At 36.9% G+C, this 61,191-nt stretch overlaps 4 protein-coding genes across 4 annotated transcripts; all 4 read left to right on the top strand.

The window, feature by feature from the left end:
* The first annotated feature begins 4,021 nt into the window (after positions 1–4,021).
* hoxd4a (homeobox D4a) lies at positions 4,022–6,853 on the top strand. Its single transcript, XM_028806242.2, has 2 exons — positions 4,022–5,735; positions 6,192–6,853. The coding sequence occupies exons 1-2, from the start codon at positions 5,273–5,275 to the stop codon at positions 6,491–6,493; spliced, it is 765 nt and encodes a 254-aa protein (XP_028662075.2). The 5' UTR covers positions 4,022–5,272; the 3' UTR covers positions 6,494–6,853.
* An 11,825-nt stretch (positions 6,854–18,678) lies between these two features.
* hoxd3a (homeobox D3a) lies at positions 18,679–44,420 on the top strand. Its single transcript, XM_028806241.2, is given in 4 exon segments — positions 18,679–18,756; positions 28,383–28,794; positions 28,796–28,919; positions 43,401–44,420. Coding segments are annotated over 3 exon segments (1,185 nt in total). The 5' UTR covers positions 18,679–18,756; positions 28,383–28,482; the 3' UTR covers positions 44,150–44,420.
* Positions 44,421–46,340: 1,920 nt separating this feature from the next.
* LOC114656504 (homeobox protein Hox-A2-like) lies at positions 46,341–48,634 on the top strand. The gene is made up of 2 exons (XM_028808160.2): positions 46,341–46,769; positions 47,726–48,634. The coding sequence occupies exons 1-2, from the start codon at positions 46,424–46,426 to the stop codon at positions 48,394–48,396; spliced, it is 1,017 nt and encodes a 338-aa protein (XP_028663993.1). The 5' UTR covers positions 46,341–46,423; the 3' UTR covers positions 48,397–48,634.
* Positions 48,635–53,200: 4,566 nt separating this feature from the next.
* On the top strand, positions 53,201–56,094 carry LOC114655333 (homeobox protein Hox-D1-like). Its single transcript, XM_028806238.2, has 2 exons — positions 53,201–53,785; positions 54,879–56,094. The coding sequence occupies exons 1-2, from the start codon at positions 53,212–53,214 to the stop codon at positions 55,193–55,195; spliced, it is 891 nt and encodes a 296-aa protein (XP_028662071.1). The 5' UTR covers positions 53,201–53,211; the 3' UTR covers positions 55,196–56,094.
* The last annotated feature ends 5,097 nt before the right edge of the window (positions 56,095–61,191 follow it).

The raw sequence follows: 61,191 nt of genomic DNA, 5'->3' as shown, positions 1-61,191 counted from the left end.
TTCCTCATTTTGATCAATTTAAAACGTATAATTCAGATCACAGAAAGGTGTTCTAAAATCTAAATGATTTTAATGTCCTATTCATCTTATTAATCACAAAGTAAATAAGAACTATAATATTGTAAAATATCGCTGTTTTCCTTTAGCGCCACCCAGTGAAGTTCATGACTTTACATACAAGTTTATGTAACATAATTAGATTCGTGTAATTGCAAATATATTCACATTTCATATCTTATTTAAGGTCGGTGGTACAATGTTGACATTCCATTTTTTCGATTGTTAAAGGGGGGGGGGGGGGGGGGTTACACTGGAGAACATGACGTATTTTCATATTCACACTTTCCCTTATGCTGAGCATATATTATGTTACACAACTGTGCAATATGGCGATTTTTATCTTGCACAATTTGCAGAGAACTGGGCGGTTTTGAATTTACAAATCATTCTAGTCTACTGAAGTTTTCAGGATTTATTTTTGTACCTTTCACTTTTCCGATTGACACATCACAATAATGGAAGAATATATTTGGTCTTTATTATAATCAGTGACATTAGATAGATAGATAGATAGATAGATAGATAGATAGATAGATAGATAGATAGATAGATAGATAGATAGATCCAGTTAAACCTATAGGCTTTTACATAAATGTTACCATTTCATAAATAAAAACTAAACTCAATTTTCGTCCCCTCTTTATGTACAAAAAAGATAAAAAAGTAAACTGGTCTTACAGTTCAAATAAAGGGCAAAAATGTGAGTGAAGTGGAAACAAAAAAAGCCCCGCAGTTGGACGTTCGCATTTTCATATTTATTAGACGTGGTGACCTGCATTTCACCTTATTGCACGACTTGTTCAGACGGGTCAAAGCCAAAGAGCAGCGCGGACGAACAAAGGAGTTAAATTTTACCTTTCATTCAACTAGTTCCATCTTCTGATTTCGGAATTTCACGTAATGTTTAAAAGAATAATACAAAATTTGTGAAATCATATGGTTTGTATTTCTTAAACCAGATTTAAAAAATATATATTTTTACAATCTAACTACATTTAATTTCTCTTTCTCTGCCGTCGACTATCTATCTATCTATCTATCTATCTATCTATCTATCTATCTATCTATCTATCTATCTATCTATCTATCTATCTATCTATCTAAACAAACAAACAAAAAAATACATAAACACATATGTGAACAAATGAGACAAAGTAAGAGAAATAAACAAATGAATAAATTAGATAGATAGATAGATAGATAGATATATCTTATTTATTTATTTATTCACTAATGTATTTATTTATTGAGATAAATATAGAGATAGATAAATAGATAGATATATTTTATTTATTATCTTATTTTGTATTTATTTATTTATTTATTTATTTATTTAGATAGATAGATAGATAGATAGATAGATAGATAGATAGATAGATAGATAGATAGATAGATAGATAGATAGATAGATAGATAGATACTTTATTATTAGGATTACAGAGTTACAGGAGAAAACTAAAAAGGTACAAATATACATAAAACAAAAATGACTACAAACTAAAGTATACAAAAAGGACACAAATAGACATATAACAAGAATTATATGTAAGTAATTTAACAAAGTGTGGATATTTGCTAAGTGAAAAGTGATTAGAACTGCCCATTCTTCCAGTTACAATTTCACAGTATATGATGTCAGTCATTCACAATATATTTTTGGCACAGAAAATTGCAGGAAATATATACAAAAAATTAAGAATAGGTTTCACGGAACACATCAGCCGTTAATCTACTTAATATTTTATATCATGAACGGGAATCTATCTATCTATCTATCTATCTATCTATCTATCTATCTATCTATCTATCTATCTATCTATCTATCTATCTAGTGCCCTTCATATCTAGGTCTCTTTTATAAAGTGCCTTTTACAGCTGTATATCCATGTATAGAAAAAACAGAATCACAGATACTGGTATACTGATTATTTGACGAAGACTTTGAATTTATATTTATACTTAATATAGCATATCTATATTTTTAAGACAAAACATGGCATTTTTAAAAATTTCGTTCATTACTGTAACTCACTGGTTTGAAGTGATTTACTAGGTTGGTGAAGTTATTGGTTTTCTTTTTGTTTCTGTCAAAAAATAGTGCTTCTTTTAATGCAAAAATATCGAATGTGAGAAACTGCTTTCAAAACGTAAACCATGCAAGTACAGTACAGTAGTTCATATAATAATGATAAAAAATAAAATATAGCTGAATATAAATAGTTTAGAAAATTTCGTTATTCTAAAATGTTTCTTTTCTAAGTACGCATTCATTGCAAGGCCAGGCTGACCAGTGAGGTCTGTTATCGGACGGGTCAGGCAGAATTCATGAACTTTTGTACTCTTAATGTGCGGCTGTCGAGGCTGAAGAAAATAATGAAACGTTGTGATATGTTTGTAAATGATTTAGTATGACCTCATGCCCTTTAACCTCGGTCTTAAATATAACTGGACTATAGCCAACATAAGAGAGTTGATACGCTGACTTATTATTATACTGCCTCATTGTTCTTCGGTGCCGTTAAATCATTAAAATATATACAGTTTGTTTAATATCTTCATTTATTGTTAGGCAGAGGTTTTGCCGTTACGAAACAATTTATATAATACCGTGTTTTTTTTCAGTCTACGAAGCACCGCTGATATTATTATTATTATTATTATTACTATTATTATTATTATTATTATTGTGAAGATGTATAGTATAAAGATTAAGCAATTAAGAAATTATTTCAACATCCAAAATAGTAAAAGGGAACCTCCCCTCATGAGGCCGTTAGCCATCTCTGTGATGTTGTTCATGTATTATGTTTGCTTTCGTTGGTTTCGGCTTCTTTTTAATAGTCTGCATTAACAATAATAATAGTTTTTTCTAGGATTCAATTTCACGTGAACTGTCAATCAGGAAACTGAGATAAACTTGGAACGTGTTCGTATTGTAAGTTTTCTGCAAGTATAAAAACAAGCAGGGCTTATCAGGATTTATATACTTGTCGACAATTATGAGAGATAATGTTAACATATTAATAAGGAAGCAACAACATAGGACACCTGGCTAACCGTGAGGGTTTAAATCGAATTTATCACGTCGTCTATATATACCCTGTAGAACCGAATTTGTGTGATATTATCACAGTCACAGATTCGATTCTAGGGGAGTATATGGTCGACGCAAATACTTCATGTAAATAAAGGAAAAAATAAAAAATAAATAAAAAAAAGATCCCGCGACACTATAAAGAAAATAAAAATAAATAAATAAAACCTTTGTGTTGTACTTCCAAAATGCTTTGCAATCGGGGCTCCTTTTTGATATTGTAGGTGTAATACAATGACATATTTTAACTGGGCTACAAATTTTCTCGTTTATTAGGTTATCCTCGACCGAGTAATGTATTTTGTTCTTAAAATAATTTTGGAGGCACTGTTGGTGATAAATTGGTTACTGTAAATTCTGCAATTATAAGTTTATGGTGGCATAAACTGCCACCACAATAAAAATAACAGCAGTAGTAACAGTTTAACTCAGTTTAGCTTCGAGTCTGCTGTGGCTTAATATTAACAACAGCAAAGTGGCAACAATATAACTTTGAACAGAACGTAACACAGATAGGGATTTACAGTAGTAAGTATGTAAGAAAGAAAGTAAGTAAGCAAGTAAATAAGTAAGTAATAATAACAACAATAATAATAATAATAATAATAATAAACATATTATCATTACTCATTCTTCTTCTTATATTAGTTTGCTGTTTTTAATATTATTATTAGTAGTAGTGGCAAATTAAGATTTTTATTAATAAAATCAATGTTAATAATAATAAGAGTAGTATTTTTATTATAATAATCATTTATTATAGTAGTTGCAGCATTAGTAATAGTGTTTTATTCATATTACTAATAATAGTAATGGTAGTGGTAGTCATAATAGTAGTATTATTGTATTAGTAGTAGTAATGCTTTTTCATATTATAAATAATTTTAACAGCATAAGTAGCATTCTTATTAGTATTATCAACAGTAATAGTAAATAACAAAAACTGACTGACTTAAAGTGTAAAAGAAACCCTAAAAATACCCACACATATGGAAAGTGTGCACTTATAGACACATTAAGTGTCAATTTAACACTGTAAATGTTGATGTGAATTTTTATTATTATAAGTAATGGTATTAGAAACAGTATCATCATCGTCCCCATAAATCAATACATTCAGCCATAACCTCTTGCATCCTTGTTTCTTATGTTTAGCTCATCTTCATTTTCAAAATATGATCAGCAATTCTTAACATAATTTGGGAATAAACGCCTGTTTCACCACAGATGACGACACCGCAATATTGAAAGCACAGGTTCAGTTATTCAATTGTTTTGCCCTTTTCATACATATTGCAGTACCATGTAATAGATCATCTTATCTGAGTTTTTACTGAATTCTGTCCACTATATTCTAATTAAATTTGAATCCATTTACTGCCAAATAGACGCTGTTACTTTTCTTCAGCATCCCCCACATTTTCAACATCATTTTCTAATTAAAGTCTTGCAAATAACATTGAATTATTATTATTATTATTATTATTATTATTATTATGGTTGTTGTTGTTTTAAGACTGGCGTAGCCCCCATATTAAGACTTCCATTCCTGATTTTAATTGCTCGTCTTCTTGTTTGTGCTCAGTGAAATGAGATGATGAGATTCTGGTAACTTTTGGATGACCCCTTCATAACAAAGACGATGCCCATCAATAGTGGTCATCCTTTATTCACCACTTGCGTCTGCCATGGATCTTTTAGTTCTTTTTGTTGCTATGAGAGCATTGTAGCCAAACTTTATTAGCATTCTTGAAATAAATATTTTAGTTCAGCGCCTTCAATAAATTATTTAATTTATTATCTGTGCGTACACGTTCTTGACTTGAGTGTGAAGAACACATTGATGGCTAAGATTTAATTACAGAAGGGAGCTAATTATTGCAATAGGTGATGAGTCAATGCCTTCCACGGTGTCTTTTTGGAAATGAAAATGAATTTTTTCTTTTTTTTTCTATAAGGCATATCATTTTATCATGCGTAATCGAAATATTTAGTGAAGTTTGTGAAAATTGCTACAAGCTGTATACTTATGCGCTAATAGACTCCCTTCTTCTTCATTGGCTAATTCAGTCACATGGTGTCTAACTTTATTCAGTTGACAGCAAGTAGGAGGGCTTTATGGAAGGAGAAAAAGACAACTCGAGAAAAATTAGTATTTTCTACCTTCAGAAATTAATGGCCATGAGTTCGTATATGGTGAACTCCAAGTATGTGGATCCCAAATTTCCTCCCTGTGAGGAATACTCACAGAACAGCTATATACCTGAGCAAGGCTCGCAATATTATAGTCCATCGCAGGACACTGATTTTCAGCATCCAGGGATCTATTCACGGTCAAACTACGAGCAGTCCTTTGGCTGTAACACTGATCAGGGCTCGACAGTGCAGCCGCGGGGTCATGTGCAGGAACAGCCCAGCATACAGAGCCAATTCACAGCTCAGTCTGAGCTGCGCCCACCGGTTCAAATTCCCAATCAACGCTCCTGCAACCTACAACAAAACGCCAAGAATCTGAACGGGATACCAGCCAAACAACCAGCAATAGTTTACCCCTGGATGAAGAAGGTCCATTGCACCACGGGTAAGCCTTATATATATTCATTTTTTTTCTTTCCTTTTAAGTCTCTCCCCTTTTGGTTACTCCTGTCATTTTTTTTTCTTTTTCTTTTTTTCTTTTGGAGTCATCCAGTGAAATATTTATAGCAGCTTTTGAAGGGACCGCCAATTACACCCATCATAAATTTTTATTGCTTAGGAAATAGGCCGCTAGCCATGTGGACGACTCTCTTTACAATTGAAAATTCCATTATGGCATGATCTCTTTAGCTCTGCTACTGTTTTGTGAAGTTGAGTTACCTCAATTATAGTGATTAAATAGTAACATTAATCCAGAACAGTTTAATTTTATTATTATTATTATTATTATTATTATTATTATTATTATTATTTGTAAGTACTTCTTAAAATCTATTTTGTTTATTTATTTGTATTCTCAATAAATGGCGGGGGTCTAACAGGAGTTTTCTATTTGCTTCAGTGAATACAAACTACAACGGAGGCGAACCCAAGCGATCACGAACTGCATACACAAGGCAGCAGGTTCTGGAACTGGAAAAGGAATTTCATTTTAACAGGTATCTCACTCGGAGGCGCCGAATTGAAATCGCACACACTCTGTGTCTTTCTGAACGACAAATCAAAATTTGGTTTCAAAACAGAAGAATGAAATGGAAAAAAGACCACAAACTTCCTAACACAAAAGGCAGATCCTCCAGTATTTCGAGCCAGAACTTACAGACTCTTGCAAAGGACAACCAGACTGATATCACGACTTTATAAGCCGGACATCATTGTTTCTTTTTTTTTTCTGTACTCTGTAAATATAAAGACAATTCTCTAGCAGAAAATGCATGTTCCAGAGACATGATACCATTTTATTTTGTTTTCTATCATTTCTGTAACGATGGCGTTACACGGCAGCATACAAATAGAATAATACAAGAAATAACGGTTCAGAAGAAAAAGAACTGGGGAGACTGGACTTTCTCGAGAGCTGTTACCCTTTTCAACGAGAGTTTTGGTGAAAATGGTGCAGAAGATTTGAAAGAAGATTTACTTCACCGAGGTACCGTGTGTATGCTAGAAACCATATTATATTGTATTGGACAATTTGACAGGTCATAATTTTATAAAAAAGAAGGGTCCTGTGCTGCTTCTATCTTCCGTAACATGTTCTGTACAATTCTGGTTACAAAATCTGCTTCGGATTTTAAACAGGTATGGGATACCGGCCTGTTACTTCCAGTATTTTATTTTATTTTTTACATTTTTGTGATGTTTATTGTGCTGCTTTATTAAATGGATTGTGTTTTGTGATCCATTTGCGCAGATAAAAAAAATAATAATAAAAAGAACCAAAACTGTTGTATATAATTTTAAATAATAAAAGTAAATAATGCACATGAAAACCATAAATGCAAGATTTCCGAATGTATTTTGTAAGCGAATATTTTGAGTGGGCGTTTGTAATGTAGATTTTAAACGTGTTGAAATTTATTATTTTACATGAAATTGTATGCAATTGAATCCGTTTGTGGTGATTCAAGAGGAGTTACCTGATTCAGTCAAAATATTTTGAGAAAGAAAGAAAGAAAGAAAGAAAGAAAGAAAGAAAGAAAGAAAGAAAGTCTTTTTGTTTGTTTACAACCTGAAAGCCAAAAGGAGTTGCCAAATTCGAATGAAATTAATTATTTTGTTAAGAAAGAAAGAAAGAAAGAAAGAAAGAAAGAAAGAAAGAAAGAAAGAAAGAAAGAAAGAAAGAAAGAAAGAAAAGCGCGTTGTTTTGCTTTATTTATATTCTGAAAGCCATAGACTTGGATGTCCTAACACTCTCAACATCATTTGCTTATTTAGAGCTGCAAAACTTCCGAGACATTTCTCACTGACTTGTGAATTGCGTAACTTGCTTGTAAATCACGATCTGGCATGTTTTGACTTTATATACATTTTAAATTGGTTACACGCCGCTCTTTGAGAGTGTGGTTTGGAAACATGTGGGTTTGTGCTTTAGAAACTTCTGTTACGTATTTGAATTAAAATTTTATTTTTTTAAGAATAGTCGTGTGTGTTTAGTTGTGTGTCTGTGTGTGTCTGTGAGTGTCTGTGAGCAGAGGCGTCTGAGCATGAAAAAGAAAATATGAATTCCGAATATACATATAAGATACATGCTCAAATGCTGTTAGTTTGTTCCTAAGCGTCACTGTGTCAAATAACAGAAACTTTTGCATTACAGTATATTTAAATAACGCAATATCTTTAGCTATTTTTGATAGATACCAATTGGTAAGAGGCTATTTTGAAAATAGAAAAAAAAAATAAAATAAATAAAAAATAGTAATGCTAACAGGCCGAGTTAGAGTTCTTTGTCTCTTTAAAAGAGACTTTTTTTCCTTTCAGAAGACGGTGGTTGAACTGAAATAGAATATTAACGTCATTCTATTAACGATTAATATTCCACGATGTTTCGCATCATTGTTCTCTGCGACAAAAAGCGAGGAATTCACGCATAGCAGAGATATTTTCTTCTTGGTGCTTCACGTTGAGCAGATGAAAAGGTATTTTTACTGAAGTTCGGCTCTGTAACAGAAACAGGTTCATCCAGAGGACAAATTTTCTATTCGATTAGCTGTATTTCAGCCGGGAGGACTGACCTATAAACCCTTGACCTGATGGACCCTTCCATACCCTTCGCCTTTTCTGTTTGAGGCAGAACTCACAATCAGCTTTAGTAAATGAGTTTCTTTGACATATGGACTGTACTGTGGATCTCTGCCTCTCTTCTCTCTTTTCTCTCTCTCTCTCTCTTTTTGGGGTAAACAGTACAGATTGGTATTCATTTACGCGAAGACTTAGCTTTTACATTTTAACACTTGCGCGGCGAAAGTTCGAGATTTTAAGTCATTTTCTGTCTCCAGCAATGTCAGGATGTAACAGAAAACAATCATTTGGTGTAAACACAACACAGGTTTGGACAATGTCTGGCTGTTTGTGGTCGCCTATAGCCCCCAATATCCCAACACAGCACTTAAAAATACAACTTTGAAAATGTTTCTGATCATTATCAAATTATAAGAAAGGATTAGTGGACAATGAGAAAATATTGTCCGACGGTTATGGAATTAAATTTCCCTGTCTACGACTAGGGGACGGAATGGTGTGTTAGTGTGGCGGAGGGCAGCGGAGAGAAGAAGAGAGACGGACGACATTTGAAAATATAAGATTTAATCCGTTTTAAATGGTTACCGCCTGAGGAAAATAAGTATAATCCCAAAATGACGTGAGAGGTTTGAATGTGTCCATTTTTTTTGGTGGTGGTGGGGGGGGGGGGGGGGGGGGGGGGGGGGTTGGAGGTAGTTTTCCTGAAACTATATTTACAATCAATTTATAATGTTAAAAGGCCCCGATATCAGTCAGTAGGTTGAATAAATACCTTAAGGAAGCGCAATAAACATTTCAGTGTTAAAATTGAAGTTTGCACAGCACAAAGTGTAATGTAAAAATGATTCAATATACATCTTTCCTGAAGAAGGGGCCTGAGTTTCCTCGAAAGCTTGCATATTGTAATCTTTTCAGTTAGCCAATAAAAGGGGTAATTTTCCTTGCCTTCTCACTACATTCATAATGGCTAACACGGTACAACACCCTAGTACTACAGTCTATATGCATTTTGGTTAGCACTGCATGCACTATGAAATTTAAAATGATGTAAAAATGCATCAATATCAGTCACTAGGTTGGATATGCATTAGGTTCAGATGCACTATAACATTTAAAATTAAGCTATAATGCATCAATAACAGTCAATACAGTGAATGAATATACGTTACGTTTTGCACTTTAAAGAAGCGCTACAAGCCCCCCCATACTTTAGGACTTACGTTATGTTTACTGTGTAGTGTTCAGTCTGTTTTAGGATACACACCACCCGGAATTTGAAGCGAAGTGTTTATAGTGCTTCGTGACGTTTAAACTAAACGTATATTTAAAACCTGTATTAAAACCGGTGTCATTTACGTTAAAATACTATCATTTTATTTTTGACCATCACAGGTCTATATTGTGCTAAAACTGTGAAACAATAAAATCTGAAAACGATTACGTGCACCGCTAATTATTGCAGTTTAAATGGCAGGGGGTAGTTTGTAACTTCCAGCAAGCATTTTCCTGAATTCGAAGGTATTATTGCAAAACAGCAGAATGACTGCTTGGTGCATTGCGAGCCCCTCTTTGCACAATGTGGTAAAAGTTCATTTTTTAATAATTTCAAACACTTTTTTTTCATATAATTGCAAAGTAATATACAACAACAGTCTGATGCTTTAAATTATGGCACACATGCGCACTTTTAATGACATACACAGGATCAGAAATTTGAGCTTTCTGTAAATTCTAGCAAGTACGTTTCTCAATAAAATGATGCACTTGTAAAGTTATGGAATAATTATTTGATACTTTGAAAGTCCCTCTATACACAATGTGGTATGACTGTATTTGTATCACACAATTGCAAAGTAACAGAATAACAGCTCAATGTATCGAAAGCCCTCATTTTGCACAGCACAGTGTAACTTTACTTTTTAGACATTTAAAACTCTTTCATCGCGTGACTGCAAATTAACAGAACAACAGATCAACGTATTAAAAGCCCCTCTTTACACATATAGTGCAGCTTTATTTTTTTAGCAATATAAAACACTTTTGTCAAATTGTCATAAAGTAACAGAACAACTGCTTCAAGTTTTAGAAGCCCTCTTTACTCAAAGTAGTGTAACTTTATTTTTTAGCCATATAAAACCCTTCTGTCATATTATTGTAAAATAACAGAACAGCATCTTCATGTCTTAAATTTACACGTACATGTATCAGAAATGTGGGTGTTCTGTAACTCCAAGGATTTTTTCTCAATAAAAAAGATACAATTATAAATTAACTGAAAACCGGTTTGAGACATTAACAGCCCCTTAACACGTTATTTTTTTTAAAATCAAATTAAAGCTTTTTTTCATATAATTGCAAAGTAATAGAACAACTGATGTTGTAAAAGCTCGTCTTTACACAACGTGGCACACATTTACTTTTCAGCATAATAAAACTCTTGGATATTTAACTGACTGCACTTGTTTTATTCACACCTATACACAAAATTCTTTGGTGGAAGGAAGCCAATTCTGCAATTTGTCAAGCAGGTTTGGTTTGTGTGCTTAAAGAGAAGAGTAATACTGAGATAAATGATGCATGAATCTCCAATGTGAGTGTGTGTGTGTTTATATATTTTTATTCAGAGGCAGAATCAAAATTCACTTTATTGGCTTGGTACACTAATGTGTACTATAGTGTTGGTATAGCATTGATGCAATGGATAACACAAAAAATACAAAGATCAATCAGAATAAAATATAAAAATATATATCATTCTAAAAGGAGGTAAAAAATAAACCCATAATAAACCTTGAGACAGCAAGCCACACCTGTAAATAAAAACACACATTCAAATCAGTTAAATTCAATGTAAATTGCTGTCTGGAGATCCGGACAGAACAGTGTAGGCCAGTGCTGTGGTTCATACTTGGACTAGCGCCCCCACACTTGCAGTTCAGAAGGGAGAACTGCAGGTTGTATTTACGAGATTCTTTTACCTTTCAATAATCTTTTCATGATAAGTGAGACGAAGCCTGTAAATTACCAATAATCTGGTCCAAATTCACTCGTAAAGGACGCGTAAATTGTAAAGCTATGCAATGTAGTTGGTTTCCTCCCTTTCTCACTCTGCCTCTCTTCTGTCCTCACGCACTTACGACACGCATGCTCCTGGTAATCCACTCAAGACCACCTACTTAGCTATCTGGTTGTGGAAATAATACAGATCATGCAGGTGAATTGCCCAGGATATCTATCTATCTATCTATCTATCTATCTATCTATCTATCTATCTATCTATCTATCTATCTATCTATCTATCTATCTATCTGCCCACGTTCATTAGCAATTTGTAGTTTAAGAAAATGCTAATTCATCAAATAGGGATTCATGTAAATGAACACAAATACAGTGTTTTTTTTTGTAATAGTATAATTGTTTATTAGTTGTAGTGGCAGTAGTGGTATTGTTGTTGTTGTTGATATTTTGTATTATTTTTTTATTACTCGTTGATGTAGTAGTAGTATTGCTATTGTTGCTGTGGTAGTGACAGTGCTCCTGTTACTATTAATGTAGCTTGATACGAATGCGAGCAAGCGTATAGTCTACCAGGAGAGCTACGACAGTGAGCAGTAGTGAGGTTTAATGGCAGATTCATTGTAGTCCAAAAATCGGCCATATTTGATTCTCAGCAGCTCATACAACACCCCCTGTCTTCTGCGAGACAGCAGTTTAATATCTACTCAAAGTATGCAGCTCGAATGCGAAGATTTAAGCAGGAGACCATAAGAATGGCTTTTTTACTTGATTTGACCACGTGGTTTACTAAATAATTAATGCAGCACGTCCCCTAGAAACACGACATCGTCATTAATCGGCCAAGCAAAGGACTTTATCAGCCTTGAAAACTGAAGAGATCCCAAGAATATAATATACTAACCGTCCGGTATCCTACGCTACACTAACCAGCTCTTTTGTATAGCATCTGAACAAATGGAGGCTTGGTAGGTAAACATTTAAGTTTCATTTTGGGTAACGTGTTAAATGAGCTAAACTGTCACATGTCAGATAAATAGCGCCCTTTGGTTCTTGCTCCGTGTTTCCATTTGGCAGTCTGATGGGTTAGCTGTGTAATGACCTTTATTTCTGAGACCCTTGTAAGAATTACTTTCAGTGCAGCTGCAGCTGCTACCGCTTAAACTATACCGTTAGTAATGATAATTGAAGAGTAACAAAAATTCAAATACTCAACAGTTTGGCACGAAGACAAGGCAGTAACACAAGATCGTAGCTTATCACCTTTATATCTTAGAATATTCTGCAGTGCGCTTTTTTTTTTCAAAGAAATCAGTGCAGCGGTACACAATAGAGGTTTGTTAGATGTGCAGAAGGGCCTCAGAAATTTGAAAGATGCCGAATTGCTGTCTTTGGTGCAGAAAAATAAATATAATAAATCTTGATTTGATTTAAATGCACCTTATTTGTAGCGTCTGCATCTAAAACAGTCACTGAATCCCAGCGCAGCATACCTAGAATGCTAGTGTTAGCCTTAAGTCTTTCCTGATACTAATACAAGTGTGCTTCCCCTCCTAACAATTTAAGGATAAGCTTACGACGCAAATTTGGCAGGTTGAAGACAGATGAAATTCTGTCGTAATTTATTATTTGAAGTGTTAAAAGCAGTCTCTCCCCGTTTTGTATGAAGGCCAAGAGCAAAGTTTGCTGTGCTATGAATTATGCATCAATTACTTAGAAAACAAAATCTGTTATTGTGACGGTGACTTCGGATTTGCGCGAGAGTGATATCGCGCTCTCAAAATGTGTGGGGAAAAATATGCGGAGCTAACAGAAAACGACACTATGGAAATAATATCTATCTATCTATCTATCTATCTATCTATCTATCTATCTATCTATCTATCTATCTATCTATCTATCTATCTGAATAAATAGTGTGTTGGATGCCCGTTATTCAAAAAAAGAATTGCTATCACTTAGAAAAATAAGAAACGCGCACAATATAAGTTAAGCCAAATTAATTATATTTTTATTTAAAACGGCGTTTATATTATTCTAAAGGGAAGGCATGGACTCTAGTAGTACAGTTATAAATCATCCGATGCAATCCTTGAAAGGGTGTTAGGCTGCTGGGGGCCGGGCGAAGACTGTAAATCTTTCAGTTTTATTGCCCTATGACCATATGCTGCGATTGGAAAGACAAGTTTCATTTTCTTCTGAGCTGATTTTTTCTCCGTTCCTCCTATGGTGGATGAAATTGTCACTTTCAGCTATCATTTTTCGATTTTTTCCTCTTTTTTTTTGTTTTTTAAATTTTGTTATGGTCTAAGAAATGCACTCAGATGCAGGTCACCACCGGAAGACATTCTATTTGAAATGGATATGATCATTGTAAATAAATTGCTGCTTTATTTATGACCAATACCTACATCGTGGAAAGCATGTGCTCTGAGGTGCAGTTGCTTTAACTGTTTTGCATGAGGAATTTATTTTTTAATCGGATTTGCAAATTTAGAACTTCATAAACACTCAATGTACAATACACTTTGCATCACACAAGTATCGATAACCATTTTAATTACAGAAAAAGGTAAAAAAAAAAATGCTTTCTTATTCGCACTGGTTTATTGTACATCATTTAGCAAAATACCAGTGCGGCCGCGAAAGTTTAGTTGGTTTACAAATTATGAAACCTAACCGTAAAATCGCCCGTGTTAAATTAGCACTATAAGTGTATATATGGGTCAATTTTTCCCTTATATACTACTTTTAAGGTATCCTTTGACACTGTAAAAATGAATTTAACACTCATAATTTACCCTTAGTTCTCGGCAAAATATTTTCATTCATGTTAAAATTAATGTCCGAACTGAAATCGCACTCTAGAATGCATTGCCAACAGTTTTGCATTCATATAATTTCCCATTCAGTTATATCAGATTTAAATTGTTCAAAATAAGAAAGTCTAGGGCAGTAATCACTTTAAAGGTTTCGAATATTGCCTGTATTGATATTATAAATATCGTGCTTTAGCAAGAGACATATCCAGTGCGTAGATAACGAGGAAAAAAAACTGAAGCTTATGCGTCTTCATAGATTCTTGTAGTAAATCTTCGTTTTCTGTTTTCAATCCTGTGAAAAGAGTGCCAGAAGAAATTAGAAAGAAAAAAAAATAAGAAAAAGAAAAAGCAACACGTCGTATTTATCTCAAAACAGACCGTTAATAAGCAGCTTGAAAAGGAATAAGCTTATTTTCTTTCATTTTTTTAATATTATTTTAACGGGTCATACAGATCATCTTTTATGTAAGTAGGTAAAGTGCACGACATTTCTGACTTTTCAGAAAATATCATATATATGTATATAAATATATGGCATATACACATATTTGTGTGTATAGGTTTGTATGTATGTATATCAGTTAGACTAATTTTGTCTAAAACCTGGACATCGATCAGTATTTTTCACATTTATTATTTTCACGAAAGGCTTTGTGCAATTCTCCTTTCTGTTAAGTGTTGCTAAATTATAAAGCGCCGTTCCTCGATGTGATGACTTGTTAAAAGCTGCTTGTGCGCTAGCGCTTTGTTAAAGTTCCTGCCTCAATCAGTACAATCTGGTACACCGATCACGTGAACAAATATGCTTGTTTCTGAGGCATCGCCTTTATTTGTCATTATAAAAGGTTTCCGATACAGTACCAAAATCATAATTTGTGACTTTAAAAATTATACCTGGTGCTGTAAAAAAAAAAATTTGTATCCCTGGGTGGTTGATTGCAGGCAATATTTTAGGTGAGGGGTACAAAAGTGTATTCGCATTTTATTGGTAGTTGAGTGTGAGTAGGTTTCCATTCTATCGGGAATACTGTCTGCATTGGTACATGGAAATGTCTGTGAAACCGCAAGATCAGGTTTAGGACGTTATTGTCTGCAGACAAAGGGTGAAGGATATATTCTAGAGACTACAGGCGAAGAAATTGAGACCGAGGAGCACAGGTTCATGATAAATTGATACGCAGGTAAGCAATTGCATGGCAAAATGCAACCTTTAACAATTGGTTTAAATAATTCCAGGGAATAAATATGATTTACTACATTTAAAAAGGGGGTATTTATTAATGTTGCAACCGCCGGCACGGCACAGGAAACGTAATCTGAAAACCAAAAAATGATAATTTATTGGCAAGTTTACGATTTTTAGCAATCTGAGCACTTTCGAAAGGTTAGACCGGACATTTGTCCCAGACATATATTTAGATGTCGTTTTTTAGCTGATTTTGCGGTTTAGTTCAAGGGAAAAAAAAAATAAAACCGAAGAGGTGAATGAAGCAGCAGAACTTTTCATGGTGTCATATGAAAAGTTAGATCGTAAATCACATTAATTTGTTGTCTTATCATCGAACTGCATTTGTGTTTTGATTTATGCGACTTTAATGTTTATTGCCTTGTATAGCCAAAAAGGTATATATATTTTTTTCTTAAAAATACCGGTTCAACCTAATTCAGCGCAATTGTTTTTTTTATCGTTTTTATGCATTTGCAATAACTTTTCCTGGTTTTTCAGGGCGAATTACACATTCGTTTTTAGCAGATTTTTCCATGTTTCATTGTAGTAGCGCATGTCTAATTATTGAATATTTATTGGAAATGTGTCATAAGTTCGGTTTTGTTAACTTATGAATAGCTTTGTTTTCCAATTTTCTATTACATTTTGCAATATTTAACCATGAAATGTACTTGGCTTGAATATTACCTTTTGAATTATTGTTGGTAATATTAACTGCCATGGTATGTGTTACAATGTAAGCATATGACTGAACTTAATTTCAAAAATAGACTAAAATACAGTGTGTGAACAATACATGTACACAAACATTTTAGAAGTGTGTTTTTAAAATTAATTTCAATATTGTTACAATATAAACACACGCATTGAAATGCTAAATGTACACCAGCCACCGTGTGCGTGGGTGTTGGGTACACAACACACAATGTATGGATTGTGTATTTGGTGTTTTGATTTTTGAGGTGTGATGCGCTTTAATAAACGCTCCGTCTGTAATAAGGGAAACATTTTATTTTTAATGAAGAGATCTCTACAACTTCCTACGCAGCTACTGGCCTGCCAAGTCAGCAAACTAATTTAGATTACTTTGAAAATCTTTGGGTGATATCTTTTTATACATTTATTTTTGCACCTTTTATTTTTAATTTTGTATTTATTTCTGCGCGGAAAGAAATTTACAATTCGTGATGGGGTTCATTGTTTCCCTCCACGATGCCACTTCTATAAGAAAGGTAATAAGAATGGCTCTCAGTAACTCGGCAACAGGGCGAAACACGGCCAGCGTTTAAGACGTGCAAAGTTCATTAAAAAGTAACCCGAAAAATATTTACAATAAGAAAGAAGGCAAGCGGGAAAAAAATACTGGACGATAACAGGAGCTGCGTGGGAATCGTGTCCTTAAAAAGTATCGCACGTAAAGAAAGAGGTCCAGTTCAAACATTTAAATAAGTGGCCGCAAGAAATGCGTGGGCGACCAACACAAAAGATCGAGAAATTCGGCGATAACAAATGAAACAAATGAAGAAGAGTGGCGTAAGAAAAAGAAAATAACGTCCCTGACTGAAGCAAGTATGTCTTACCTGCATTTACCATCTCCTGAATGAGTATTTAAACATACAATTGATGATGAACTGATTTATTAGCAGCCTCGCGCGGCGTTTAATATTTCAAGTCGCAGACCCGCAGACCTTATGGCGAGCGCTCCCTCTCGCTAGAAACTTCAGCTTTAATGTGGCCATCTTGCAGATAGTACTTTTGAAGTGATATACCTTAAGGGGCTGACTAGGCATATAAAAGACAATACTGAAAAGTTATGCGATGAGTTGCTTTGTGATCTATTTGCAGCACTTCCGTTCGTTGTTCATTAAACGGTGAGTTATTGCCTAACATGCCAAAGGTCATGTAAAAGGCTTATGACTGCTAAATATTGTCGGTTTAATTGCCAACTATGCAATGTCGAGATCTGCTACTGCCGTTTCACATCTACATATATATATTTTTATATATACGAGTCTATATATATATAGATATATATCTCCACAACTATATATATGGGGTGAGCAAAAGTAGGATTACAGTTGTCCGTTTTGGAAAAAGAAATGCAGAATATGTTTATTACAATAGCTTTATTGACTAAAGAGAATATCACAATGGCACAGTAAACTTAAGAATACGTATAACATAAATAATAACACAAATGAATAATAATACAAGAAAAAAGGTTGTGTTTCGCGTACTCACAACTGTAAACCTATTTAGCCCACCCATGTATAAATATATATATGTGTGTCTGTGTGTGTGTGTTTATGTGCAGACTATTACAATAATTTGAATCTGTTTATGAAGTAAGTGATTGAGGTTGGCTGAATGTAAATAACGAAATTTGCTTTTAAAATATCTGAGATGTCAGACAGACAGACAGACAGACAGACAGACAGACAGACAGATAGATAGATAGATAGATAGATAGATAGATAGATAGATAGATAGATAGATAGATAGATAGATAGATAGATAGATAGAATACACATTCTTGAAAGACAGACTTAGCAAATAAGCAAATAAACTGAAAAAGATACACATTGATACACATCGATAGGCATATAACCAACAATTAGTAGTAAATAAGTAAGCAAGTAAAGTAGCTGAGAGATGAATGCACAAATAAATAGATAAGGAAATATGTATACATAAATATACAGACAGAGCGATACAAAAGTCTCTAATAAGATAGACAGACAGATATTAAAGTCAGTACTTAAAAGATGAAACTAAAAAAAGAAATATGCTATTAAAATAATAAACAGGTTCTGTAGGCCCCAAATATAGATAGATAGATAGATAGATAGATAGATAGATAGATAGATAGATAGATAGATAGATAGATAGATAGATAGATGACATAATTTGAGAGTATGCATATGCAAATCAGCACTAAACTACTTGAAGTAGAGCCCGTTTGGGTTTTTTGTTTTCCAGCTTAGAGTAGCTATGTATGTTTAATTCTCATTTTTTACATAAGAAGGTGAAAATTTCTGAAATTTCTTAAGAAGGGTTCCATTTGCTAGGCCACTGTCAGCTTAAACCACAAAATGAGGTTAAGAGGAGCACATGGTATAAAAGAGAAGAAAAGTTAAAAGTTACAAGTCCACCCAAATTCAATTAACAAACAAGCCCTTTGTGCATGGCTGCTTTGATTTGCCGATAATGTCTTCCCATTTCTCTCTTTTCTTATTTTACAGGCTTAAGTTGTACCGCTCCAAGTAATGTAAACAGCGTAAAGGAAAGAGTAAAAGCCTCACCAAACATATGCTATTGTGGTAAGTTTTTATTTTTGTTATTATTATTTAAATTATTGCAAAAATAAGACATACACAGATCATGTTATATATTAATTTCGGTAATGGAAAAACAATAGAACGAAACATAATTCTACAGAAGACAATGATTTAGCCATTTAAAATTAAAATTTGTTTAATGTTATAGCCTCAGAATTGGAGCAAAATGTATTCGGTGAGTTTGAGAAGAGGTAAAGGATCCAAATGGGCTTTTTTTTTTGGTTAAATGGTCGAAAACATCACATCTGAAGAGCGCAGATAATCCCAATTGGCGTTACCCCGTCCACTTGGCACAACAAACGGCTCTTCGGGCGGCTCCTGGAGTCTCCAGAATTTCATTTCGATTTTTGCTTCCTCTCGTGAGGTTCATCACTTGCTGTGTGTTTATTTTCTTCAGCCGCTTCCCATTTCCAGGAATCATGCCAAGCTTGCATTTTATTGCTTTTATTTTTGCATTACTACACATGTGCTTAGCTGCTGACTTCCGAAATACTGTTAAAATGATATCCATAATAATAATAATAATAATAATAATAATAATAATGACCTCGCATGCCAAATAGAGATGTTCGTTTAAGCTTATAAGATTTCTAAAATATCCAGAAAGCACACGAGAATATTAGTTGACGTAGAAACACCATTTTAAGGTTAGTTTCATTAATGTTTTACCACGTTTACATATAGGACATCCTTGAAAAAAAAATCTCTCTCTCTCTCTCTATATATATATACATACATACATACATACATACATACATACATACATACATACATACATATTGCATTAACGGTCACATATAAAATCGTTCGATTAAAGAAATAAAAGGAAAGAAAATAAAGGAAAATTCGGAATAAATATTTCTTAATTCTCCGCAGATATGAAGAACTTGCCAGAGTGCCTTAGTCTCATAGACTACAGTTTACTTGGAAAGTAAGGCGTCGCCATCTTCGATCCCGAAAAAGCGTTTCTTATCCACCATACAGATAATCCATTACAGGACACCGTATAAAAGATAAATAAATCTCCCGTTTTTCGAGATGTGAGCAGCCAGAGACATAAGCAGGGCGAAACGAAATTACACATTGTGTTACGAGTCGGTCTTCGTGAGCTTTATATATAAAGTTTCCTTCCAGGCTGGTCAATGAGAACTTGCGGAGTAGGGGATTCTTTTGCCGGCCTTCCTCCTACGCGTTGCCTGCTTTACACTTCTGAAGGTAACAAGTCTTGGGAAGTGTTTTTCTTTTCATTCGTTAGTGAAGCGTTTATGACCATAACACTAGCAGTCATAAATTTTACCGCAGCCCACAATGACAGGTGCATTGATATGCGCTGCAAGGAAGGACCTGAGACCGGAATAAAGTAGCCTACTGTATTCAGCTAAGCCACTCTTCAAAGCCATCGCTCATGCTCGAAATAGACTTAATTTTTTTTAAGAATATAAATCGAAACTTTGGGCAGCTCACAATTCAATGCATAAAAATGAATTTTGGGTTTTATATTCAGCTACTACACTTTGTTCCTTTTGCAGTACCCCACTCCATGAGCTACACTTTGTTTGCTTGAAGCTTGCCATTTTTATAGAGAAACGTTGAAAATTAGGACCAAAGTGACACTTTTTAGCCCAGAGTGCTAGTTTTAAAAAGAGTTCCAAACAAAATATCGAGGGTAGGCCTTGTGATTAGGAAATAAGCTCTGGTTGACACCGCAGAAACAGTGCATGTAATATTATATATGTTTATTTGTGTTGGGAGAGATCTGAAAAAACAGGGTCCCAGAAACAGTTGACTATTGTCTAAGTGATTTATAGTCTGCCGTTGTTTTTTAAAGTTCAAACAAAGTTCAGACAGATGCCCACATTTAATTATAAAATACATTTGCATTTTCTTTTTTCTGTTTTAGAACCATCCGTGGTCTCATTTCATGTTTAATATTTGTAGATATTAGAGTCTGAAATCTTTAAATAAAAAGACTTTTTTACTAGCTATGTTTGTCGCAAATAGGCAGGGACGTTGCTAACCCACTGCTTTACTTTGAAAAAATATAAAATTTATATTTTAATAATATGATGTGACATATATAGCATTGAATCATTTGAAAATATTTAAAAATAGTAAATGAAAGCTGTAATGGTGAATTAATTTTTTAAAATTCCATTATCCATGAAAGCCTGAAAGGAAATAAAAATAAAAGTGTTTTTTTTTTTTTTTTAAACAATATTTTTCTCCAGGCTTATTTGTGATATTCACTGTGTAGGCCCCCAGCCTATCAGAGAAATAAAGAAGCTTCTGGAGCTTCAAGCTGCTGATTCAGGCATTTTGCTGGGTGTCTTCAAACAAAGAATAGTTAATGGGCTCAAGTTAAAGTTTAACTAATTTGTTTCTATCCATTGAAAGTACATAAAAGAAAGAAGCTTGTGAGAACCGATTAGAGAAACACATGCCAAGTTAAAGATTACTGATTCATTGATTATTTAAACAAAATAGAAAAGTTATTTCTTTTGTAACTATAGGAAAACTCAAAGAAATCCTTAAGAATCACGTTTATTATACCGTAATAGCTTGAAAGTATGTCGATGGCGCCTTTCAAAGTGTTTTGTATCACTTGTAAAAAAACAAAAAAATATTCATATATATAGTCCAAATAATTATATATATATTTCATTTAATAGAAAAAAGGAGAAATTAAAAATATAAGCTGACCCTGCTGTTTCCAGCCTTTGACTGACCATTAGTTATTCCACCATTTCTACATATCATTAGATGACATTGGATTCCTGCTCATTGTAAAGACTCTCTTTAGCTGATCAATTGAATAATACACAATACAACACAGCATACTAGCAGAATGCACTTCACGTTAAATGATATTTTCATAAATTTGTGAATTTCTTAGGAAAATCAAGCTGTCAAAAGGAATGCAGTATTAAGCTCATGTGTTACCATGCGAGATTCAGTACAATTAGGATAGACCTAATCATACAGGCCTTGTACAGTGATAAGTAAAATCATATTTTTTCAGTGTGGCATAGTGGTCACGGCTTTAAACTTCAAACCCTGAAGTTGTGCATTCAGATCCCATTACTTGCTATGTGTGAACGTGAGCAACTCACTTCGCCTGCCTGTGCTCCTAAAACAAAAGAAATGGAGCTAATAATAAGTGTCAAACTTTGGAAAAAGGTATCAGCCTAACAATAATAATAATTTCCTCCTATAAAGTGAAATTTAAGCTTTGGCAATGATATAGCTTTAAATTGGGTCAATAAGGCTGATTGGTTGTGGGTGTCTGATTTGTAAAATCAGCATCTGATCCAGGGCTGGTTCCTGCTTTTTTCCTTGGATCCCTATAAAAGTGAACAGGAATAAGTGTGTGTATGTATGTGTGTATATAAATATATATATATATATATTAGGTGGATTGGCGATTCTAAATTGGCCCTAGTGTGTGCTTGGTGTGTGGGTGTGTTTGTGTGTGTCCTGCGGTGGGTTGGCACCCTGCCCGGGATTGGTTCCTGCCTTGTGCCCTGTGTTGGCTGGGATTGGCTCCAGCAGACCCCCCGTGACCCTGTGTTCGGATTCAGCGGGTTGGAAAATGGATGGATATATATAGTTGAGGGCGGCACGGTGGTGCAGTGGGTAGCGCTGCTGCCTCGCAGTTGGGAGACCTGGGGACCTGGGCTCGCTTCCCGAGTCCTCCCTGCATGGAGTTTGCATGTTCTCCCCATGTCTGCATGGGTTTCCTCCGGGTGCTCCGGTTTCCTCCCACAGTCCAAAGACATGCAGGTTAGGTGGATTGGCGATTCTAAATTGGCCCTAGTGTGTGCTTGGTGTGTGGGAGTGTTTGTGTGTGTCCTGCGGTGGGTTGGCACCCTGCCCGGGATTGGTTCCTGCCTTGTGCCCTGTGTTGGCTGGGATTGGCTCCAGCAGACCCCCGTGACCCTGTGTTCGGATTCAACGGGTTGGAAAATGGATGGATGGATGGATAGAGTTGAATTTTTGTTTTTTGTATTAAATGATTCAACATTCAGGCCTTAATACTGAAAATCACCTGAACAGCTTTTGCTTTTGTTCATAGAATCTATCAAACTATGCATCCATAAAAACATACAAAGAATATAAGAAATTTACCATAGGTGAGGAGACCATTCAGCTCATTTGTTGCTTGTTTGTTTAACTAATAGCAAAGCTGTTCTCATATCTAATCTAGATCTTCTAAGAGGTTGTCAAGGTTTCTTCTTTAGCTCCATGTCTCTGTAGTTTTGCTCCAGATTCTCACAGATCTTTGATCAGAACAGAATATCTTTTATTGTCATTGCATTGATGCCTTGGGTGTGAGGAGGATGGACAGGATTAGAAATGAGGATATTAGAGGGTCAGCTCAAGGTGGATGGTTGGGAGACAAAGTCAGAGAGGCGAGATTGTGTTGGTTTGGACATGTGCAGAGGAGAGATGCTGTGGAAGGAAGGTCCATAGGACCACCAAGACATAATTCATGTGTGTGAATGAGAGGGAGGTCAGTGGAATGGTGAGGATGCAGGGAGTAGAGTTGGTGAAGGTGGATGAGTTTAAATACTTGGGATCAACAGTACAGAGTAATGGGGATTGTGGAAGAGAGGTGAAAAAGAGAGTGCAGGCAGGGTGGAATGGGTGGAGAAGAGTGTCAGGAGTAATTTGTGACAGACGGGTATCAGCAAGAGTGAAAGGAAAGGTCTATAGGACGGTTGTGAGACCAGCCATGATATATGGATTGGAGACGGTGGCACTGACCAGAAAGCTGGAGACAGAGCTGGAGGTGGCAGAGTTAAAGATGCTAAGATTTGCATTGGGTGTGACGAGGATGGACAGGATTAGAAATGAGGACATTAGAAGGTCAGCTCAAGTTGGGAGACAAAGTCAGAGAGCCAAGATTGTGTTGGTTTGGACATGTGCAGAGAAGAGATGCTGAGTATATTGGGAGAAGGATGTTAAGAATAGAGCTGCCAGGCAAGAGGAGAAGAGGAAGGCCTAAGAGAAGGTTTATGGATGAAATGAGAGAGGACATGCAGGTGATAGGTGTGACAGAGCAAGATGACGAGGATATGGAAAATGATGATCCACTGTGGCAACCCCTAACGGGAGCAGCCGAAAGAAGAAGAAGAAGATTGAGAACAATACAACGAGATTTAAAGAAGTGCTTTCTGGTTTCAGTCCTTAATGCACTTCCTCTTAATTTCCACTAGTGTCCTTTGAGGACGTGATTCGCCGTTCAGCTATTAGAATTCTACTGGATCTACTTTATCAATGATTTTGAGTGTTTTGATGACCTGGATTAAGTCCCAGCACAGTCTTCTCTGCTCCCTCCATCAGTCATGAACCTGCTTAATCGAGTTCAGGGTTGCGGGGGACAGGAGTCTGTCCTGAAGAGTACTGAGAACAAGGCAGAGAGCAAACACTAGATGGAGGAATGCCAGTTTTCCACAAGACACACTCGGCACAACTTAACCTGAGTTACTACTTAACTTAACCTGAGCACACTCTTTAATCAGGTTCTTTAGTGGCATTTTATGGTCCTTTTCTGGATTGTATGGTTCCTTATAAAACTATTGCTTGGACCAAGCACTATTTCATTCTGGGATGGGATTGCCACATAGGAAGTTGGTTGTTTGTTCTTTGAAAAATGTCTTAATATGTAGAAGAAACCTGAAATCTATCATTTATGGCAGACTATCTAGCAGGAAACTAACAGGTTAGGTAAAACCTGGACTCACCCTGTGTTACTCGTCTCTTCCCATCTGTTCATGGTTATTTACAGTAGATAAATAAAGTTCTTTCTGGAACATTCTTGTGGATGGGTCTTTTTGGTACCAGAAATGGTTCTCATATGTCATCGCATTGAAGAACCACTCTGGCTCCTTTATTTTTAAGAGTGCAGATCCTACACTACTGGGGAGGGTTCTTTGAATATGAAGTTCTTTCTTTGAAAAATTTCCGCATATGCAGAAAAAAAACCCTGAAATATTTAATTTATGGTAGGCTACCTAGCAGGACACTAATAGATTAAAAAAAAATGAACTTAGCCTTTGTTATTGTATGAAGCACCACATGAAGGAACACATTGGTCTTTCACAAATCATCTGCTCATGGTTACTAACTACAGTATGTGGACCCTGTTATGGATCTAAATAAATAAAGGTTCTTTCTGGAACCATCATGTGGATGGCTCTTTTGGGAACCAAAAATGGTTCCTCTATGGCATTGCTCAGTGGATCCACTCTGGCACCTTTACTTTTAAGGGTGTAATTGCATAGTGGGTTGTGTTAGGACTATTTCTTGGCAAAGAACCATTTCATTCTGGGTAGGCTTCTTTGTCTATAAAATTAGTTCTTTTTGGCTTTGAAGGAGTTCCTAATATGTGGACCAAACAGAAATCTTCTATTTATAGAAGGCAACCAAGCAGGATATTGACATATCAAGAACACAGGAACTTAGCCTGTGTGATCGTATGCAGTGAGTGTCCTTTTAAAAAACGTGTGGTATTTCATAAATCTGTTATCATCTGTTTAGGACTATTTATGGAGTCTGCTACGGATCTAAATAAGGGGTTCTTTTTGGAAACTTCATGCGGATAGTTCTTTTGGAAACCAAAAATAGATTCCCTATGGCATTGCTCTGAAGAACTGCTCTGACACTGTTATTTTTAAGAGTGTAGAACATAAACTTCAAAGACAATGTAATCAGGCTGATATTCTTGCTCCGTATTCTACATCTGTGAGGCCACAGTACTAACAACATCTCCATTATGCCGCCCTCTTTAATTTACTAACATAACAAACCAATTAAGGGTGGCAGGGGTTCAGATCCTATATTGGTAGTACTGGGATTGAGGCAAGAATAAACTGTGGATGGCATTCCAGTCCAGGCTCACCCAAATGCCCACATTGGCTAACTGTTAATGGCCAATCAGCGTAATACACACATGTGTCTTAGATGTGGAAGGAAGACTGGAGTGCCTGGAGAAAAACCAACACCAACAGAAGGAGATCATGTAAACGCTACATAGATAGTGAAACGACACACCACATTCAAACCCAGGACTTTGAGGTGGTGATACTTCAGTGCTAAGCACTACGCCATTGCATCGGCATCTTTGTTTTAATACAATAATTACTACTTTGTAACATCATCTTGATATAACATTTCATAACATTGTCAAACCCACTTAACAGAAGACTCTACCCAACAATAATATTTTTATATGTTACTTACCCCATGTAGTTTGATGGCTGAAAAAGATTGTAGACTCATGTGTTCATAGAAGATGGAGATAGCAATGTTTCTGATAGAACAGACATCTATGGTGTGCAACAACTGACTACAGCAAAGAAACTTCAATTGCATGCTGGTATATTACTTTAAACAGAATACTGCCAGTAATTTGGTTCCACTTCAAGCACTGATTTCGGACACCATAGCCTATCCCAGCAGCATTAGGTAAAAGACTGGAACAATCTCTTGACGGAATGCCATTACATGACCTTGAATTGAATTAAAAGAATACTCCACCCAAAAATAACATTCTTTGTATATGTTACTAACACCTTGTAGTTTGTAGTGAACAAAAATGTTAATGTTATATGTACATAGAGAATGGAGATAGCAAAGTTTCTGGTAGAACAGACATCTATGGTGACCAATGCTGGTTTACAGCAAACAATGAAAAACTGTCCATGAAAAAAAATCCCAGTATCTCAAGTCAACCAGTTGTATGCTGACAATGAGCAAAACACATGCCTTTTTTTGTTAAAATATGGTGAATAAATAAGTCCGGAAAGTCAGAGCAGTGCACACAGAGATAACAAGTTCAGATGGGAACGAGACAGATCCTCAATTGAAAAGTATCGTCCTATGTAAACGCATTTCCGCTGTGTGTACTGCTCCCATTTTTCTGGAAGTATTCATTTGAAGAAAAATGCATGCATTGGAATGACTTGATGCTCATTCTATCAGAAGGTTTGTTATCTCCATTCTCCATTAAAACATGAAATTAAAACTTTTTTCGGCAATCATTGCAAACTGTAGGGGGTAGGCAGGGCCGGATTTATATGAAAAGAGGCCCTAGGCTATTCCACTTATGAGGCCCTTTCACCTTCCATTTTTAAGTTTGTAAATTACATGAGAGATAATAAAATTTTGCTTACAATTTGAATGTAGGCCCCTCTTGATCTTGAGGCCCTAGGCTGAAGCCTAGTTAGCCTATAGGAAAATCCGGCCCTGGGGGTAGGTAACCATCATTTTTAGACAAAGTAATCTTTAAATACAATTCAGGGTCAGACACTGACACTCTGTCCAAATATGATGGTATCAACATTCTGCCCAATTCTGATGGCAGGCCTGACCTAAAGGGAGCCATGCCCTTGGGGTGCCTTGAGCCCCCACCCAGGTCTTGAGATGAGTACTTGTCAATTTCAAATGTGATTACGAGGGCACCGATCTCCAAGGGGACCCCTCCACATGTTGATTTTATATTAATTTGTGAGGGCTCCGAACTCCCAAACACTTTCCCACACTCGCCAATTTCTTATTCATTTCTGAGGGTGCCAGTCTCCAAGGGGAACCCAAACTCATTGATTTAATATTCATTGGCATGGGTGCTGAACTTCAAAGGGATCTCCCTTGCAATTTCATATTCATTTGCCAGGGCACAAAGGGGTCACTCCCCACTAGTCAATATCATATTCATTTGTGAGGGTGTCACTCTCCAAAGGGTCTCCCCGCTCGATGATTTCATATTCATCTGTGAGGATGCCAATCTTGAAAGGGCCCCCCACTTCTGCTCGTCAATTTCATATTCATTTATGAGGGCGCTGATCTCCACTCCTCCTTCACCAGTTTCAGTTACAGATCCAAACATGCAGATCTACACAGGGACTCTTTTGGATGTCTGTTTTTGGGCGCTTGCAACCAACACTGCCTAGGGGTGCAATGTACCCTTGAGCCAGTTACTGGGATAGGTCCTAGTTCACTAAAGAATAAAATTGTTTTGCTCTTAGTCAAGGTTTGGTCACCATAGATGCGTATTCTGTCAGAAATTTTGTTATCTTCATTTTCTTTGAACACATGAGATTAAAACTCTTCCTTGTTCCTCAATACAAAGCAAATGGGGTAAATAATTAATAAAAAGAAAATCATTTTTACGTCGATTATTCTTTTATTGCAATTTAAGGTCACTGGTACTCCATCCAGTGGTGATTCCAGCTGTCTACTGAATGCTGCTGGGATAGGCTTCTGGTTTCTCCAAGCCCCAAAACTGGATTGTTAACTTACTAAAACAAAAAGGGTGAACCGTAGTGCAGTGATTAGTTCTACAGCCTCACTGCTCCAGAGTCATGGGTACAAATTCTGGCCTAGTCACTGTCTGTGTGGATCTTCCATTTTCTCCTAGGGTCCTTGTGGATTTTTCTCCAGGTTGTATTTTTTTCCCACATCCCAAGAATATTACTTTATGATACTTGATGAATCTAACTTAGCCCGGTGTGTATGAGTGTGCCCCGTGGCACCCCATTCAGGAGTTCATCATTATAGCTTCAGAGGATTTGAAAATAATGTTTACGTGCTTTTCCTTTTTTTTTCAGATTTGAAAAGCAACAAAGAGTGGAAGATTCACCCCACGTGACATAACCAGTCAATGCTTCTGGGCCAGAACTCCAAAACCCCAGAGCTGTAATAGCCAACATGCAGAAAGCTGCTTACTTTGACAATGCCGGACTGTTTGGAGGTTACTCATATCCGAAAACCGATACGTATGGCTACAGCACTAATCATCAGCCATACCCTCCTTCTAACATCGAAAATGATTTCCAAGGCTCAGTTTGTACAATACAAACACCCGCCATCAGACCCCCAAATCACAAAACTGGTGAAATGAATGGCAGCTGCATGCGAACAAGTGGCAGCCAAAGTAGCAGCCAAACCAGCAGTATAAACGAACAACAGGCACCCCCACTACCAGCATCACCGCCAAACTCAAACAGCTCCTCCTCGCAGAAAAAAAAAGTCATCATCAGGCACTTCTTCTAATCCCGTCTCGTCAGTTATTACTAAGCAGATATTCCCATGGATGAAAGAGACACGGCAGAACGCGAAACAGAAGAGCAATTGCACAACTTCAGGTACTGAGTTCAACTATTCATTTCTCATGATGACTTTTACTGTTGTAGGGCTTAATGACTTTCTAAAAAAGGGTCATGCATTATTGAGACCACCGAGCCATAAACCATAGAGATGTGTTACGGAGTGAGCATTCAGACTATACCAGTAATGCAGGGGACAAAGGTGTTGGCTTATCTCTGACAGAAAATGTGTAATTTATTCAGTGTTTCCTCGGGGATGCATTAATTGTCATTGGTGTGCTATAACAAGGCGGGCAAGTTATTACATATAAAGGTCATTCCTCAATTAGGAGGGAAAATATGTAAATATTGCCCACCAAAGGCTATAATCATTAATAAAAACACAGGATTTGTTTTCTTACTTTGCAAACTAGTTCACAAATGATCTGCTTAGAGAAACGGCAAGAAAGACGAATTACAGGCATACAGTTAACTGAGAATTTTACATAAAAATACCACAATTTGTGATATGAGCAAAGCCTCATTTTCTGTACTAGGAATAATCAAGCATCTTAATATCTACTTTTAATGAACAGACAAAAATTAAACTTTGCACTATAAAAGTTGACGTCCAAGTGACTGAGGCCTTTATGATCCCATGTCAGAATGTAGGGAACCTGTAATTTGGTAAAAGGAATTTGTACCTGATGCATCCCAAAAATGTTCAGAATAGGCGGATTTTAGACTGTCACTTGTCTTGAAGTGGGTGGCACAGTGGCACAGTGGTAACACTACTGTTTCACAGTAAGGATGCCAGGGTTTGTTTCCAGGGTTCTCCCTGTGTGGAGTTTGCATGTTCTCCCCGTATCTGTAAGGGTTTACTTCCACAGTTCAAAGACATGCAAGTTAGATGGATTGGTGATCCTAAAATGCCCCTAGTGTGTGTTTAGTGTGTGTGTGTGTGATCACCTTGCAATGGACTGGTGCCCTGTCTTGGGTTTGTTCTTGCCTTGCACCCTTTGCTAGCTGGGATGGGCTCCAGCCTCCCCTCCCCACAAACCAACCCACCCCACCCAACTGTGATCCTTGACTGGATTAAGCAGGTTAGAAAATGCCATATTTAGTCTTAAAATTATTATTACTGCTATATTAAGTATAAATATCAATTTAAAGTCTTCTTCAAATAATCAGTATACCAGTATATGTGATTCTGTATTTCTATACATGGATATATAGATGTGACAGGCATTTTGTAAAAGAGACCTATATATGAAGGGCACTGTATAATAGATAGATAGATAGATAGATAGATAGATAGATAGATAGATAGATAGATAGATAGATAGATAGATAGATAGATAGATAGATAGATAGATAGATAGATAGATAGATAGATAGATAGATAGATAGATAGATAGATAGATAGATAGATAGATAGATAGATTTTTAGTAGTGAATGGCCATCCATCTTCTGAATGGACAGGTAACCTAAATTTGTTCTCGAGGATAACAAGGCAGAAATCAATGCAGATGGGAGCAGAGAATATTCCTACAAGGAGTGGAAGATGAGTCCGCATACTAAATGGGTCAACTTCATTCAATGCTCTACAGGTTCACTATTAGAAAGATAAAACTTTATTTTATTGGACCTACACTCTTAAAAATATAGGTGCCAAAGTGGACCTTCAGAACAGTACCATAGGGGAACAATTTTTGTTTCCCAAAAGAACTATCCAAAAGAAGGTTCCAGAAAGAACCTTTATTTATTTAGATCCATAAAAAGGCTCCATAAATAAAATAGTAGCAGAGAGGTAATCACATTCAGCATTCAAGGTTCAAATGTTGCACTGGTCATTGTCTGCGTTGAGTCTTCACAAACTCCCTGAGTCTCTGTGGGTCTATGAACCAAAGATGTGCAGGCAGGGCTAATTAACATTTCTAAATTGTCCCAGTGTGAGTATAAATGAGCTCTGTAATGGACTGGCATGTTGGAAAGAGTTGGCTAATGCCTTTAGCCCAGCATTTGCTTTTACAGGTTCTGGAACACTGCAACTCTGAATCAGATTAAGTAGGACTGATATGTGTATACAGTACATAGACAGACACACACACTATATACATATGCACACACACACACACACACATATATATATATATATATATATATATATATATATAAGGGATGGACAAAAGTAAGTTTGCAGTTGTTTGTATGGAAAAAAGATATACAGGTTGTGATTATTACAATAACTTTATCAACTCAAAAGAGTGTCATAATGGCACACAGCACTTAGGTAAAATCTTGTAAGAACTCAAATTACCGGCCTCATGTACACTCAACTGGAAAACTACTTTTGTCCAACATAATATATTTGAAATGCACTATATAAAACATAGATAGATAGATAGATAGATAGATAGATAGATAGATAGATAGATAGATAGATAGATAGATAGATAGATATGAAAGTCACTACATGATAGATAGATAGATAGATAGATAGATAGATAGATAGATAGATAGATAGATAGATAGATAGATAGATAGATAGATAGATAGATAGATAGATAGATAGATAGATAGATATGAAAGGCACTACATGATAGATAGATAGATAGATAGATAGATAGATAGATAGATAGATAGATAGATAGATAGATAGATAGATAGATAGATAGATACTGTACATATAGGTATGTTGGTTAAGCAATATATACAGGTTTCTATATTGGAACATGCATTCTGTGTGTGTATATGCATATGGTTATGTCTATGATTAAAATGCATATTTTTTAGTTAATATGTGTATACGTATATAAATAGACAAGTTATAGAGTTTAGGTTGGTGCTGATGTGGTTAGTACTGCTGTCTCATGGCGCTCCAAGTTTTAAGTCCTGTGCCTGACTGATTTTTGTGGTCTCATTCAGTCAATTCAATGTCCTTGGTCCGAATCCCACGTTTGTTATTTGTCTGTGTCCAGATCTTCAAAATGCTTAAAGGCATTGATAAAGTTGATCCAGCAGAATTCTTTCACCTTAATAGTGAATCACATATTTGAGGATACCAATGGAAAATATGGGGAAGCGCATTTAGGGCTGAAGTGAGGAAGCCCTTCTTTACCTAAAAAGTTGTTAATGTCTGGAACAAACAACCAAGTCAAGGAAATGTCACCTTGCCTATGTGAGATCTTCTAGGTACACTGCTTTTCCTCCCAAAGCCTAAAAAAATGTGCATGTTAAGTTGACTGGCAATCCTTAATCTTTACTGAACAAGTGAGTGTGGACCACTGTGTGACATCCCATCTAGACTTGTTTCCTGCCTTGTGCTTATTTTTGCTAGGAAAAACTCTGGCTCATCCTGGTCCTGTAACAGTAAAAGTGATGACAGAAAATAGGTTTACAGTATGTTATAGATATTCCTTTTACCCTGAATTGGAAAAAGAAGGTGTAGAACAGAGGTGGATGGATGGATGAATGGATAGAAGAATGGAGGAACCTCATCTTAAAACTTCCTCCTAGCTTTTTGATGAAGCAGATTAGGATGGGGATCAGCAGGCCTCCTAGAGAGCAGCAATCTATGTGAGTTTACACGGCAATTCTGATGTGAATTACTTGATTTCACTTTGAATTAAAGTAACACTTTACTTGAATAAGACTTTGAGCTCCTTTTGATTTTTGTTTTAAACTACCATACTGTACTACGTTGCAACACAGTGGCACAGTGTTTGGCACTTACATCTCATGGGTCCAGCATCTGGGGTTTAAATCCTGCGCCTATTCACTGTCTATGTGAAGTGAATAATTTTCCTCTATGTCTGCATAGCTCTTCCTTTAGATTCTCTGGCTTTCCTTAAGTCTACCCTTCCCAAATAAAATAACAAAATTTAATTACATTTTTATAGCACTTTTCTAACCTACTCAAAGTGCAGTGGAGAACCATTTCGACCACCACCAATGTGCAGCAATCACCTGAATGATGTGAACGGCAGCCATTCGAACTCCAGTAAACTCACCACACATTAGGTATTAGGTGGTGAAGGGGTGAGAGAGTTAGCCAAAAAGGGAAAGGAGATGATTAGGCGGTCAAGAATGGATGTGGCCATGGAAGACACATCAGGAAACAAACTCCTTGGGATGGGGGTTGTGGGATTTTAAAATTCACTAAACCAAACTCCACATCCAAGGATCTTTTATGACTGCAGAGAATGAGAACCTTTTTTTTTACATTTCATCCAAAGGATGTAGCCAATTGTTACAGCACAGTTTCCTCATAACTGCACTGGAGCATTGAGACCCACAAACAGACCACAGGGGATGTGCCCCTGGATGGCTTCAACAACCACTCTTCCAGGAGCAACCCAATATTTTTTCCTAGTCGAGTCCATACTTGCTTAGCTTTAGGGGGATTACCTGTACGGAAGTGCAGGTGCTATGACAATCATGTGCGTTAAGTTCTCTGAAGACTCCTTATTAGTTCAGCATTGTCAGGATGGGATCCAGTCCCAACACGAACTAGACAAGTAGGTGTGTTTTGTGTATTTAATCAAGTTTAGGCTCCAGGAAACTTGTTCATTGTCTGTGTGGAGAATGCATGTCCTCTCTGTTATTGCCCAAGTTTCTGTCCAGGCATGTGTTAGGTTAATTTGCCCTCAATCCTGTGATGGACTATCAGCCAATCCAAGAATGTCTTTTGTTTTGCTCCTTGGAGAACATCATGTATTATGATTATTAGGGTTGTGCTGTTTATATTGAGTCATGCTATAAGCAATGATGCACCATGGTGCAGATTAGTGCCACAATGTTTAGCAGTGCTGAAAAGACCATTGGAGACCTGGGAAGTGGTCATGGCTAATAAGTTATATGGTGTTTGCACTTTCTCCTTTGTCTTTAGGGGCAGTGCACGTGTATTCTGATTTGTATCCGCATTCAAAAACATGCAGGTTAGGAATGATCAACTGACAGTTTGTGTGTATGTGTGTGTGACTGTGCCTCGTGACCGACTTGTACACTGCAAAAAAAATGAAATCTAAGCAAGTGGAAAAGTATTTACAGTCATATGAAAAAGTTTGGGAACCCCCCTTAATTCTTTGGATTTTTGTTTCTCATTGGCTGAGCTTTCAAATTAGCAACTTCCTTTTAATATATGACATGCCTTATGGAAACAGTAGGATTTCAGCAGTGACATTAAATTTATTGGATTAACAGAAAATATGCAATATGAATCATAACAAAATTAGACAGGTACATAAATTAGGGCACCCCAACAGAGATATGACATCAATTCTTAGTTGAGCCTCCTTTTGCAAATATAACAGCCTCTAGACGCTGTCCTCCTGTAGCCTTTGATGAGTGTCTGGATTCTGGATGGAGGTATTTCTGACCATTCTTCCATACAAAATCTCTCCAGTTCAGTTCAATTTGATGGCTGCAGAGCATGGACAGCCTGCTTCAAATCATCCCATAGATTTTCGATGATATTCAAGTCAGGGGACTGTGACAGCCATTCCAGAACATTGTACTTCTTCCTCTGCATGAAGGCCTTTGTAGATTTTGAACTGTGTTTTGGGTCATTGTCTTGTTTGAATATCCAACCCCAGGGTAACTTCAACTTTGTGACTGATGCTTGAACATTATCCTGAAGAATTTGTTGATATTGGGTTGAATTCATGCGACCCTCGACTTTAACAAGGGCTCCAGTCCCTGAACTAGCCACACAGCCCCACAGCATGATGGAACCGCAACCAAATTTGACAGTAGGTAGCAGGTGTTTTTCTTGGAATACCACTGTTCTTCTTTCGCCATGCAAAGCGCTTTTTGTTCTGACCAAATAACTCAATTTTTGTCTCATCAGTCCAAAGCACTTTGTTCTAAAATGAATCTGGCTTGTCTAAGTGAGTATTTGCATACAACAAGCGACTCTGTTTGTGGTGTGAGTGCAGAAAGGGCTTCTTTCTCATCACCCTGCCATACAGATGTTCTGTTTTGCAAATTGCGCTGAATTGTAGAACGATGTACAGATACACCATCTGCAACAAGATGTTCTTGCAGGTCTTTGGAGAGGATCTGTGGGTTGTCTGTAACCATTCTCACAGTCCTGTTCATATGCCGCTCCTGTATTTTTCTTGGCCTGCCAAGTTCAAGGCTTAACGAGCTAATCCAACCAATTTGGTGTTGCAAGTAATCAGCATTGAGCAGTGACAGGCATTCAAATCAGCAAAATGACAAGGGGACCCACATTTTTGCACAGCCAGTTTCTCACATTTGATTTAATTTCATACAACTAAATACTGCTTCACTAAAAATCTTTGTTCGGAAAGCACCCCAGTACTCAGATGTTCCTAGGAAATGAAAGACGTACCACTGTTATCTTTTTTGTTGAAAGTAGAGTCAATTATTATGCAGACTGAGAGGGGTTCACAAACTTTTTCATATGACTGTATATTGTGACATTAAATCTTGTTTTCCTTATTGTAAGAATTATTGACATATCAAATAATCTGTATTTACGATTACTTAGCTTACTTTAAGAAATCTTGTCAGATAAATTTTGCTTACCCCATTGGCAGATTTGTTTTGCTAAATAAAAGAAAAGCAACTTCCATTTAAAGTGTTTTTGTCTAGTTTTTGCATAAGCATTTTTTTGTAGTGTATCCCATTTGGATCCTACCCTGTGCCAAATGCTGCTAGAAAAGACTCCTGCCATCACAGATGGCAAACTGTGGTTGACAGGTTCAGAATCTTGATGGATGTAAATGGTACAAAAATAAAATCATAGATTTTTTTGAAAGCAGAGTGTATGATACATTGTAGAAATATACATGCACAAATAGGCTCAAAAGACGATTGTTGTAAAAGAATCTGTCATTATTTAAAGAGACAGTCAGTCATTTTACAACCCACTATATCCTAACACAGGATCATGGGGGTCTGCTGGATCCAATCCCAGCCAGCACAGGGCACAAGGCAGGAACAAATTCCGGAAAAGGCGCCAGCCCACCGCAGGGCACATACACCCACACACCAAACACACACTAGGGACAATATAGGGTCACCAATGCACCTAATGTACATGTCTTTGGACTGTGGGAGGAAACTGGAGGACCCGGGAGAACTTGCAAACTCTAGGCAGGGAAGACCTGGGAAGTGAACCCAGGTCTCCTTACTGCGAGGCAGCAGCGCTACCACTGCGCCACTCTGCTGCCCAGGGACAGTCAAGTACAGCAAAAACATATTGCTTAAGGATGCAGTTATTTGGCTGAAATGCTTTCTGACATTTGAAAACATGATAGCACCCACCTTCACGCCAACAGCCGTTAAAAAGACTGACTTTACCTTCGATGCTCCCTGCAGTTCTAAGCAAAGTTTCACGCTACAATATGCTGAATGCCAAAGCTTTTATTGTTTCTGTTTTTACACATTCAACTGATTATCGAATGGATTCGAAAGCAAAATGGACAAATGCTACACACCTAGTAATCCTCACTATACATATATAAGATGTTAGTCATTTTCTAATGAATGAACAGGATTGTTGGAGCCCATCCCAGCTAGCATAAGGGAACAAGGCAGGAACAAACCCCAGACATGGCACCAGTTCATTATAGGGTGAAAACACACATACACACCCTCCCAACCACAAACACAGGCCAGTTTGTTATGGCCAGTCAACCTAAACTGTCTGTCTTTGGACTGTGGGAGGAAACTGGATGTGGTGAGCGGCTGGGGGCGGTACCCAGCCGGGATGCCCAGAAGAACCGAAGGACGGGTTACGCCTCCTCCGGACCACGAGGGGACGACCGCCCTGGTGGCTATGGGGACCACAGGAATGGAGCCTGGAAGCTCAACCCTATAGGGGCCTGTGGTCACCGCCAGTGCCTGAATGCCTGGAGAGCCCTGGTCCTCAGCACTTCCGCCACACCCGGAAGTGCTGTGGGGACGAAGACCAGGGACACCCGGAGTGCTTCCGGGTGCACAGCCGGCACTTCTGTCACACCAGGGAGTGCAGGTAGAAGTTCATTGGGAGGCACCTGGAGCACGTCCGGGTGAATATAAAAGGGGCCCCCTCCCTCCATTCGATGGCTGGAGTTGGGTGGAAGAGGACGGAGCTTGGAGGAGAGGAGTGGAGGCCTTCACAAAGAGAGGCATTGTGAAGAGCCTGGACTGTGGGTGACTGTTACGGGAGTACTGGGTTGAGTGTGTTAATTGTACATAGTGTAAATAATGAATAAATGTGTGTTGGTGCTTGAACCATCGGTGTCTGCCTGTCTGTGTCTGGGCCGCATCCCACACGGAAACCCATACAGACAATAGGAGAACATGCAAACTCCACACAGGGAGGTCCCGGGAAGTGAACGCGGGTCTCCTCACTGTGAAGCAGCAGCACTACCACTGCACCATCATGCCTTGCCAAACAGAAAAATATGTCATTATAGGACATACAATCTTATCTCTGTAAAAAGAACCTGCCAGTATTTGATCCATTTTGTTTACTTAATGTAACAAAGGAGACTGCACTTTGTTGTTTTTTTTTTGATTGATGAAACATCTGCCTCTTAACAACATAAATAAACTTATTTCTGTACCAAAATGATATACACGTAACACATGTTCTCCCCGTGTCTGCGTGGGTTTCCTCCGGGCGCTCCGGTTTCCTCCCACAGTCCAAAGACATGCTGGTTAGGTGGATTGGCGATTCTAAATTGGCCCTAGTGTGTGCTTGGTGTGTGGGTGTGTTTGTGTGTGTCCTGCGGTGGGTTGGCACCCTGCCCGGGATTGGTTCCCTGCCTTGTGCCCTGTGTTGGCTGGGATTGGCTCCAGCAGACCCCCGTGACCCTGTATTCGGATTTAGCAGGTTGGATAATGGATGGATGGATGGATATATACTCGCTATGTATCATAGTTTGCTTGCAGTACCGATTAATTTGCACAAATCCGAGAGACATGCAGCGGGCCGAGGGGAAAGGGGATGGGGCCCTCCTCACTCACGTACCAGCCTCAGGGCGTATCTTACATCCGTTTAGCTCGCGAATGAGAACTACTTAACGGATTTAGATTTGCTTTTTTTCTATGATTTGCTGAAACATTCCTGCTGATTTTGCGACTTCTCTCATTGTGTATGCTAAGAATCATAGTTTTATATATATATATAGAGAGAGAGAAAAGCCAAGCAAAATGACACCTTTTATTGGCTAACTAAAAAGAATACAATATGCAAGCTTTCGAGGCAACTCAGGCCCCTTCTTCAGGCAAGATGTAGTTGCCTCGAAAGCTTGCATATTGTAATCTTTTTAGTTAGCCAATAAAAGGTGTCATTTTGCTATATATATATATACATATATACATATATGCTATATACATATATGCTATATATATATTTGTGTGTGTATGTATGTGCTGTAATCAAAGAGGTTAGGAGCACACACTGATACAGCGCATTGGCGCACCCACCACATGATAAATCAACTCAGGATCCCCAGATTAGGACTCGAGTGCAGCCATGCGACAGGTGACACCTCAACACCACACTAGGAATGGATGGAATGGAACCAATGTGAGGTTTTTTATGGCTGCCACCAATCCCCAGGTTTTCCCTGCAGGTTGGAGGGCCTCCATGCAGGGCTGGATGCAGATTAACGTCATACCCAGAACGGAGCAATTGCAGGTTAAGGGCCTTGCTCAAGGGCACAATGGAGTTCAGTCACTTTTTTGGCGTTTACAAGATTTGAACCGGCAATCTTCCGATTGCCAGTGCAAATCCCTAGCCTCAGCGCCACCACTCCACCATGTAATCAAAGAACAGAAAACAGAAAATAATCAAAGTAAAAAGTGTTGGGGAATCAAATGGTAACCACATTTAAAAATGATGGTTGAAAAACAGGCAAAATAAATAGCACATAAAGGTGCAAAACAATTTGCATACTACCAGTGAAAACAATATATATATATATATATATATATATATATATATATATATATATATATATATATATATATATTTATATATATATATATATAGAGAGAGAGAGATAGATAGATAGATAGATAGATAGATAGATAGATAGATAGATAGATAGATAGATAGATAGATAGATAGGGGCGGTACGGTGGCGCAGTGGTAGCGCTGCTGCCTCGCAGTTAGGAGTTTGCATGTTCTCCCCGTGTCTGCGTGGGTTTCCTCCGGGTGCTCCGGTTTCCTCTCACAGTCCAAAGACATGCAGGTTAGGTGCATTGGCGATTCTAAATTGTTCCTAGTGTCTGTGTGTGTGTGTGTGTGTGTGCACTGCGGTGGGCTGGCACCCTGCCTGGGGTTTGTTGCCTTGCGTCCTGTGTTGGCTGGGAGAAAATGCAAACTCCTAACCTTGGTCTCCTCACTGCAAGGCAGCAGCGCTACTACTGCGCCACCGTGCCACCCCCTATCTATCTATCTATCTATCTATCTATCTATCTATCTATCTATCTATCTATCTATCTATCTATCTATCTATCTATCTATCAGACCTCCATGACCCTGTAGTTAGTATATAGCGGGTTGGATGACAGATAGATAGATAGATAGATAGATAGATAGATAGATAGATAGATAGATAGATAGATAGATAGATAGATAGATAGATATGTTGGGTAAGAAATATATACAGGTCTCTGTACTAGAACATGTAGTCTTTGTGGAGCTTTGTTGAGGAAGTGGAAGCTTGGTCACTTAATGAGTAAAATGGGTAAAATGAGGAGGAGTCTCTACTCCAGCGGGCACACGTGCATGACTATATAATATATACAGTATATTGCAAGGGGTACAATCAGGAAACAGTGTAAGCACTAATAATTAGGTTATATATAGTAACAGGGAAAGACAATGTTAAGAGCTGGAAGCACTTGGAAAACCCTATTTAATAGTTTAGGTGCATGCACTGGTAGCGTGTTGTCACCCACCACACGATGAACTACTTGGATATATATACTATAATATATTCATACATATACTAGACATCCCCTGCTGCTCCACCCGTGTAGTAGTGAAACAGGACAATGAGGAGGGCCCTGCCTGGTTCCCCACTCCTGAGGGCCCACTTCCCGCAGCCTCTGTGTTGGATTAGCATGAAAATATCGGTCCTGCAAGCGAACTATGATTCTTAGCACAATGAGAGAAGTCGCAAAATCAACCGGAATGTTTGAGCAAATCATTGAAAAAAACCCGATCTAAATCCTTTAAGTTGTCCTCTCGTTCACTAGGTAAGCGGATAAAGGGAAGCCTCGAGGTTGGCGTGTGAGTGAGGAGGGCCCCATCCCCACTCCCCTCGCCCCGCTGCGTGTCTCTCGGATGCGAACAAATAAATCAGTACCGCAAGCAAACTATGATGCAAAGCACAATGAGAGAAGTCGCAAAATTAACCGAATGTTCAAGCAAGTTATAGAAAAAACCCCAATCTAAATCTGTTAAGTAGTTCTCTCTTGAAAAGTGGACAGACATACAGACAGACAAACAGACATGGGAATTTTTTATATATATAGAGATTGTAGGGGAGATCATCAAGAGGTAATGTTAGAAGTTTGGAGTGCTTGGAAACCTCTATTTAATAAGCGCATCTGGCACTAAACAGAACAAGAAGAAGGGGTCAATTGTCCAAGTGTACAAATCTCCATGGAATCTTCCCTCTCATAGGTAACACTCTCCATGAAACCAGGGTTGAGAATGATGATAGACTTCCATTCGCGTAATCTCTTAAATTGGTCACGGGGCAGGATTGTGAAACCGGGAACGTTGCCATACATCATAGTAGTGGTTTTTCTGGGCTGAGGGAAACAAAAGGGACTCAGATACGGATGGTGCAACCTGATCTTCATTCCCCATACCTGTGCTTCCAGAGCCAGTCAGTTGTGTCTTGCACGTGTGACAATATATAGAAACATACACACTTCCACACACAAATGTATAATATATATATAGCTCAAAAAGTAAAGGCAATACACAAAAAGAACACTAATATATTTCTGATTTAAAGCTGGCCATTATTTGAACATGCGTCGGTTAGAAAGTTTTCTCTGTTTTATTAAGTGTAAAAACTAATATTTGGGTACTGCAGTTCAGTTCTTTATAGTGCTGCTTCACATTTCCAGATTTCTGGAGTCCATTCTCTGTGCAATTGCTGTGTGCATGAGATTTGCGTGCTCTCCCAGGGCTTGTCTGGGTTTTCTGCAGCTACTCAGGTTTTCCATCCACATCCCTAACCTGTAAACATTAGCATTAATCTTAACTCTAAACTGGATGACACTCTTCAAAATACTGGTTCTTTAATGGTGCTTTGGGTTATGTGATTCCTCATAGAACCATTGCTTGATAAAGAACCATTGCATTCTGTGAAGAGTTTTTTGGATATGATATTGGTTCTTTGAGCTTGGATAAGGTTCCTACTATTTGGAAAAATAGAAATATTTACTATATGCTTGTCAGGCTACAACAGATCAAGGAAATGTGAACTGAGCCTGTGTAACTGTATGCAGCAAGAAATTCCTGACACACTGACACTTCACAAATCTGTTACCATCTGTTTATAGCTATTTATGTAACCTGCTAGGGATCGAAATAAATAAAAGGTTCTTTCTGAAACCTTCATGAGGATAGATCATTTAGGAACCTGAAATGGTTCCTCTATGGCGTCGCTCTGAAGAACCACTTTGGCACCTTTATTTTTAAGAATGTACTATAAGTGAGGAAGTGTATGTAAATGTGCCCTGATACAGACTTGTGTCACTTGCAGGTTAAGTTCAGACATGGACTTGACGCATCTGGCTGCTATGACACTGCACTGGATAAAGGGCTTTGCAATATTAAATAATGTGTTAAGATATTTGCTTTTAAAGTATTACAAATATATTTTGGATACCAATACTGTACTCTAGATCAGGCCTGGCTCCAAGTGGTCATTTAAATGGGCTAAGCCCTCCCCAGATATCATGTCAATCCCCGCCACCCACACTCTTAGGTATAAAGTTACTTCATCATGTCATGTTACACATAATCTTATGCCACCTCCCCCCCCATCCCCCAACTGTATTTCGGACACTCCGCCTTAATATTTTGGTCTGGAGCTCAGGCTGTGCTAGATACAACGGTAATATATCCTGAAGACTGACAACATTTATAGGATTTATTTGCTTGGCCCTGCCTGATCCCAACATTCCACACACATTATAGCAAAATTAAAAATAGCTTAAATATTTCACAGAAAAATATGAATTCAATAAAAATGTGAATAAATGAAGAATAAAGGGATACTTTTATCTTTCTATCTAAATATTCACATCGATCTATCCAAGTTATTAAAGAAGAATAATTTCGAATTTATGATCCAACTTCAAAGTCATGCCTCATTTCATTTGCTTGTACATTTACTGTAATCATTGAAAGCTTTTACTGCTGTAGGAATGCAGAAAACCTTTTGAGTTTTTGAATTAAAATTATTTTGAAAGACGCCAATGTGGTTAATTGCCTTCATTAAATGGACGATACATTGTGCTAAAATCCCGTGATCCCGCTATTTATCATTCATCCCTCCATCCATAAGTCAATTTTCAAATATGCTTATCCTGAACAAGGTTGTAGGGTAGCTATAGTCAATCCCACCAAGCATATCTACAATAATTCAAACATGCAGGTAGAAATGAACTCTTTTATTTATTTATCTGCCACTAGTTACTCCCTTTTTGACAACAGTTTTCCATTCTATCTATCTATCTATCTATCTATCTATCTATCTATCTATCTATCTATCTATCTATCTATCTATCTATCTATCTATCTATCTATCTATCTATCTATCTATCTATCTATCTATCCTGCCAACTATACTAAAATGAATATCTATCTATCTATCTATCTATCTATCTATCTATCTATCTATCTATCTATCTATCTATCTATCTATCTATCTATCTATCTATCTATCTATCTTCATCTTTCCCCATTTTATGTAGGGTCGATGTGCTTGAATAACCTTCTCCATACAGCTCCATCCTGCACTTAGTTAGTCAAACATTTTTCTACCTTTCTATCCATAAACAGCAAAAATCTCTCTGTCTGTCTATAAAAGGCCTTCCATGTATACCTGATGTACATAGATAGATAGATAGATAGATAGATAGATAGATAGATAGATAGATAGATAGATAGATAGATAGATAGATAGATAGATAGATAGATAGATCTTTATTTGCCACCAGGTGGGAATTAGGCTTTTTTTACAGAAACGTAGTAGTTAAGGATATGGACTTCAGTCCCTGAGGCTGTGGGTTCATATCCCGCTGATGACAATGTGTGACCAAGTGCAAGTCACTTCACCTGCCTGACTGGAAAAACAACAGATATGTAAGGAAATGTAACTCAAATTTTGCAAGTCGACTAGGATAAAGTGTGAGCCCAGTACTAAGTAATTATAATGTATCTATTCTTGGTCTAAACGAATGTTTTTTTTTTCTTTTTTCCGTTCCTATTATTATTATTATTATTATTATTATTATTAACAATGTATTTTTTTATTTTACAGGAGACACTTGTGATGACAAGAGTCCGCCAGGACCGGCTTCAAAGCGAGTCCGCACTGCGTACACCAGCGCCCAGCTTGTTGAACTGGAAAAAGAATTTCACTTTAACCGCTATCTGTGTCGTCCACGGCGCGTCGAAATGGCCAATCTTTTAAATTTGACTGAACGCCAAATAAAGATCTGGTTTCAAAACAGAAGGATGAAATACAAAAAGGATCAGAAAGCGAAGGGTATAATGCATTCTCCCATTGGACAATCCCCAGACAGAAGCCCCCCATTAAGTGGTTCAAATCACATTGGATATTCCAGCCAGATCTCGAACGTAAACAGTCTTAACTACGATGCTCCTTCACCGACTTCGTTCGCAAAACCGCAGCAAAACATATACGGCTTGGCAGCCTACACGGCACCACTAGGTAGCTGTCTGCCGCAACAAAAACGGTACCCGGGATCGGAGTATGAACATCATGCTATGCAAGGTAATGGCGGATTTGCTAATGCTAATCTACAAGGCAGCCCTGTGTATGTTGGGAGCAATTTTGTTGATTCCATGCCTGCTTCAGGTCCAATGTTCAACCTTGGCCATCTCCCCCATCCTTCATCCAGCAGCGTGGACTACAGCTGCGCTGCTCAGATCCCCGGAAATCATCACCACGGACCTTGCGATCCTCACCCAACATACACAGACCTGACTTCTCACCACGCACCTCAGGGACGGATACAGGAAGCACCCAAACTGACGCATCTCTAGTGGGCTGCGAAGATACTACAGTAATGGCTTCTGTATTTTTATTACCTCACTAGTCTGAAGTACTTTATAATGATGTTCCATGAAAACCAGCTGTGTATATTCATACCGAACTCCCTACTTTCAGCAGCTGTATTCCTCTGTGAGACTAAGAGAGGCCAGATAAGGAATGTCTTTGTAAGCTGACGTAGTGCAATGCGCAACATATATTATGGACTAAAAAAAACGAAAAAAAAAAACAAACAACAAAAGATGTAACAATAAAAAACAATAACATTTTAATTGAAAGGTAAGTCCTGTAGATCTGGCAACAAATAATAACTTGACAGACTGGGATTTTTATAAACAAAAGAAGTACATCTCAATTCAGTGATGTTTTGGTCTGCATTTCGTCTAACTTCAGAGAGCTTAATTTTTAAATATATATTTTGTTGTTTCGTTTTTTTATGAATGTATGAAAGACATTGAAGTCAATATATGTATCTTATCATTTTAAGGGGAAGCAACGTTTTTTGTACCATTTATTAATTTATCTTTGTCATTGTATTCCTGTGAACATTTGTAGATTTTTGATGCTACATGCATTTGGTCAGATGAAAGAATTTCCCTTTCCATTATATTTCTATTATTTAGTGAGATTATGCAGAAATAGGTGAAAGATAGTTAAAAAGCAGTTGTTCAAGTGGCTGGTGTCTGTAGTTTTTTTGTAAGGGTTAACTCTGGCAACAAAACCTGTAAATCATTACTATAGCAATTTTAAAAATGTGACATTAAACAAAGCATTTCTAAAACACGTATTTATTTAAATTGTCCGGTAATATAGAAATCTATATATATATAAATATATATAAATATATAAAATCATTTAGAATAAAAAGTTTTATTTATTTATTTAATTTATTTTATTTATTTGCTTATTTATGTCGCATCTATCTATCTATCTATCTATCTATCTATCTATCTATCTATCTATCTATCTATCTAATTAATTAATTATTATTATTTTCTATTTTTAACTTAAGGTTTTCATTTTTAGAATTTTACGCCAGCATGTCCTTTACTCACGCTTATGTACGTTAATTCATTAAATATATGGATGAAACTTTAAATGCTTAAATTGATTCAACCACCCAAAAATAATTATAATACTTTATGAAATGTTATATTTTAGTGTGTTGAGCTTTTTTTGTAAATAAAGTGTAAATTTAACGAAATAAGGTCATTGTTACTGACTACATGAGATACCATTGTTTCAATTCAACAGTTTCCCCCGATGCAGATCCCATTTTTATTTTCACTTTATTTGATGTTTTAAATTTATGTTTTTATTTATTTGTGTGTGTTTGGGAGGGTGTAGCGTTTCACGAATTAACTAAATGAATTAAGGGACGAGTGTACTTCAGAGGGAAGAAGCCTAGTGATTGAAGGTTTATTTAAAAATGTAAAGGTTGTAAATAACGGACAGCTCGAACAGCTGCACTCTCCGCCATTCAGTCAGATTCTCCTTACTTTGAAATCGCACCCACACGATGCACCGACTCTAAAAAGCCGCCTCTCCCACGGATCCTTAAACAATGGCATTCCAATTCAGAGTTTGAACCAACAGAAACCAGAAACAGAAAACCAAGAAACCGATTTTTATTTGCTATATATTAGAATGCGGAAAAAAGAGCAATACGTAATTTTATATCACTTTAAAAGACTCGACTGGTAAACCTATTTAAATCCAATGAAGCAATCCGAAGACGGCCCAGCGCCAGCCCTTCAAGTCAGAGTAGCTATAAACCCCCAGCTTGAGCTCTTTCTTCTGCTGCTTGACACTCACTACCTTTGTGACAACGCACAAGATTAATTAATTTGTCTTCCTCGTTTTCCAAGCAAAGAGGGGTTTTGATTAATTGCAGACCAGCTCGCACTTTTAAAACACTCATCACAAAATTATCAGGGAGAAATACAAATTATGATTCAAATCAAGAAAAAGGATACAGACGCGGATGTTAAAATAAACATATTCCTTATGAATTGTCCGATTCTCTTAGAATGTTCTTTTTATTGCTAACTCCTGTCATTGGTCCGGAAGATCATGTGACTGTAAATTCATTCCCCCATTTCATCGCTGTCCCCGTGAATTCAATATAGGCATACTTTAATAAATGCTAGCTAGCTAAATCGTTTTAGAATATTTGATTTGATAATAAACAAGCTACTATTGTGATTAGGCAGGAATTAAAAAAAGAACATAAAGAAATAAATACACCGAACCGCTGGAAAGCCGCTATGAACTGTACTTTTGAGCGAGAGGTCGGATTTATCAACAGCGAGCCTTCTTTAGCGGAATGCCTCACATCCTTTCCTCGTCTGGGCGACACATTTCAAAGTTCATCAATCAAGCAGTCATCGCTTGCAGATTCAACACTGATTCGCCATCCCTCTGAACGAGGCATTGCTGCTCAGAACTCTGGAAACTCATATCAAAGGGAAAGAGACCAAACTTCGCAAGATGCTGAGAGAGGCGGTTTGGATGGCATACCCGTGGAATATGCCTGGATGAAAGAGAAGAAAGCGCATAAAAGAAAAGCAAACTCAACGACGGGGACTCTGTCCTCTGCATCTTCAAATGAAGGTTAGTGAAGCCCAAGTGGCACCTTATAGTCTAAGTATTTATTTAATACAATGATGCGATACAGACAGACAGACAGACAGACAGACAGACAGACAGATAGATAGATAGATAGATAGATAGATAGATAGATAGATAGATAGATAGATAGATAGATAGATAGATAGATAGATAGATAGAATTATTTTCCAGGACTCTTTAACAACAGCTATAACTGTGTTACAGTTGTGTAAGGAGGGTTCGGGATGCTATAGGACGGGAGTACCGCACTGCATAAGATGCACTATGCCATTTTGTGTCGCTCAGCAGGCCGCCATCTTAATGTACGGACATACGACCTCACAGCACAAATCATGTAAGCTATTGGCAACCACGTATCCATATTTAGTATAGCGCCTTTCACCATTATGGAAAGTATTAGTAAATATTACACATTATGTGACAAGAAAGAATACTCTTGGAGTGAACCTGGATTATGTTGGCACCATAGTAAAGCAATATATAATCCTCCAGTGAATGGGGGATGGGGGGGGGGGGTATGTGTTTGTTGCAGGTTGATGTGGCTCAGGAAGGAAGATAGCTTAGTATACACACACACACACACACACACACACACACACACACACACATATATATATATATATATATATATATATATATATAAATGAGTATAATTCAATCATCACCAAAATACCAGTTTCCTCTCTTCATCGATATTAATGAAAAATGCCACGAACTTCGATGAATGAGACGGCTTTTATAGTCCAAATATTAAGTGAAAGATCCAAATATTTCAAAATAAAACAATTCCCTAAAATGATTATGACAAAATTTAAATTAAACACAAATATTTTCGTTTTGCTGAACGTTTAACAAAATGACTGAGAACAAAAGGCCATATGTGGGTGCTGATATATCTGTGGGAGTCTGTGTAACATGTCCCCCTCCTTCTGTTCTAGACAATGAAGACTACGCGGACAGCTACACATGCTGTAGCCCCATCGATGGTTCACGACGACTAAGAACAACCTACACGAATACTCAGCTGCTGGAATTAGAGAAAGAGTTTCATTATAACAGATACCTGTGTAGACCACGCCGAATTGAAATCGCGGCTTTGTTAGATTTAACAGAGAGGCAAGTGAAAGTCTGGTTTCAGAACAGGCGCATGAAGCATAAAAGACAGTCGAGATTTAAACAAGGGAAAGTATTCGAGGAAAAACATTCTTTTGAAAACAATGTCGATGATCAGCAGATGATTGGGAGTCCTCGGAATATGCTGAATCAAGACTGCGGAGAAAACAGAAGAAGGGAATTCGCCAACAACGAAGAAGAACTGAATGTTCCGGGTCCTTTTTCAGAAAGTTCAAATCATGAAGAGTTGCAGATGACAAACGAAACCGATTTTTCACTTAATAACCTGAAGAATTATCCATCTGCTACTGACAGTCCTGAAAGTTTTATTATGACCACTATAGATGATTTGGACTCACTTTCTATTGAACCTTTGACTATAAATCCACCAAAACTATCGGTGTTTGACAATGACCAAGAAGGCGTTCCTTGCGACACCTTTAATTTTTTGGTTGAAAGTATTTGCACCTCGGAATTCCATCAACTATCGTTTTAAGGTTTCGATAGATTGTTTTGTTGTACTTAATCCGAGTTACATAGCAAATTCACCATTGTTAAATTACTTCTCATTCATGTTCAAGTGACCCTTACAAATGCACAGCCTATAAGGAAACAGTGTCTATATGCACACTTTAAGTAATAATTTAACCTTGGCGAGTTTGCTGTGTATTACCATTCTTGTTGCTATCTTTCTTGTTGTACAGTGTTTCAGAAATAAATACTAAAGACTGTAACGACTGTCTCCATTGTTTTCGTTTCAATATGAACAATAAAATACTGCTCGTGCTCTTGTTTAACCGAATAGTAAATACTGCAGACATCGCACGCAGTTTAATGTGATCAGTATGGCATCTATCTGTCTTGTTATTAAGTTGGCTGATTTATCACATGGTTACATTGGTTAAATGGTGACTTGCTATTGGTCATCTATCATATCTATCCTTCATAAGATAATTGTCCTGTTCTTACTTTAATCAATTCAATCTATTATATAATGTTAATCACATCTATCTATCTATCTATCTATCTATCTATCTATCTATCTATCTATCTATCTATCTATCTATCATTAGTAAACAAGAAACAACTTATAGTTGTTTTCTACATTAGACTAATACCTCTATGCAGTTTTCTTTGGGAGTTGTTTTGGAGTCTTGTTATAATATATTCATTTTTTTAATTTTTGGGATAGATGTCTCTACTATTATGTCATAATAAAAATAATTAACCTGAAAACACAAAGAAACAGAAAGATAAGTGTATCGTATATACATCTTGGGACAATACTAGGTTGTTTGTTGTACTCAGTACACAAAAATATTTTTCTTTCTTTCTTTCTTTCTTTCTTTCTTTCTTTCTTTCTTTCTTTCTTTCGTCTAAACAAGTTGAACTTGCTCGACATAGTCCATTACTAAACAGAAAAATGATTCGTGTAAACATTGAAATCACACAGCAAATTCGCCAATTTTAAACTTAAGTCTTAAAGTGCTAAAGTAATCCTTAAAAGGATTCCATATACAGTATGGCTATATATATATATACATATATATATATATATATATATATATATATATATATATATATATATATATATATATATATATATACACACACACACACACACGCACACACACATTCTAAGTCTTAATTAGTTAATTTCACACTGTTTACTAACTCACTGCTTTAGGGATCTGTGATGGGCTGATGTCCTACAGGGTTGCACTGCATGCTACCAGGACAGTTTCAAGCGCCGTATAAAAATGCATTAAAAATATTTATTTTTTATATGGATGACACCTTTGTCCAATGTGACTTATAACATTTGAGAGATACAAGTGGTTATATTTTTTTCCCTGACAGGTGAAGTGACTTGCTCATGGTCACACAGTGCGAGCAGCGGGATTGAACCCCCAACCTCAGAGTTTGCGGTCCAAAACCTTACCACCTAAACACCATATTAAAAAAACAAAACAAACTATGTTCTTCAATGTAGTCATTTCTTACAATGAAAGTATTTTAATTTACAGAAACGTATTGGAAAACGAGTTATTTTCCTCATTCGTTTTAACGCTTTAAAACACATTATTTTGGTATTATACATATATAAAAACATTTATTAAACAAGAAAACAAAAAAAATGGTTGATTTATTTTTAAATTTTGCACATTACTTATGTTGACTGGGCAAATACAAACATACGGGTGTTTATGCGTGCACATGCGTAGGTGGAGATTAAACTACTTAATTTTTACCAAGCATATAATTTTAAGGATAAGGCAACACCACTAAACGAATTCAGAAAATGGACATATCACACGGTTGTTTCATAAGTTGAAAATTTGAAGGCATGAATTAAGTTCTTTAATTGAACCACATGTTGTTTGAAATGTAATGTGATAAACATATAGTCATCCATCCACTCTCTGTCTATCAAGTCATTATCAATCCAATTCAGGTTATTTTTGTCTAGCGCTCTTCACTGAGTGCACGCGCAGAGCGGTATAATGCAAGTATTAATTTTACAAATTGCTAAAAACAGAATTAGTACAAGTAAAAGACACAGATTTGTCCAAACACACATAAAACAAAGCAGAACTGATTAACCTACATAGAAACCAGCCCTATCTGTCCATTAAGTAATTGTTGAACTAATCATATGCAATTGATTAATATGTATTAAGCTCTTCGAAAGTGCAGGGAAAGCGTATGTTTATTGTGGGAGAAGAGTTTTTAAAAGATTTCAACTTGTTCTTATTTTCCTTTGTTTTGTTTCCTTCAGTCAGGGAGAGATGTCGGAAACCACGTGACCAGAGGGCAGGCCCCCGATTTAGATTTGGAAATTCAGGGGGAAAAAAGTAGAAAAAACACATACAGACATTTTGTTTACTTCTGTGACAAAACATATTTTTTGTAGTTGGGCACAAGATAATCTGTGAAAGTAAAGAAAAAAAAACAAGATAGGATTGGGAGACGAGGTGGCAGTGGTGTTTTGCTGCTGCTGCGCAGTTGTCAGTGGGGTATTATTACGACTTCATCAATCATTTGCTTGTGCACTGTTTTTTTTTTTTTTTTCCAACGACAGCCATTCCTCCTTCTTCGGAACAAAGCAAGGCCAGCTGGGATGCGCTCAGCAGAACCCGCCAAAAGATAAATCTGAAAAACAGAAATCACAGTATTTCAAAGCCGCGTTATCGCGCTTCAGTATTCTAAAAGCAATCTGTCACGTTCTCGTTTCAGGAGATTGCATAGTAAAAAGAGGAATCTGAATTTCTCGCCTTCGACTTTCCTTGGCTTAGGTGCAAACAGTCCATTTAACACACGCACACATTAACACGGACGCACACTGTAATCAAATTCAGCTTTATGGGGATAACTATATGCCGTTGTTGTTATATTACATTCAATTTTAACACCAATGACCATATAACAATAACGGCACATAAGGTAAACACACAAAAAAATAAAAAACGCATAAATGATAAAAATGATCTCTCTCTAAACAATGTTACCCTTAAGAATATAAGGACATTTTCCTTGCTGGAAGCGTCTTCCCTCAGTCCTTCAATCTGGCAGGCAAACACATAATCGGTCTCACTTCCTCACAAGCACACTGGGCTGCCGCGTTCCTCACCTCACACATAATAACACACACACCACGCACACACACACACACAAAACACACGACTCCTCTCTTTCCACATAATAAATACACAAATAAAATACAATAAACACATTCAAGCACTCTTTCACACGAGACGCCTTTCGCACATGTATGATGATAATAATAATGATAATAATTCTTTATATTTATATGTAATATATTTTATGCCGTAAATGCGCTTTTGAAATGCATATAGCAGAAGTCAAATATAACTAGTTGTTATTAGACATTTGATCTAAAGTTAAATAACTGCATATTACTGCAAGAGTATTTGAGCTCCGCAGTTTGATCGTCTTCTTCGTGCAGAGCATGATTGTTGGTGTTAAACTAACAACAACGCCAACAAGTTTTATATATTTCAAAATCATACAAATTAACACTTGAAAGTGCATGCATGAAAAAGACTCCGTAAACGGATTTTTAAATGTTAGTTTAACACTGTAAAAGTTAATTTAATACTGACGATTTTGCAGTGTGTTTGGAAAACATTTAATAAAAATGCCACTACGATGATAAACATAAATTGAAAATGTCTAAGCTATACATTAACAACATGAAGTAGGAACAGTTGCACACATGAAAACTGATTTCAGTTATAATACAGACGACATACTTTTAAATTTATTTACACGACATGTACTAAATAATCAGAAAGAGAAACAAATACGGATATGGACATGATTCGTAAATTTAAAAAATACATATAAATGCATACGTGTAAATAAAAACAGCATTGGGATTTAATATTGATGGAAGTACAACCATAACAGTTAGCTCAGACTTTACTTTATAATTGGGAAAAAAATGTAATTTTCTAGTTGACCTGATCACCAAAGTTTGAACAGGCCCATCTTCGACAGTGCCCGTGCAGGATTTTAAAATGAACTTGTTTTAAAATGTGACTTATTGTATTTTTGCTTATTTTTATTTGGCATCAATTAAATCAATAATAATTCTTTTTGAAAAAACGTAAGAAAGAAAGAAAAAATCCAAATTCTAAACGTAAAATTTTGCATTTCTGCTTTATATTTTGCATCAATTAAATCAACCACAATACTGCTTGAAAGAAAGAGAATGAAAGAAAGAAAGAAAAATATGAAAATCATCTTTGTGACCAACTTATTTACGTCCCTCTGAAAAATATCAAGGAACGTTTATATTTTGATACGGTCAAACGAGCCAATGAGAAAAGTACATGCCAATTTAAATATCATAAAGGAATTATGCGCGTGTAGTTTTATAATCAAACATGTTGTTTAAACAAAAAACGATTAACAAGGCACCGAATTCCTTCCACCGCACACTCTCACAGGCACACACTGTTAAAGGGGAAAAATGACCACCCATTAGGCAGGTCCTGTAAACCTTACTTACTTCTTAGTTCCCGCTTCTAAATCTTCAAAAGACTGCCATGTCCATATCCTTCAAGAAAGTAATCAGACCAACAAAGTTTCCCTACCTACTGCTGAGAGAAGCTTAAAACGTATGCTCTCAGACATAGTGCCAAGTGATTGGTCACTTGCGGCACATGACCACGCCTGCTCGTCATTCCCTAATATTTACATCTTGAGCTTAGGAAGTACAGTATGTAATCAGGAACAGTAAGCGAGCAATCATTCACGGTAGAGATAATACACTAGACAGGCGGAAATGAACAATTATTTTGACTATTTTTCGAGCGGAGACATCCTGACTTTGTCCGCCAAGTTTTGCCATTCCGAGCAGAGGCCTTTTCCTTCGCGATATGATTCCTTCAGCAGGGAGGGAGTGGGGAGCACTCCGATAGGTGCAAATTGTCACGATCAGCAGCACGTTCGTCCGGTATCTGCAACAAGCTTCCCTCAAGGAACTTTTGGATTATCCTGTGATGGCATTCCAACTGCTGCAGACTTCAGCTTTCTAGGCCAAGGGCCAGAATATGATTTGGCATACGAGACTCATAACGAAGCGAATGACAGTGGGACACACGTCCAGTGCATGACCTCTGCAAACTTAGGAAATGGATTGTTTTCACTTATTCACGGGCCGTCTGCTTTAGACCACAGAGAGCAAGACAATTACAGCCAGTATCAAAGAGAACCTCAAGATTTTTATCCCGTAAGATTTGAATCACATCCTCCTTTGAATGGAAGCTACCATAAAACGAACCCGGTGAGAGATGAATCACAACCCGCTTACGGTACATTCGAGTGGATGAAAGTGAAAAGGAGCAATGCCAAAAACAGTAAGTGGGATTTCGTTCACTGATTAGTTGTAATGTATATTTAATATCGTGGTTAGAGTTTAACTGATTTTTTTTTCAGCAAAATTTGCAAGCCGTAAGGAATTTAAGTCATAACGACAAAGTCAATAACCCGATGGAATGGCATCCCGCCCGGGATTGGCTCCTGACTTGCGCACTTCCTGCCTTGATGAGATGAGAGTGTATTAGAAAGTACAGAACATTGATGGGTATATTGACGAATGTTTTGTGACTAAACAAAGAGATTGATGTGTCTTCACGTGATGGACAGTGGTTTGAGACAAAAACACAATTATTGCTAGTACTGAATTTATTATGTTTACTTGTCTTGCAGTGAGAACGGTTTGATGTCTCTGTTGTTATTATTATATTTTTATTATTACTGGTAATAGTAGTAGTATTATTGCTGATGTTATTGACGTTATACGTCACCTTGACACTTATTTTTTTAACACTGTCCTTGCTTGAACCACACTGTTAAAAATAACGGTTCTTTAACGGTACTGTGTGATTCCTTGTGGATCGGACCCATTAAGGAACCATTTCATTCTGGGAAGGGTTCTTTGCACATAAAGTTGTTCCGTTGGGCGTTAAAAAGGTTTCTAAAATGTGGATGAAACAGAAATCTTGATAGACTACCCAGCAGAATATACTCACCGACCAAGAAAACCTGAACTTAGCTTGCCATATTTTATGCAGCGAGAGTCCTTTGAAAATTAAGAATCCATTTGTATTTCACAAATCTGTCATCATCTATTCATTTAACTGTTACGGATTTGTATAAATCCAGGCACTTTCCGGATCCTTCATGTAGATAATTCTTTTGGCAACTAAATATGGTTCAGCTATTGAAAAACTACTCTGGCCCCTTTATTTTAAAAGGGTATGCCCCTTTATTTTAAAAGGGTATGCAAGTCCTTTTCTAATTTAACCAAGGCATACAGCTTGTAGTTATTTTGAAACGTTTGGTTTCTTCTCAATTGTAGCTTCACTTGGTGACTGAATACATACAATATGGCTATAAAACAATTATTTCTTCTGATTCTGATGTATTTCTTGTCGCATTGATCCTCAGGTAAAGCGAGAGAACAAGGACATCCTAACCCCTCTGCTGTAGCCCGAACAAATTTCACGACGAAACAGCTGACGGAACTCGAAAAAGAATTTCACTTCAATAAATACCTGGCCAGGTCGAGGAGAGTAGAAATCGCCAACACGCTACAGCTTAACGAGACTCAGGTGAAAATCTGGTTCCAAAACCGACGGATGAAAGAGAAAAAGAGAGAAAGAGATGGCCTGGTACCACATTCGGGTAAAAATTCTGAAACATCTGCCTCTGAAAACAATTCCCCAACTTCTTCGCCATCTAATTCTCCAAAAATGCTGGCTTGAGAGTGGTCGTCACTCCAGGTAGAACACTTGGTATGAAATCATGACTGCAGAAGAATCCAAAGACAACTTTCTTTCTTTCTTTCTTTCTTTCTTTCTTTCTTTCTTTCAAACCAAATTGTCAAGTGTAATCAACAAATGACGATTTTACGTTTTCAAGTTATTTAATTTTCTATACCAAATTATATTTTATTATTGTTTTGTACTGACTGGTATATTTAATTGGAACAGGAAACGGATTTCATTTATAGTTTTCAAGATAATCTAATGCTCTTTGCACTATATGTGTTGATAATATGCTAAATTATGATTGTATATATGTATATATGGTGCGGTTTACATGTATAAGTTTGTGTTGCTCCAGCAGTTGCCTCTAACAATGAGCTCATGTCGCATATTTTCCAAATGGATATTCTAATGTAACATGATGCTGCCTTACTAGACTTAACAAACTACTGTAACCTTGAAATGTGATATGCGACAACAAAACCAAAGGGCTACAGAAACCTGAATGTAAAAATCACTGGTTTCGTTTTTTCATGATTGCTGTTTGGCATTTGTGACTACAAGGTTTAATTGTAACAGTTGCACAAATGTAATTTAAATTCAACAAATATTCAGGTTATAAACCGTGCTTAATGATGTCTGCACTATACGCCTCAGGAGGAACAAAGACCAATGCTGCTATTTAATGGAAAGCCCTAGCAGTATTCTGTACGCGATGTTTGATCATTTTTTTCAGACACCGTATTCTTATTGTTTTTTATGTTCATTGATATTCTGTAAGAAGCTACTGTTCTTAACCAATTGTACAGTACTGTATGTGTGTTCGTGTGGTTGACCACGGGAACTTGGTATTAATATTTCATTTTTTTCATAATAAAATATAAATCGAGGCATCACTTCTATCCTGTAATTGTCTTTTATGCTTACATACATCGCTGACACAGGGAGTGGCAGTGACGCAGCACAGTACGCTCTTAAAAATCATGGACCCTTAATAGCACTTAATATATGCTTGTGTGTTTCTTTACACAGAACCATATCATTTTGGGACAGGTTCGTTGAACATGAGATGGATTCTTTGGACTTTGAAAAGGTTCCTAATATCTGGGCAAAAAGAAACCTTTAATGAAAAGTTTAGGCTTCTGATACAACAGATGAAGAAAACCTAATCTTAGTTTGCGTTATTGCATGCAGTAGAGTCCTTCAGAAATCAGAATCCATTGGTATTTCACACATCCATTCATGGCTAGTTATCAATCTAAATAAATGAAGGTTCTTCCTAGAATCTTCATGTATATGTGTGTTCTTTTGGGAGTCAAACATGGTTCATCTACATGGCATCAATCTGAAGAACCACGTAGGCACCTTTAAGAGTACTTGCCCGTTTTGTATGAATTGTACTGCACATAAATGTGTTCATTGTCTCTTCTAAAAAATTACGATTATAGGTCTAATATTGGCATTGCAGTGCAATTCTTGTATTAGTAGCTATTTATTTTGTGAAGAAATTAAGGAAAATACTCTTACCATTCCAGACGTGATTTATATAATTAAGTGCAGTAGTCTTAGTTATATGTCAGGTTGTGCGTGTTTGACTGGCTGCCTCACTATACAATAAAACTCAAGTTTTCAAGAGCGAGGGTGCTTTAAAGCACAATCGTCCTTCCAGTAGTGACAACACAGACCGCCTTCAAGCTTTCGCACAATTCATGCCGGTAAAAGAAAAGACGAAAGAAAAAAAATGTCCCTTATATAAAGGTTCACAATAAGTCTCATTTCTTTAAAAACACGCGTGAAGATATCGCGTTTTAAAAAAAAAGTCGTTTAAAACTAGGCAGGGCGACTCGAACATATATTATGTACGGCAGAAGCCAAGTCTCTTAGGGCTCGCCCAGATACTCTCTAAAAGCTTTTAGTAATTGATTCCAAAAACCGCACTGACAGTCAGACATAAAGGATGAGACCTGGAGTGAAAATAATATAGCAGAAAAACAGACGGACAGATAGATAGATAGATAGATAGATAGATAGATAGATAGATAGATAGATAGATAGATAGATAGATAGATAGATAGATAGATACTGACACCTTTCAACTCAATATGACAATTAAATGTACTGAAATGACCCGTTTACACTTGCTGCATATACAACACCCACTCTGGGAAGTTTCTGTGCTAATCAGGTTCTGTGAGACCGAAAAAAAAATATCAAAGCATTCTTTAATTTTAAAGCTCCTTTCTTATTTCTTCTGATCTTTGATAAACAATACTAATATGCTGTTATTTCTTAATTATTCTATAATTAAAAAACAAGGATGTCTCTAGTAGGCAAAATTTTAAAGTATATATTTTCGCTGCACTTTACTATGCTGAAAGCTTTTTGCCCCTGGCAGATCACCTTTTTTCCTACCCCCACGAAGATCGGCGGGGATCACCATTTAGGTCTATAGCCTCTTATGTCAGGTCTCCTTTGTGTTTGGTTACACTGTCATCCTCTGATCCTCGGCTGTAGTACTTCGTCAAGCCTTTGATGATCAGAGTTCAGTAGGGGATTATCATAAGAACAATAAGACAAAAAGTGTCCGGAGATGTGACTTTATTGTGAAAAGTCACAGTTGCCGTTTGCCCTGACTGTTGTTACATAGGCTCGACTTTTATGGAACGGAAGAGCCCTTCAGTCCTGACTCTGCTTGAAGGAGGGTTGTGAAGAGGTTAACCATTCTATTCCAAACTCCTCCGCCCCCCTGCCTGAGATACGAGTTCAAGAAAAGTTCACTAGGAAAAAGCAGACTGATTTCATTTTAAAAGTCCATATATTCTCTATCGAACCTTCTGTATTGATTATTTTAATTAAACCACGTTCTGCGCTCACTCAAAGAAAAGTCTATCACTAACCTTGAAACTAGTTGTTTGTATTTTTATTTTTTCTAGAAGCAATCAGCCTTATAGATTATAGGTACAAAAGGCAAATCTAAAATGTAAGTTGGGCGCTCAAAAGAAAAATGCGAGAAATATTTGTCCAAACACTAAAACGAACGTACACTACATTCTTTCTAAGACTCCGGCACACGTCTGAAATTAGCTGATCAGTTTTAGCGCACTTACACACATTGTGCCTTTAGTTTATTTATAAAGGTCTGATAATATCTCTATGCAATCCAACATTACATCGGCCATAAAAGTCTTAAAAATTCTTCTTCTTATTATTATTATTAATGGCATTTTACTGGGGTCTATGGTTCTTCAAAGACTCATTGCCAGATAAGGGTTCTTTGCATGTGAATTTTGTACTTTGCGCTTTGAAAAGGTTCCTAATGTGTGGACAAAACAGAAATCTCTACCGATAGCAGACTAAGACTTTAAACTTTATTATCCCAGAGGGAAATTTGTTTGTAGCAATGAAGAAGAAAAAAAAAAAACACAGGCTCAGCATTGGTATACATAAGAATAAAATGCTTGTACCTCTACGAATAAAAGAGTTCTTAAATCTGTTGATCTTTGGGAACCTAAGCCCGACGGCACTAACTAAAGTTTTGGAAAAAGAGAATGGCTGCTGTCTGGCCTATTTGTGACACAACTCAGTAACAGGTTTGCTGCAAGCCAACACTTTTACAGCTAATTTCAATAGGAAAATCTAGCAGGCTACTGACTGATCAAGACATCCTCAGCTGAATCTGTGTTATGCAGTAAGTGCCCTTTTAAAATCAAGAACCCATTGCTATTTCACAAATCTGCTTATCAACTATTCATGGCTGTTTATGGAGCTACACTACAAAAAATACTAATTCTTTAATGGCACTTTACTAAGTTGTGAGGTTCCTCGTGGTTCCTTTACTTGACAAAGCACCATTTCATTCTGGGCTCTTTGCATATAAAGTTGGTTATTTGGGCTTTGAAAAACTTTTCAATATGCAAAATCAATCAATCAATCAATCAATCAATCAATCAAATCTTTAACGTATAGTAGGCTACCCTGCAGGATACTAACAGATTAGGAAAACCTGAACTTAGCCCGTGTCATTGTATATAACAACAGTCCTCTTAAAATCAGAAACCCGCTAGTATTTCACAATTCTGTTACCATATTTCCATGTTTTCTTTTACTTTATGAAGTCTGTTACAGATCTAAATAAATAGTGTTTTGGTTTTTCTGGAACCTTCATGTGGATGGGTCTTTTGGGAACCAAAAATGGTTCCCCTAAGACATCGCTCTGAAGAACTACTCTGGCGCTTTTTTTTTTAATAATACAATTACAGATCTAAATAAATAAAGGTTCTTTCTGGAACCTTCAGCGAATGTTTCTTTTGAGAACAAAAATGGTCCCTCCATGGCATCGTTTAGAAAAACCCATTTGTCAATTTTATTAATGTAAATTTACATTATGTGAAATGTGAAATAATTACAAAAATATTTAGTTTATTTGCATACCATTAATAAGATTTTAACGAAAATGTGGTAAGAAATGTAACCAACTTTTTGATAACGGTGTGAATCTTTAAACACTAAGACGCATCCGTTTACTTTAAATCATGCGCAGAAAAATAAATAAATAAATAAACAAATAAATAAATAAATGTGTCAGAGCGGTTCTTCAGAGCTACAAAGGGGAACCAGTTTTGGTTCTCAAAAGAACCATCCGCATGAAGGTTCCAGAAAGAATAATTTATTTATTTAGACCCGTAACGGCGTTCATATAGTCAATAACTATCACTAGACGGAAACAGATTTGTGAAATACCAATATACCAAGATTGTAAAAGGATTACTGCTATACAATCACACAAGCAAGTCAAGGTTTTCTTAATCTCTTAGTGTCCTGCTAGGTATAGCTGCCATACATTAAAGATTTCAGTTATTTTTTCACATATTAAGAAGTTGTTTTTTTTTTCAAATTATAACGAACTATCTTCATATGCAAAGAACCCTTCCCAGAATGAAACGTTTATTGTATTATGAAGGGTTGTTTGCGTAGGAAATTGGTTCTCTGGGCTTTAAAAAGGGCTCATCAGGTTAGACAGACTTAGAGGCTGAGGTTTCAGATCCCACAACTGACAATGTGTGACCACTTCACCTGCCTGTGCTCCATGAAGAAGAAGAAAAAAAAAAGAGTAACCCCAATTCTGCCAAATGCTGTAACTCACCGTGGATAAAGGCTTCAGCCAGACAATAAGTAATAATAATAATATGAAACCTTTCACAGTGAAGGATACTAACAGATCAAGAAGACCTGAACTTATTCCGCGTTTTTCTTATTTTAAAATCAAGAGCCCATTCGAATTTTACAGATCTGTTATCAACTTTTCCTGATTTTTAAAGACATTGTTATGGATCTAAAGGTTCTTCTGGATCCTTCATGCATGGGAATGTTTCTTTTGGAAACGAAAAATGGTTCCCTCTATGGCATTGTATTGAAGAACAACAGCGGCACCTTTATTTTTAGGAGTGTTTGTGCCGTCAGAAAACAGAAACGCCGTATAAAAGTAAAAGATAGCAACACGATATATTATTATTACGCGGATGACCCCTTTATCAAAGTCGACTTACCGCATCTGAGATACAATTGGTTCTATTTCTATTGTTTTTCGAATTGGACAAACAGGTAGGTGAAGTCAGTCAGTCAGTCATTGTCGAACCCGCTATAGCCTAACACAGGGTCACGGGGGCCTGCTGGAGCCAATCCCAGCCAGCACAGGGTGCAAGGATAGAACAAACCCCGGGCAGGGCGCCAGCCCACCGCAGGACAGGTGAAGTGACATGCTCAATGTCACACATCTTCAGTGGTGAGTACTGAACTCACAACGTCTGGGTTTGAACTCAATAACTTTACAATACGACAAACATTCACACATGTATCTCCAAAAGTATTGTAAAATGCAAAAAAAAAAAAAAAAAAAAAAAAACGTTCTTGCCTTAAACCCATTACTTCTTCAGTTTCACTTGACCGTGTGCTGAATAAAAGGTTAAGAAAATAAAAGGCTGGATACAGTTAAT

This window comes from Erpetoichthys calabaricus, chromosome 8, assembly GCF_900747795.2.
Source record: "Erpetoichthys calabaricus chromosome 8, fErpCal1.3, whole genome shotgun sequence".
NCBI lineage: Eukaryota > Metazoa > Chordata > Cladistia > Polypteriformes > Polypteridae > Erpetoichthys > Erpetoichthys calabaricus.
Note: the sequence above shows the minus strand (reverse complement) of the source record. Positions and strands in the feature narration are given on the sequence as shown.

Coding starts and splice junctions, on each gene's coding strand:
- hoxd4a (XM_028806242.2), top strand. CDS start 5,273: ATGGAAGGAGAAAAAGACAACTCGAGAAAAATTAGTATTTTCTACCTT. Junction 5,736..6,191: donor GAAGGTCCATTGCACCACGG/GTAAGCCTTATA, acceptor TATTTGCTTCAG/TGAATACAAACTACAACGGA.
- LOC114656504 (XM_028808160.2), top strand. CDS start 46,424: ATGAACTGTACTTTTGAGCGAGAGGTCGGATTTATCAACAGCGAGCCT. Junction 46,770..47,725: donor CTCTGCATCTTCAAATGAAG/GTTAGTGAAGCC, acceptor CTTCTGTTCTAG/ACAATGAAGACTACGCGGAC.
- LOC114655333 (XM_028806238.2), top strand. CDS start 53,212: ATGAACAATTATTTTGACTATTTTTCGAGCGGAGACATCCTGACTTTG. Junction 53,786..54,878: donor AAGGAGCAATGCCAAAAACA/GTAAGTGGGATT, acceptor ATTGATCCTCAG/GTAAAGCGAGAGAACAAGGA.